This window comes from Acipenser ruthenus, chromosome 42 (genome assembly GCF_902713425.1).
Source record: "Acipenser ruthenus chromosome 42, fAciRut3.2 maternal haplotype, whole genome shotgun sequence".
Taxonomy (NCBI): Eukaryota; Metazoa; Chordata; class Actinopteri; order Acipenseriformes; family Acipenseridae; genus Acipenser; species Acipenser ruthenus.
In genome coordinates this window covers 2,707,732-2,779,820 of record NC_081230.1, presented here as the reverse complement: position 1 = coordinate 2,779,820, position 72,089 = coordinate 2,707,732, and the positions used below count along the sequence as shown (strand labels likewise).

Below are 72,089 nucleotides of genomic sequence, written 5' to 3'. Positions count from 1 at the left end.
TGTACCCTTGAGCAAGGTACTTTACCTAGATTGCTCCAGTAAAAACCCAACTGTATAAATGGGCAATTGTATGTAAAAATAATGTGATAACTGTATAATGTGAAATAATGTATAATGTGATATCTTGTAACAATTGTAAGTCGCCCTGGATAAGGGCGTCTGCTAAGAAATGAATAATAATAATAATAATAATAATATTGCCTAAGTCTGGGGTTAAAAACCCTCCAAACATCAACCAGATCATTAAACTTTAAAATATCTGACAATTCTTTAGAGGACTGCGGGTGTGGCTCCCCATGATTCCTATCCAAAGTAAAATTCTCAGTGCAATTAAAATCACCCCCCATTAAAACCATCTGATTACCATTACACTGAGATAACACCTGATTTTGTTTATAAAAGAAAATATGTTTTTCCCTATCTTCATTTGGTGCAAACACATTAATAAAAATAATATCTAAACCCCTGTAACGTGCTTCAATTTTTAGAAGCCTTCCTTTAACCTCCTCACTGACAGATAAAACATCAATACTCGACCCTGGTGCAAATAAAACTGCTACCCCTGCACTGATATTTGAGCCATGGCTGAAAGCCCCGCCCCCTTTCCATTCGCTCCGCCCCTCACTCTCATTCATATCGTCAGTGTGTGTCTGTCGCAGAAACACAACACTCGCTCTTTTTAAACTCAGAAAATCAAACAGCTGAGCTCTCTTATTAATACTCCTACCCCCATTCATGTTAAAAGTCGCTATTTGAAGCTTCTCCATATTAAAAAGTTGAATAAAAACCAAACACAAACTAAGAAAACAACCTATAAAACCCTGTGCAGCCATTAAAAAAACTACTGTGTTTTTTCTTCTCCTCATTAATCATTTTTTTCCTTTCAGAGATCAGTTTCTTTAGCCTATATCTTTGTTTCTGATCAAGCTCGTTTAATGTGGCTTTCCTCGTCGCTATTTTAGCGGAATAAATAAACAACTGATCGTTTGGAAAATATTCCCTCTGTACAAACACCCCTAACTCCTTCTGTTGCATTCAAGAAGGAAACGATCTGCTCGACACTATAAACTTTACACCCTACCTTGAGGGCTTGTTAAAGTCTCATCCATCATTATCGAGGACGAGTCTGACAACTCCTCTTCCTCAATATCTTCCCACATTACCGACCCCTCTTCAGCGTCCTCTTTCCTAGCTGCCGCTACCTTATCAGGCACGGAGTCCACTACCTTGATTGCTGCCTCATCCCCAGGGGTAACCCCAGTACTAACACAAGCTTTACTTTCCAACTTTCTAGAAAATGCAGCTCTCGGGAGAGACTCCGTCCCTTGAATCTGAGCCGTCACAGCATCGCTCTGCACCCCAGGTTCAGAGCACGACTTTTCTGCATTACTAGTTCGAGGCTCCGAGCTGTTATAGAAAGGGAGCGTCTCAGAGTCCCGAGCCGACTCCCTAACCAACTCTCCCCCCTCACCTGTCACGCCTGAACTCATTAACCCCTTTGCTTTAGATTTATGTTTTTTTGAAACACTATTCCATTTTGAGTTTCCACTACCAGTGTTATCTTCAGCAGCAGCAGATGTACTTGACTTGCTGCCTCCAACACCTGCAGTATATTTTTCTTTTACCCTAACATTCCCAGTCTTTAACCCCGCCCCTCTTTTGCGCAAAACCTGCACTCCAATTCTCCTCCACACGCGTGTACCACCATGCAACCCCTGCACGCACACACCACCATGTAACCCCTACATGAATACACCCACCATGTGACCCCTGCACGCACACACCACCATGCAACCCCTACATGCACACACCACCATGCAACCCCTGCATGCACACACCACCATGCAACCCCTGCACGCACACACCACCATGCAACCCCTACATGCACACACCACCATGCAACACCAACATGCAACCCCTACAGGCACACACCAACATGCAACCCCTGCACGCACACACCACCATGCAACCCCTTCACGCACACACCCACCATGCAACCCCTACATGAATACACCCACCATGTGACCCCTACATGCACACACCACCATGCAACCCCTACATGCACACACCACCATGCAACCCCTGCAGGCACACACCACCATGCAACCCCTGCACACACACACCACCATGCAACCCCTGCACACACACACCACCATGCAACCCCTGCACACACACACCACCATGCAACCCCTGCACACACACACCACCATGCAACCCCTGCAGGCACACACCACCATGCAACCCCTGCATGCACACACCACCAAGCAACCCCTACATGCACACACCACCATGCAACCCCTGCATGCACACACCACCAAGCAACCCCTACATGCACACACCACCATGCAACCCCTGCACACACACACCACCATGCAACCCCTGCACGCAGACCCCACCATGCAACCCCTGCACGCACACACCACCATGCAACCCCTGCACGCAGACACCACCATGCAACCCCTGCACGCAGACACCACCATGCAACCCCTGCACGCATACACCACCATGCAACCCCTGCACGCAGACACCACCATGCAACCCCTGCACGCATACACCCACCGTAGCAATTATTTGCTAAATATATTTTTGGGTATTCAGCCATCTGGCGATGGGGTGGCGTATGAACCCGTGGCCGATGTCTTTCTTTAGCTAAGACTCTTGTGCACGCAGAGTGCCCTTCTGAGTTTGTTGGCCCAGGGGTCGTGGAGATACGGGTACGATAAGAGACCACCCCCTTCCCTATGGCAAATCCTATTATAAAAACACCATCGGGGTAAGGCTCGGCCAATGGTGGTCGTGGGTCGTACGAACTCGAAGGAGCCTATTTTCTTTAGCTAAGACTGTTGTGCATCTAAATAGAGTACTAGCGATTTGTTGGCCCAAGATTTGTGGACTCATGGGGTACGACAATAGGACGCCCCCCGACCGCGATTTCCTATAGCAAAATACATACAAAAAATGTCCATTATACAGACGTGCTCAAATTTGTTGGTACCCTTACAGCTCATTGAAATAATGCTTCATTCCTCCTGAAAAGTGATGAAATTAAAAGCTATTTTATCATGTATACTTGCATGCCTTTGGTATGTCAGAATAAAGCAAAGAAGCTGTGAAAAGAGATGAATTATTGCTTATTCTACAAAAAGATATTCTAAAATGGCCTGACACATTTGTTGGTACCCCTTAGAAAAGATAATAAATAATTGGATTATAGTGATATTTCAAACTAATTAGTTTCTTTAATTAGTATCACACGTCTCCAATCTTGTAATCAGTCATTCAGCCTATTTAAATGGAGAAAAGTAGTCACTGTGTTGTTTGGTATCATTGTGTGCCCCACACTGAACATGGACCAGAGAAAGCAAAGGAGAGAGTTGTCTGAGGAGATCAGAAAGAAAATAATAGACAAGCATGGTAAAGGTAAAGGCTACAAGACCATCTCCAAGCAGCTTGATGTTCCTGGGACAACAGTTGCAAATATTATTAAGAAGTTTAAGGTCCATGGAACTGTAGCCAGCCTCCCTGGGCGCGGCCGCAAGAGGAAAATCGACCCCAGATTGAACAGAAGGATGGTGCAAATGGTAGAAAAAGAACCAAGGATAACTGCCAAAGAGATACAAGCTGAACTCCAAGGTGAAGGTACGTCAGTTTCTAATTGCACCATCCGTCGCTTTTTGAGCGAAAGTGGGCTCCATGGAAGAAGACCCAGGAGGACTCCACTTTTCAAAGAAAAACATAAAAAAGCCAGACTGGAATTTGCTAAAATGCATATTGACAAGCCACAATCCTTCTGGGAGAATGTCCTTTGGACAGATGAGTCAAAACTGGGGCTTTTTGGCAAGTCACATCAGCTCTATGTTCACAGATGAAAAAATGAAGCTTTCAAAGAAAAGAACACCATGCCTACAGTGAAACATGGAGGAGGCTCGTTATGTTTTGGGGCTGCTTTGCTGCGCCTGGCACAGGGTGCCTTGAATCTGTGCAGGGCACAATGAAATCTCAAGACTATCAAGGCATTCTGGAGCGAAACGTACTGCCCAGTGTCAGAAAGCTCTGTCTCAGTGACAAGTCATGGGTCCTCCAACAGGATAATGACCCAAAACACACAGCTAAAAGCACCCAAGAATGGATAAGAACAAAACATTGGACTATTCTCAAATGGCCTTCTATGAGTCCTGATCTGAATCCTATCGAACATCTATGGAAAGAGCTGAAACTTGCAGTCTGGAGAAGGCACCCATCAAACCTGAGACAGCTGGAGCAGTTTGCTCAGGAAGAGTGGGCCAAACTATCTGTTAACAGGTGCAGAAGTCTCATTGAGAGCTACAGAAAACGTTTGATTGCAGTGATTGCCTCTAAAGGTTGTGCAACAAAATATTAGGTTAGCAGTCCCATCATTTTTGTCCATGCCATTTTCATTTGTTTTATTATTTACAATATTATGTTGAATAAAAAATCAAAAGCAAAGTCTGATTTCTATTAAATATGGAATAAACAATGGTGGATGCCAATTACTTTTGTCAGTTTCAAGTTATTTCAGAGAAAATTGTGCGATACATAAATAAAATAAAGATTACACATTAATTAAGCAATATAAAAATGCACACCATCACCCTCAAAGGGGAAAAATAAATATATATACACATTAACTAACACCTTGTTATATCTGTGCTGTTTTATTTTACAAAGTGTTTTTGTTCAAACCTCTTATTTTTCTGTAATTAATAAACCGCGCAGCAGCGCTTTCATTCACTATTTCACTCGAAGTGCTGTGTGTTCATTTCCAAGTTCTGACGACACCACTCAGCCAGACTGTCACAGTAGCTTATTGATCCCAGAATCTCATCAAGCAGCTTCTTGAAGGATCCCAGGGTGTCAGCTTCAACAACATTACTGGGGAGTTGGTTCCAAACCCTCACATACTATTATGATCTTAAGGAAAATGCACAAAATGAAACCAATGATTTTAAACCGTAGGCTACTATGAATTAATATGAGATTATTTTCATGAGAACTCCCCTAACCCCTCCCCTCCCTCCCTCCCTCCCTCCACCCAACCTTAAAATAACTCTCCTAACCCCTCCCCTCCCTCCCTCCCTCCACCCAACCTTAAAATAACTCTCCTAAACCCTCCCCTCCCTCCCTCCACCCAACCTTAAAATAACTCTCCTAACCCCTCCCCTCCATCCCTCCCTCCACCCAACCTTAAAATAACTCTCCTAACCCCTCCACTCCCTCCCTCCCTCCACCCAACCTTAAAATAACTCTCCTAACCCCTCCCCTCCATCCCTCCCTCCACCCAACCTTAAAATAACTCTCCTAACCCCTCCACTCCCTCCCTCCCTCCACCCAACCTTAAAATAACTCTCCTAAACGCTCCCATCCCTCCCTCCACCACAACCTTAAAATAACTCTCCTAACCCCTCCCATCCCTCCCCTCCATCCCAACCTTAAAATAACTCTCCTAACCCCTCCCCTCCCTCCCCTCCCTCCACCCAACCTTAAAATAACTCTCCTAACCCCTCCCCTCCCTCCCTCCACCCCAACCTTAAAATAACTCCCCTAACCCCTCCCCTCCCTCTACCCCAACCTTAAAATAACTCTCCTAACCCCTCCCCTCCCTCCACCCCAACCTTAAAATAACTCTCCTAACCCCTCCCCCCTCCACCCCAACCTTAAAATAACTCTCCTAACCCCTCCCCTCCCTCCCTCCACCCAACCTTAAAATAACTCTCCTAACCCCTCCCCTCCCTCCCTCCACCCCAACCTTAAAATAACTCCCCTAACCCCTCCCCTCCTTCCACCCCAACCTTATAATAACTCTCCTAACCCCTCCCCTCCCTCCACCCCAAAATTAAAATAACTCTCCTAACCCCTCCACCCCAACCTTAAAATAACTCTCCTAACCCCTCCCCTCCCTCCACCCCAACCTTAAAATAACTCTCCTAACCACTCCCCTCCCTCCCCTCCCTCTACCCAACCTTAAAATAACTCTCCTAACCCCTCCCTCCACCCCAACCTTAAAATAACTCTCCTAACCCCTCCACCCCAACCTTAAAATAACTCTCCTAACCCCTCCCCTCCCTCCACCCCAACCTTAAAATAACTCTCCTAACCCCTCCCCTCCCTCCACCCCAAAATTAAAATAACTCCCCTAACCCCTCCCCTCCATCCCTCCACCCCAACCTTAAAATAACTCCCCTAACCCCTCCCTCCACCCAACCTTAAAATAACTCTCCTAACCCCTCCACTCCCTCCCTCCCTCCACCCAACCTTAAAATAACTCTCCTAAACGCTCCCATCCCTCCCTCCACCACAACCTTAAAATAACTCTCCTAACCCCTCCCATCCCTCCCCTCCATCCCAACCTTAAAATAACTCTCCTAACCCCTCCCCTCCCTCCCCTCCCTCCACCCAACCTTAAAATAACTCTCCTAACCCCTCCCCTCCCTCCCTCCACCCCAACCTTAAAATAACTCCCCTAACCCCTCCCCTCCCTCTACCCCAACCTTAAAATAACTCTCCTAACCCCTCCCCTCCCTCCACCCCAACCTTAAAATAACTCTCCTAACCCCTCCCCCCTCCACCCCAACCTTAAAATAACTCTCCTAACCCCTCCCCTCCCTCCCTCCACCCAACCTTAAAATAACTCTCCTAACCCCTCCCCTCCCTCCCTCCACCCCAACCTTAAAATAACTCCCCTAACCCCTCCCCTCCTTCCACCCCAACCTTATAATAACTCTCCTAACCCCTCCCCTCCCTCCACCCCAAAATTAAAATAACTCTCCTAACCCCTCCACCCCAACCTTAAAATAACTCTCCTAACCCCTCCCCTCCCTCCACCCCAACCTTAAAATAACTCTCCTAACCACTCCCCTCCCTCCCCTCCCTCTACCCAACCTTAAAATAACTCTCCTAACCCCTCCCTCCACCCCAACCTTAAAATAACTCTCCTAACCCCTCCACCCCAACCTTAAAATAACTCTCCTAACCCCTCCCCTCCCTCCACCCCAACCTTAAAATAACTCTCCTAACCCCTCCCCTCCCTCCACCCCAAAATTAAAATAACTCCCCTAACCCCTCCCCTCCATCCCTCCACCCCAACCTTAAAATAACTCCCCTAACCCCTCCCTCCACCCAACCTTAAAATAACTCTCCTAACCCCTCCCCTCCCTCCACCCCAACCTTAAAATAACTCACCTAACCCCTCCCCTCCCTCCACCCCAACCTTAAAATAACTCCCCTAACCCCTCCCTCCCCTCCCTCCACCCCAACCTTAAAATAACTCTCCTAACCCCTCCCCTCCCTCCACCCCAACCTTAAAATAACTCTCCTAACCCCTCCCCTCCCCTCCCTCTACCCCAACCTTAAAATAACTCTCCTAACCCCTCCCCTCCCTCCACCCCAACCTTAAAATAACTCCCCTAACCCCTCCCCCCTCCCTCCCTCCACCCCAACCTTAAAATAACTCCCCTAACCCCTCCCCTCCCTCTACCCCAACCTTAAAATAACTCTCCTAACCCCTCCCCTCCTTCCACCCCAACCTTAAAATAACTCCCCTAACCCCTCCCCTCCCTCCCTCCACCCCAACCTTAAAATAACTCTCCTAACCCCTCCCCTCCCTCCACCCCAACCTTAAAATAACTCCCCTAACCCCTCCCCTCCCCTCCCTCCACCCCAACCTTAAAATAACTCTCCTAACCCCTCCCCTCCCTCCACCCAACCTTAAAATAACTCTCCTAACCCCTCCCCTCCCTCCACCTCAACCTTAAAATAACTCTCCTAACCTCTCCCCTCCCCTCCCCTCCCTCCACCCCAACCTTAAAATAACTCTCCTAAACCCTCCCCTCCCCTCCACCCCAACCTTAAAATAACTCTCCTAACCCCTCCCCTCCCTCCACCCCAACCTTAAAATAACTCTCCTAACCCCTCCCCTCCCTCCCTCCACCCCAAACTTAAAATAACTCTCCTAACCCCTCCCCTCCCTCCCTCCCTCCACCCAACCTTAAAATAACTCCCCTAACCCCTCCCCTCCCTCCCTCCACCCCAACCTTAAAATAACTCTCCTAACCCCTCCCCTCCCTCCCCCCCAACCTTAAAATAACTATCCTAACCCCTCCCCTCCCTCCCTCCACCCAACCTTAAAATAACTCCCCTAACCCCTCCCCTCCCTCCCTCCACCCCAACCTTAAAATAACTCTCCTAACCCCTCCCCTCCCTCCACCCCAACCTTAAAATAACTCCCCTAACCCCTCCCCTCCCTCCACCCCAACCTTAAAATAACTCCCCTAACCCCTCCCCTCCCTCCCTCCACCCCAACCTTAAAATAACTCTCCTAACCCCTCCCCTCCCCTCCCTCCACCCCAACCTTAAAATAACTCTCCTAACCCCTCCCCTCCCTCCACCCCAAACCTTAAAATAACTCTCCTAACCCCTCCCTTCCCTCCCTCCACCCCAACCTTAAAATAACTCTCCTAACCCCTCCCCTCCCTCCACCCCAAACCTTAAAATAACTCTCCTAACCCCTCCCCTCCCCCCTCCACCCCAACCTTAAAATAACTCTCCTACTAAGGTCTGCTAAGAAATAAATAATAATAACAGTAACAATGTCATTGTGAATTTCATTACCTGTACTACCCATTGTAAACAGCAGAGGGCACCAGCTTGTCAGTGAGCTGTTTTCAGTAAAAAAAAAAAAAGTTAGTTTTAAAGAACCAACAGTTCTACTAAATGGCCACACGATAGGAGCATTGGATAAGGAATAGCGAGAGCTGCGTTCTGCTTTATTATTTTGCTCTTACTTGAATTGATGTTATGGTAATTTCATAGCTGCTCTTATTTGTATTATGATCATTTTATAATGTGATACTTTGTACTGTGATAACTTGTAGCAATTGTAAGCAGCCCTGGATAAGGGCGTCTGCTAAAAAATAAATAACAACAATATTACTACTACTTCAAGCTACAATGGTCAAGTGTCAACACATCTGCCTGGATTCCTGCTTGATATAAATGTGTTTCTTCATTTGCGCGGCCTGCTTTTTATTATTCATTGGGGTTTGTTTACTACATGCCTCCATAGCTGAGCCTTTAATCAGACAGTCCTTGTCGGTGACAGTCCAGTTTGATCCGCACGTACTTCTGCCAAACTTCAATTAACAGTACAATCTTCTAAATGGGTTGTAATATAATTTAATTTAATCAAGAGGTACAGCTGTTTTAGTAACCGCACCAACTAAATTTTCTCTAAGTTTTTATAAAGAACTTAAATTGACCACTTTCCCTAAAGCAAGCCCCACAACTTTACTTGTAAAGTTACCATCTAGTTGTATATTATTATTATTATTAATATTATTATTGATGATGATGATGATGATGATGTAATTAACGTACTGATTGAAAATTAGAGGACTAATAGGAAAGAGGTGCGCGCATCAATTGCAGCTAATCAGCTCCCATTAGCACCTGAACTTCTTTATAAACCCATTGCGCACTAAGGAACACCAAACTCAGCTACTGGCGGGTTTGGTCTTTATTATTATTTCTTTAGACCGGAGAAAGAAGTTCACGGTCGAGGCTGCCTTGGATTTAATGATGTCGTGTTGTCTTAGATTTGGGTAATTGTTGATCTTTTCTCTACTTTAGAAACGTTCATTTTATTGTGTGTTTCTCACTTGTGTCTTTTTTTTCCAATGCAGAATAACGTTGCTGTTGGCAGTGTTAGCCTCTGAAGTTTGGAGGCAGAACCCCCCTCTAGGTACGATAACGGTTGCTTCAGCAGAGCTGTTCTTTCAGCTTCCTGTTTATTTGCCGGTTGTGTGTTTTCAAGTTTTGTTCTCTTCTGCAGGCTTGGTGAGGACAGAATGTCAAGGGAGTGTGGTGATGTTGAAGTCTTTTGTTGGAAGGTATTTTCGCGTCAGTGTGATTGGTGAGTGACCGTGTTTCATAAATGAAACTCTTGATTTTCTAAAGCCTGTTGACTCGTAATGTAATAACCTGAATTGAATTCAGATCACTGCGCTGTATGGCATAAGTCAGCAGGCCCGGGTTAACCGATGAGCATTCAGTGCGCTTGCACAGGGCCCCTGATCAAAGTGGCCCCGGTCTCTGATGTAGAGGAGGGGGGAGCGCCTTTCCGTTTATACCGTATTTTATTTTACAATGTCTGTTCGAAAGTACATACCGCGATCCGCCGCTGCTTTGTATCACGTTCTCACCTCCTTCCTGTAGTCTTAGAACGTTGATCTGATTGGCCAGCTGTAGGAAATTTGTATGTTCTATTGGTTACAAGTGTCGGATTTGAGCTTGATGCAAACCGTGAGTTCAAGCAATGAGAACGTGTGTTTAACACAACCAAGAGCCCCTGAACACAACCCAGACATAGCTGCAAAGTCACCTGACAAGAGGGAAAAGCACAGAGAAATATTAAACTTAATGTTCTTAAGGTAAACTAACTAAAGTCATAGGAACCTGAAATGAAACTGTAAAAATAAAGCGCACCTCGCTAATGTAGCTGAGACTAGAACAAAATCGTGTTTGGATTAACTTCTGTGATGCGTTGTACTCCATGTTTAATGCAATGTTTTAAAACACATTTAAAGATTCTGTGGCAAGAATGTTTTGGCATGTTGTTGATATTTGACCGTTTTTACATTTGTTATGAATGTGTATTTTGTAATAGGCCTGTCAAGGGTGAAATTATGGTTTTCACCTAAATTACTGCGCACACGTCCCTCCAGGTCTATACTGAACAAAACATCACAGGGGCTCTTAATGTAACTGGAAGAATGTAGTGAACCAGTCAAGCTACAAGGCTACATCCACCACTGACCTGCATAATTGAACTGTATTCTTTATTGCTATTCATAAATACTTGTGCCCTAATGTAGTTTAAGGTAAGTTAGTTTAATATTGTGTAAAATGAAGTAACATTTTTGGTGGTTTTTGGCTACACATCATACAGATCAGGCAACCCCATTTATGGTAAGCACAGGGTCTCGGAATAAGTTAATCAGACCCTGTCAATTGGGCTTAGTTTTTGCAGAAGGCGGGGTAGGAACGGCTCTTGTGTTTTGGCCTTAAAAGCATGTTGATGATCACGCTAAACCTGTGCTGCTGCAACCTTCATCAGGTTTGATCATAATAGCCCAGAAATAGAAATCGTCAAGAGTGTATTTCTACTGATAAATTGCATTTAGTAGCTGGAACGGGGCGGTGGAGTGTTCACTTTGTTATCTCTACCTTGCTTGATCACGTGTACAGTTTCTTAAAGCCCATCCAAATTTCTTTCCATAGACAATAAGGGGGTGCTTGTGTCCCTCTCTCCAAGACTGGCTGCACAGTGTGGATATAGCTTAACTGTTGATTTCTTGGGAAATGCCAAGCTCCTTGCTTCTGAGCTGCTTTGCTCAGAACACAGTGAGTCATTATTATATTTCTTGTAAGCTTGTTTCTAATGGTGACATGCTGGGACTAACTTTAGCCTTTGTTTCCAGAATGATGAGACCTACAAGCTGACAGTACAAATCAGTGTCTTCTCAAACAGTGCTATGACTTCAGCTTCCTCCTATGTTCAGAGCATGACATGCCGCTATTCTCCATGGGCAGAGAGGGAGATTCTGTGTGAAAGAAATTACATGGAGGTAAGGGCTGTCAGGATGTGATAATGCTGTTCAGTGTAACTTGTTGGGTTGTGTGGGTATTTAATTACTACAGAAGTGCTTCACTCCTGACTAATTTCTGTTTCTGTGAGAAGGTGTGCCACTTAATGAGCCAAACTTTGGTCCCTTGCATACCCTGAGGTAATCGTATTTATTTCTTAGCTGATGCCCTTATCCAGGGCGACTTAAAATTGTTACAAGATATCGCATTATTTTTACATCCAATTACCCATTTATAACAAAGTTGACTAATAACAGCAGTCAATTGCTACAGCGAAAATAATTATGAAAAGGGGGCCACACAGAGGCTATCAAATACATTTATTACTACAAAGGAAAATGGACACAAATTGTCTATTCAACATCCTATGGCAAACTACTAGAAGGCAATGAATGTCACTAGTAGTAAAAAATAAAGAAATCACAATAACAGTCCCGAACAAACAAAACAATGAAGGCAATATAAAAATCGCCAAAAAAACAAACAATGTCCCAGAAAAATCCTATGCAAACATCCCAAAAATAAAGCACATGAATGGCCATTCAGAAAAAAGTGTAATCCAGTAGAGAAATAATTGAAGAAGATCTCACCCTGGCTGCTCTTGATCCGGTGCTGGTTCTGTGAATCTGCAATGCAGTTGATGTAAATCCTTTGAACAACAAAACTGGCAAAAACAAACAGAACCCCAAACAAAAAAGGAATGCAGGAAAAAACCTGGTGGTAAAGAAAATGCAGCCTGCGCTGTTAGGATAGTTGAAAAGAGAAAAACAAAAACTATATTTTGCAAAATAATGAAAAAACAAAAAAGTATAGTAATACAACCAAAGATCCTAACAAACAAAGGTGAGCAACAACCACACCCTCCTTCTCCTTCCTTCTACTCCCCACCCCTAAAACAGGAAACAGGAACTCAAGGCCTTCCCCCATCAGGTGACTCGTGGAGGGAAAAAAGGAGCAAGCACAAATCATTACCGTAAAGCCCCCAGTAAAAGGGTAAAAACACAGGCAAAACAAACCAATTCAATGGAAACATATAGATGCCCTGAAAAGCTCTAAAATAAGAGACAGGAATAACACTATAAGGCGAACGAAAACAAAGAGCTAATAATCAAAAGAAAAGACATTGCCTGGCCAGGCTCTGCTATTCAGAATTATGAATAGCAGGTGATGCATTTCCTGCAACACTGTGTGTGGCTATTGCCACACATTTATACAGTTGGGTTTTTACTGGCGCAATCTAGGTAAAGTACCTTGCTCAAGAGTACAGCACCAGTAGTGTCCCACACCAGGGATTGAACTCGCAACCCTCTGGTCATGGTCAAGAGTCCAGAGCCCTACCCACATGTCCCCTTGGTCTTGTCTATTGAGGTCTACTCTACTGTCATCTAGCTGAAGCAAAATAACAGCCCCCTTAACTTTAACCTGTCTTCCAAGCTGGTGGCCATATTGGAGTTGTGTGACATTTTAAGGCATTGTCTTTGTATGTGTTCTGTGATTTTGCTTTGGTAAAATTTGATTGTGGAGGAGTTAACCCTTTCTTGCCAGTATTTTAACCACTGAGGTAGTGACTTCATATGTGCAGGGTTATAAACCCTTCATACTAAATGTGTCTTGATTAACCTTTTTCAAGACTGCTGCATAGATACCATTTCAGCTACTGTCCCACAGTTTGGTACACTGGTGTATTAAGTTCCACTACTCTCCAGTACAAACGAATGGCTGTAAACTCTGCTTGTATTGAGTACAGACCACATGCTTTCACGCAGCCTCTTTCGTATGCAGTTGTATTTGAGTATTTACTCTGTTCCATTAGATGCCCAGTGAACATGTATTTTGATACTACATTGTTAAACTTCCACCCTTCAGTTTTAGTTCATGTTTATTAAACAATACATCTGCCATGACAAATTCTTTAGGCTGGGTGATGCTTTGTGTTCAAACTCCCTTTTCTAATGAGATTTTTCTCTTGCTAGGCAACTGCTGCTGACAATAGCGTCTGAAATTATGCTCACTTTCCCAGCAAAAAAAAAAAAAAAAAAGACTGACTGTTGCTCAGGCCATGACAAATGGCTTTGGCATAAACACTACACCAACTCGAATTGTGGTTAGAGCTGCATACAAATCCACAGAAAGACAGACTCGGGTGGTAAGTAGTTTAGGCTTCATTGTTCTCTAGTACAGTATATCCAGACTATGAAGGTAGACTACAATTTGTTTTACTAAAAGTTCCTCCTCTCCACTCCAACAGATTCAAACTGTACCAATGGCTGTGCTAAGGTCAACCACCTTCTATAAGCGGAGGTGGATGGTCATGATGGTGGACACTGCAGTTACATGTCCTACTGGTGAGTAAGCTTATGGAGGGTAACGGTGCTCAAGAACTGTTCTAGGTTTAAGTGTGAATTTTCTATACCAAATCTATGGTGTTCCTTTCTTTGTCAGATGGAACAGCCTTCACAGAATCGATGATTACATGGAATGTTCCCCGTGTTCTACATCTCCTTGTTCCGACACCACAAATTACTAAAAAAAAAAAAATATATAGAATCACTTGCTACAGTGGTAAAAACCCACGATAATATTTTAAGCTTTCTGGATTAGAATAATCAATTGAATTGGACATAAATGTGACTATTGTTTAAACACCCTGTAAGTCATCATGTTTTGTTATGTTTGGATCACGTTTGAGAGGAATGCTATACACTTCCATGTCCAGATAACATTTCTTCAACTTAGCTTTTTCAGACAAATTTATCTACATTATATTTCTAGTGTGTGTTATCTCATTTTAATATTTAATCTAAAAGAAATCAAGCTGCAACTTGTCAATTTACTCAAACATTTACACATGTGTAAAGTTTCAATATCATGGAAATGCCCATATATATACACACACACACATGCATATTGTAAATGTAGCCTAACTGCTGAGGTTTACTTTTCACACTTTTAACACAGAGCCAGACACAGAAAGGTACTTTAGCACTTTTATTATTTACAATAACAAAAAGTAAACAAAACAAAAACCTAACTCCTTTTCGGAGCACTAACTAAAACTTCCTCCAGCAACTAACTATGGCTGGACGGCTAAGCCGTTTACCAGCCAAACCAAGCCCCTTTTTAAACACACAGTTCACACACAGTACCTTCTTCAGGGCTCTTCAGCAGCTGGCTTGTGCTTCAGCCACTCTGCCTACAGCTGCTACTCCATCAGCCCTGACTGCAGGGCTTCTCCTGCTCCTATGCAGGGCTTAATTGGTCTCGGGTGCTTCCCATTTCCTCTGCAGCCCTGTTGCCTTCTGGGTAATGTAGTCTTGCTGTTTTCTCTAGGACTACATTTTTTCCTTTTCCTCCCCCTACTCTGTCACAATATATATTTGTGTATACATGTATTGCACTTTGTTCTTTATTGCTATTCATTTAATAGCAATACTATATGTGTCCAGGTTTATACTGCAGTAGGGGGTTCATTCAATTGCAGGAAGGTCCACATTGTGTGTTTTTAACATCATTTCATGGTGTTTTGCTTCAGGTTATTCTTTTTAATCTACACATTTGTTTTTGTGGGGCATTTTATTGTATGTGGAAAACACTGTAGACACAAAAAAGGTGTGCCCCTCCATAATGAAGTGGTGCCCCTTGATGTGCTATCCTCTAGAATCACCGCTGTGCAGGGCTTTGAGGTTGTGTTACTGTTAATATGTAGGCCTGGTGATTTCTTTTGTTGTTTTTACTTATCTTTGAAAGTCACACATACCATTAATAATAATGAAACATATCTCAACACGATAGCAACCTAACACAGACACACAGAGGCATAGACACACAGAGGCACTGGAACAGATGGTCTTCTATCGCTGCTCCTCTTCTACGGCTGCTCACTAACCTATTCCTCACTCACTTCTTACACACCCTCTCACTACGTGACCTTGTGATCTAAAATCCTTATTCAGCTTACTTTACAACTTATTTACAGCATATTTTACAGCCTATTTTACGATCCTCCATCCTATCTCCTCAGGACACTGTTGATAGTTTCTGTGATTAACGTTTCATATCCTCCTCTAGCTCTCATTCATTTCTTTTCAGGGAGTTGGTTACTAGGCACTGCTGTTTCAAGCTTATTTTGAGAACAGAAACCACATGTGCAGTAATATTAACCCATAGCTTTTAACACCTTCAGTTCACTTTTTCCTGCACCTCTCTGTTATACTTTGGCATGAGCATTTTTTTAGAACAACATTGTAAGAGTTTAGGAATCCGGATCTGCCTTTCCCTCCTTCTCTCTTCAAACCCTAACCTCTTCTTCTCTCTTCTCCCCTCCCTGTTTCATTCAGTGTTCTCCTGTCCCTCAAACCCATCTCCCTTCCACGCTCTTCCACCCTCTGTCGCCTTCCCTCTCTCCCCTCCACTGTCCTTCTCTTTTCCCACTCTCCTGTAATCTCAATGGGAATGCATATGCCAGGTTATCACTATTTAGTATTAGTGTCTGTGTTACACATTTACACATCTTTAAATCACTCATGAGCTCCAGTTCTGTGAAAAGGATCATGTGTTGGTTAGTTTTATGAGGTGTGTCTGAAGCAGGTACACATTCTTTCACTGGCAGACAGTGTGTGGGCGTGTTCCTCAAGGGCTGTTTCTCAGGTAACGGTGCAATAAAACCAGGAATTGTACTTTGACCTGTACTTTAGCTTTAGACGGGCTACTTCAGGCTAGAAAGCTGATTAAACAGATGGGAAGTTCTTTACAGAGTGTGTAAATCTTTAGAATACACATCTCATATCTAAACTCAGCTGTACTGATGTGGTTTAAAAAGCTGCTTCTATTTATTATTAAAGAGCTGAACTGAAGCACAAGGACAGAGTGCAGGTGAAAGTGAAAGCAGGTAAGCAGACTCTAAATCTGTGTGTTTAAAGTTACAATAGCTAATAGAACAGCTCTCTTCAACAGTAAGTAGTGTGGTTCTGAATAATCTAACGTTACCCGTCCCCACGTGCTGCTACAGCTGTTTAAATACGTACCTGTAATTATTCTTTTCATTGTTATTATTATTATTATTATTATTTATTTCTTAGCAGACGCCCTTATCCAGGGCGACTTACAATCGCAAGCAAATACAAATACATTCAAGTGTTACAATATAAGTCATACAATAAGAACAAGAAATACAATAATTCTCAAGTGTGACAAACCACAATTCAATAATACAGCAGATAATAGTGAAAGTTACATCAGGATATGATTAAGTAGTGATAGTTACATCAGGATATGATTAAGTACAAAATACTACAGATTAAACACTTGGGAGATTACAATATTCTGAGGTACAGGATTAAATGCAGTAAAATAGGGGGCAGATAAGAGCAAAATAAAGCATATTTAAATGAAGGGTGATAGTGTCCCAGGATACAACAGAGGAGTTCTACAGGTGCTGTTTGAAGAGGTGAGTCTTAAGGAGGCGCCGGAATGTGGTCAGGGACTGGGCAGTCCTGACATCTGTAGGAAACATCCTGACATCCTGACAACTTTTTACACTTTAAAGTGTGTTTCAAAGCTTTTTTCAAAATGTCTGCTCTAGTGCACTGATAGTGGAAGGATTATTGCCCACATTGTCAAACAGGGAACACAGCGATAACGATCCATGATGTGGTACGGAACAGAAAAGCCAGAGCACTTAGACTGGGTTTGTTAATGAGCAATGTAATGAAGACACAGTCTGTGATTGAGATGAGAAGTGATACTGGTCAATGGGATGTGGTTTACAGTGAGAAAGAGCAATGCAATGAAGACACAGTCTGTGATTGAGATGAGAAGTGATACTGGTCAATGGGATGTGGTTTACAGTGAGAAAGAGCAATGCAATGAAGACAGTCTGTGATTGAGATGAGAAGTGATACTGGTCAATGGGATGTGGTTTACAGTGAGAAAGAGCAATGCAATGAAGACTCAGTCTGTGATTGAGATGATTGAGGAGCCTGTTTGTGAACGCTATCGAGTCAAACCCCATAGATTATCATTGAGGAGAGGAGCCTGTTTGTGAACGCTATCGAGTCAAACCCCATAGATTATCATTGAGGAGAGGAGCCTGTTTGTGAACGCTATCGAGTCAAACCCCATAGATTATCATTGAGGAGAGGAGCTTGTTTGTGAACGCTATCGAGTCAAACCCCATAGATTATCATTGAGGAGAGGAGCCTGTTTGTGAATGGGGTTTGACTCGATAGCATTCACAAACAGACTCCTCTCCTCAATGATAATCTATGGGGTTTGACTCGATAGCATAGATTATCATTGATCTGGAGAGGAGTCTGTTTGTGAACACTATCGAGCTTCTGAGGTTAAGACTCGAGCTTGTTCACAGGTCCAGCACTAAACACCCTGTGCAGCTCTAATATTTATGACAAACTAGAATCTTTAATAGTTACAATCAGCACTTTAAACTAGTAGCGCTGAATAACTCTGAGCACTCTGTCAAGCTGCTTGCCTCTCTCTACATAACAAAGACAGAATCACTGCTGTCTCCGCCCCTCCTCTCCACTCCCATTGGCTGGGCAGCTATAGAGCTTGCAGCCTAAATACAATGATGTTAATGTAAACACGTAAATCCTAAACTAAATGAGAAAATGTTACACTTTCTGGCTGCGGTTTGGGAAATACTAAACCCTCATTTTCAGTGATGTTTCAGCATTTGTTTTGGGCACGCCCCTGATTTCTATTGGCTGCTCTGTATGTCAGTCACACTGGCTACTCTTCAGAGGCGTGGAGTGATACACAGCAAACTTCATAACCTTGATAATGTCTGAAATTATTATTATCATTCTGCAGTAGGCTATAGTAATCCTACGTTACTCAGTTCATATGTGGTGATACTACAATGGAAACTGCAATCCAATTTTAAAAGCATTCTCCAAGCATACAGTCAGAAATCCAGTTTTGTTAAAAGTCAGACAGGAATTAATTTTGAAATTCAAAAGCAGTGCAGCTTTCATTTATTCAGTGGCTTTCATGCTATGGGGCTAAATCCATGTTGTGGAAGATATGAAATTTACACTGGTTTACCTACAGACAACGGATGATTATTATTGTTTTAATAATATGCTGCAGAGAGTTTGAAATGTGTCGGGTACAGTTTCTCTTAATTGTCTTGCTGTCCTTGTGGGATCCACAGCATAGTAAAGGTCAGTGAAATTCTGGTTCTGATTCGGATTATTATTCAGCAGTGGGTCGACTGGACTTGCCTCTGATTCACTTAAATCCGACAGACCTTAGGCCAGCCTCCACAGGCTCTCTGCTTACAATTGCAATGAATCAATATTGTGTCCTGCCATTGTCCATACACTGCAACACACATTGAGAGCCATTTCAACCAGCTTCCCTCTATAACCCTAAACCTAACCCATGCACTGCAACACACACTGAGAGCCATTTCAACCAGCTTCTCTCTATAACCCTAACCCATGCACTGCAACACACACTGAGAGCCATTTCAACCAGCTTCTCTATGTAACCCTAACCCTAACCCATGCACTGCAACACACACTGAGAGCCATTTCAACCAGCTTCTTTCAATAACCCTAACCCTAACCCATGCACTGCTCCACACACTGAGCCATTTCAACCAGCTTCTCTCTATAACCCTAACCCATGCACTGCTCATGATGTTTTTCAACTGCAAAGCTGCTATGATTTCTATATAAACCCATATGAGGCAGTCCGTGTTTAAGATGCAGTTCAGAAGTGTGACTTTGTGCTTGATATTGTCACAGTTTAACATGGAAAGTGACTAAGCAATCAGAGTGCATCTTTTACGACTGCCTGTATATTTGTTTCAGTCTTTATAGCTCTATTACACTATAAAGTGGGGTGTGTTTAGCAGTGCTGGTTCAATGTACAGTACAGAGTGCAGCATTGCTGAAAGTGTTCAGGATTATTCCCTTCTTAGAGCAGCTCAATCATTGAACAGACAGGTAAATATGTATTCATATTTTTTGGTATTTACGTTATGTCAGTCAGTTTTATGTGTAATATTTCAGAAAGGAGACAGCCACCAATGGAATGAAATGAGTGATTTATTGAATTGACAGACAGACCTGCCTGTACAGACGTGCTCAAATTTGTTGGTACCTCTCCACAAAAAACGAAGAATGCACAATTTTCTCAAATACTTTTGTCATATTCAAGTTAATTGGCATCCACCATTGTTTATTCCATATTTAATAGAAATCAGACTTTGCTTTTGATTTTTTATTCAACATAATATTGTAAATAATAAAACAAATGAAAATGGCATGGACAAAAATGATGGGACCGCTAACCTAATATTTTGTTGCACAACCTTTAGAGGCAATCGCTGCAATCAAACATTTTCTGTAGCTCTCAATGAGACTTCTGCACCTGTTAACAGATAGTTTGGCCCACTCTTCCTGAGCAAACTGCTCCAGCTGTCTCGGGTTTGATGGGTGCCTTCTCCAGACTGCAAGTTTCAGCTCTTTCCATAGATGTTCGATAGGATTCAGATCAGGACTCATAGAAGGCCACTTCAGAATAGTCCAATATTTTGTTCTTATCCATTCTTGGGTGCTTTTAGCTGTGTGTTTTGGGTCATTATCCTGTTGGAGGACCCATGACTTGCGACTGAGACAGAGCTTTCTGACACTGGGCAGTACGTTTCGCTCCAGAATGCCTTGATAGTCTTGAGATTTCATTGTGCCCTGCACAGATTCAAGGCACCCTGTGCCAGGCGCAGCAAAGCAGTCCCAAAACATAACCGAGCCTACTCCATGTTTCACTGTAGGTATGGTGTTCTTTTCTTTGAAAGCTTCATTTTTTCGTCTGTGAACATAAAGCTGATGTGACTTGCCAAAAAGCTCCAGTTTTGACTCATCTGTCCAAAGGACATTCTCCCAGAAGGATTGTGGCTTGTCAATATGCATTGTAGCAAATTCCAGTCTGGCTTTTTTATGTTTCTTTCAAAAGTGGAGTCCTCCTGGGTCTTCTTCCATGGAGCCCACTTTCGCTCAAAAAGCGACGGATGGTGTGATCAGAAACTGACGTACCTTTACCTTGGAGTTCAGCTTGTATCTCTTTGGCAGTTATCCTTGGTTCTTTTTCTACCATTCGCACTATCCTTCTGTTCACTCTGGGGTCGATTTTCCTCTTGCGGCCGCGCCCAGGGAGGTTGGCTACAGTTCCATGGACCTTAAACTTCTTAATAATATTTGCAACTGTTGTCACGGGAACATCAAGCTGCTTGGAGATGGTCTTGTAGCCTTTACCTTTACCATGCTTGTCTATTATTTTCTTTCTGATCTCCTCAGACAACTCTCTCCTTTGCTTTCTCTGGTCCATGTTCAGTGTGGTGCACACAATGATACCAAACAGCACAGTGACTACTTTTCTCCATTTAAATAGGCTGAATGACTGATTACAAGATTGGAGACATGTGTGATACTAATTAAAGAAACTAATTAGTTTGAAATATCACTATAATCCAATTATTTATTATCTTTTCTAAGGGGTACCAACAAATGTGTCCAGGCCATTTTAGAATATCTTTGTAGAATAAGCAATAATTCATCTCTTTTCACAGCTTCTTTGCTTTATTCTATGACATACCAAAGGCATGCAAGTATACATGATAAAATAGCTTTTAATTTCATCACTTTTCAGGAGGAATGAAGCATTATTTCAATGAGCTGTAAGGGTACCAACAAATTTGAGCACGTCTGTAAATGATTATTATTTAGACCGATGTCTTTAATTGTAAATATCTTTATTTAGTTCTACCAAAATATGAGAAATCTAATATTTATACAAGTCCTTTAGAATTGTGCATACAACTAGAGTAGTGGTTAGGGCTCAGGACTCTTGACCGGAGGGTTGTGGGTTCAATCCCATGTGGGGGACACTGCTGCTGTACCCTTGAGCAAGGTACTTTACCTAGATTGCTCCAGTAAAAACCCAACTGTATAAATGGGTAATTGTATGTAAAAATAATTTGTAAAAAATAATATAATTGTATGTAAAAATAAATGTGATATCTTGTAACAATTGTAAGTCGCCCTGTATAAGGGCGTCTGCTATGAAATAAATAATAATACTGTTGTGTTGAAACTCACTCAAGACCTTCTTTAGCACAGCAGGTTCTTGATTGTATCATAATGTCTCTGCATATAGAGGCTGTCTGTCAAGTCGGTTGCTATCATATTCGACTGCTTAAAATACAACAACTTGTTAAGACACTAAAGTGATACTTAAACGGTAGCTTAATGGCTGTACTCACTTGTTTGTCTCATGCTGTTGAATATGTGTATATAACTATGCAGCTGGTGACTGCCATGAACTCGGCATGTTTATATTTGAGATGTTTTGTGTATGGACATGGTGACGGCCTCTCTAATTGTCTAGTTGTAATATGGAGAATAGCTGCAGCTCACATGCTCAGTATTAGTTAGTGGAGTCCTGGTGTGAGAGCATGTAACGCAGACAGCTCTCATGTTTTTTGGTGAGTGGCAGTTTTTCTACTGCAATCCAGCTGCAGTACATTTCATTTTTAATTCGCTGAATGTGTTTTTTTTTTTGTTTTTTTTGAGGAGTGCATTTAATTACAGTCCCAGGTATGTAATTGCGCTCTGCTGTCACCATTCTTAAAATGGTCAGTTTGAGAAATAAATTCTGGGTTACGGTTCACTTAACTCACACACTCAAATAGAAAATTCTGCCAATTTTTTGCTAGTTAAGCTTTAGTAGGTCATTGTAGCAGGGTGGTAGAGAGCCCTGCTGGGTAACTGTATTTATTTATTTATTTATTTTTAGAACAGGGTTTCCCCCTCCGCCCTTGTGATGTTTTGTATTATTATTATTATTATTATTATTATGTATAGGTAACGGCGAGAGCCATGCGCCGTATGTTTTGTTATTGTTTATTGTATTTATAGATGACGGCGTAGCCGTGCGGTTCTGTTTATTTTAAAACGTGTTCTGGCAGAGGCGAGATTGGTGCTCATCCTCTGCCAGGAATAATTAATAAATTCCTGCAGAAGGTGGCCATCTCCCAAATTAATTAAGTGATTAATTTTGTTGCTAATCGGGAGATGGTCACCTGCATAAAAGCCTGCAGCTTGCTGCACTCAGGGTGAGTGTATGAGGAGCGAGAGTAGAGAGCGGGGAGAGAAAAATGAAACTAAATTAATGAAATACAGGAACAGTGACAGCAGTTGCCCAGCCTGACCTGTGTTTTATTTATTTTGTGTTCGAGATTTGGTTTTGTTTAACATTTTTATTTTGCTCTGCGAGCAAATGTTTTTGTTTAAACCTTTGATTTATTTTAGTATTTAAATAAAACAGCGCCGACGCATCCTGTTTGGAAACTGCAGTTTGGTGTCGGTGTTTAAGTTCCTGCTTCTGTCGTGATGTCACCACCCAGTCACCCTGTCGGTCATTTTAAGACAAATAAAGTGAGGAAAATACAGAAATTATAAATTTATTTATGAAAATATAGCTGAACACATTACTGTGCATTACCTTTCAGTTGAAGGCGGTGAGCGTCAGATGTAGTAGCCAGTAGAGGCCACTAGAAGGTGCAAAAGAAACGGTGTTGAAATAATAGTAACAGAGTTTGATAGTGACGGTTAGGTTTAGGGTTAGAGGTTAGGTTTACGGGTAGGGGTTTAGGGGTAGGTGTAGAGGTTAGGTTTAGGGGTAGAGGTTAGGTTTATGTGGTAGTGGTTAATTTTAGGGGTTAATGTAAGTCACATATGATGTGGCGTGGACTGTAGTTGCAGCTTCATTTTCTTTTATTATATTTTTATAAATATCTTTAGATTTTTTTGTATTTTCCGCATTTTCTTTTTTTAATTAATACAGTGCTCCCTCGCTATAAGGATCTCGGTTATAACGCTCATACAGCATGTCCCCCAATTCCCTATACTAGGAACTACACTTTATAACACAGACCTCTTATTCAGCATTTGTTTCATAACTAAATAAATTAGGCCTTGTGGCGGAGTGTCACGCCCCTATATATTTATATTATTGTTTGCGGCTGATTTTAAATATAAAAACAAATAAGAAATACGCGGCGATGTTATCCGCGCCGCAAACAATAATATAAATATATAGGGCCGGGACACTGCGCCACAGGCCTACGTGGTTATCTTTACTAATGTATTTACTTTTTTGCTGCGAGAGGAGCTGCAGCTTTCTGCAGGAGGCGAGACGCTTCAGCTTCGCTTCAGCCCCGCTCCAGCAGCCGAACCTGGTGTGAGCCCATCCCCTCTTCCCCTCTCCCGACTGGCTTATCTTCTCACACTTGGTTTGCTTGTCTGTCGCTTCGACATGAAGTCCCGACTGCCGTTTAGCCAGGCTATTTATAGTTTAAAACTGCTATAATTTTCTTTCTAAAGAATAATAATTTGCAGGGCATTTTGTTTATGCCACATGTCCAACACACAAACCTTGAGTGTATTTTTTATTTTAGTGTTTCGTTGTTATTATTCTAAATTGCTTGAATGCAGCGTTTCATTTTAAGCAACGTTTTTACACAGCAGTACTCTCACACCTTTGATCACCATCACAGCTGCTGCATGAACCCGTGGTTCCCGTATTCTGCTGGTGTTAATACAGCACCTCTGGACTTCCAGGCATTTGTGTTTGATTGTTATCGTCCCTCTAGCGCTTCAGTTTAAAACATATGACATGCCGGCTTTTTTCCCCTTTACAGACCAATGTCAGCGCATTCATAAATATCGACACAAGTGTTGCGTATGGAATCTGTGCGACTTAACACAAACCAATCCTAACACGGCGTCTCTCTAGTTGCTGTAGCTGAATGGGCACTGCGGCCGTAGTTGCCGTGGATACATACATTTTAAGGGCACTCACAGCAATAGCTGCCGTTAATGTCGAGTCCTGTAAGCGAGAACACTAATTTCATACAGTATATAAAAGCGAATATAAAACACAAGCCCTAATTAAAATATCTCTTATATAAGCTTTGCACAGTTGGTTGGACATTATTCCTGATATCACTGTCTTTGTGTGTCTAATCAGCTGTGTGGATGATCAGTACAGAAGATGGAAAAGGAAACTGCAGACGTGGAAACAGGTAAGAATGAAAACATCCAAATCTTACCAGTCCCTTTCTTGTAGGTTGTTTGGTTTGTTTTTGACTGATAGCAGCTCATTTCTCCTGCCTCCACACTGTAGATTCACTCTCCCTGTGCAGCAGGTATCAGGACATCACCAGCCATCACCACCATATTAACCACTGGCTCTCACTTCACTACAGTAAAACCTCCACACTGTAGATTCACTCTCCCTGTGCAGCAGGTATCAGGACATCACCACCATATTAACCACTGGCTCTCACTTCACTACAGTAAAACCTCCACACTGTAGATTCACTCTCCCTGTGCAGCAGGTATCAGGACATCACCACCATATTAACCACTGGCTCCTTTTCACAGTTCAATATTCATTCACAGATACACGATGCAGTTCGGTCTCTTAGTTAAAGCTGATAGGAATGTTGATACAGTAATTCCACCCCCTAAACTATTCTGACAGGGCATGTGTGCTGAAACTATCTAGACAGATACATCGGCTTGGAGTGATTGTTCCACAGCAACTGATCTGGGGTCAGTTAAACGCACGACAGTAACCCTGATATTTACAATTCTGAACTCCACAAACCTGCACTCTGAAACACACGACAGTAACACTGATATTTACAATTCTGAACTCCACAAACCTGCAATCTGAAACGCACGGCAGCAACTCTGATATTTACAATTCTGAACTCCACAAACCTGCAATCTGAAACGCACGACAGTAACACTGATATTTACAATTCTGAACTCCACCAACCTGCAATCTGAAACGCACGACAGTAACACTGATATTTACAATTCTGAACTCCACCAACCTGCAATCTGAAACGCACGACAGTAACACTGATATTTACAATTCTGAACTCCACAAACCTGCAATCTGAAACGCACGACAGTAACACTGATATTTACAATTCTGAACTCCACAAACCTGCAATCTGAAACGCACGACAGTAACACTGATATTTACAATTCTGAACTCCACAAACCTGCAATCTGAAACGCACGACAGTAACACTGATATTTACAATTCTGAACTCCACAAACCTGCAATCTGAAACGCACGACAGTAACACTGATATTTACAATTCTGAACTCCACAAACCTGCAATCTGAAACACACGACAGTAACACTGATATTTACAATTCTGAACTCCACAAACCTGCAATTCCTTTCTATTTAAACCTATATTTTAAAATGTTTATCAGACAGGGGAGATGAACCTGCAGCTTCAGGGGAGCGGGCAAACCTCTGGCTAAGAGTGCAGTCCTCAGTGAACAACCCTAGGGACCTGTCAAATAGCAACATTGAATAGCCTGTGTCATATGAAACGTGATTGATAGAGAATATTTTACATTTTTGGTCATGTTTGTTTTTTAAATTTAAGTCATCCTTAGACTTAAGTTTATGATATGAAGTTTTAAAAAGTTATTGCTATAATATTACATTTGAGGTGCTTATTTAAACTATAATAAAGTTGTCACTAAGTATTTGTTTTCACTCAAAGAGCTGAAGATGAAGACTCAAACAAGCCCTGCCCTTGTTTAACACATTCTATCTTGATTAGCCGCATCTAAAATGAACAACAGATCTGGATGCATGTAGAGATCAACATGCTTCATGAATGTGACGGAAAATAACCACTTGTTTTAAGCACAGCTCAATATTTTACAAGCACCTGAGAGATGAACATGCGTAATGAATACAGCCCTGTTTCTAATATGAATGTTACCTCTCCTACACTGTCTCTACCTACATCACTGCCTCTCTCTTCTCTCTCAGACAGTCTCTCACTCCCTCTCTGTCTCCACAGTTACAGGTGCATCAGGAATCCTCAGTCTCTCACTCCCTCTCTGTCTCCACAGTTACAGGTGCATCAAGAATCCTCAGTCTCTCACTCCCTCTCTGTCTCCACAGTTACAGGTGCATCAAGAATCCTCAGTCTCTCACTCCCTCTCTGTCTCCACAGTTACAGGTGCATCAAGAATCCTCAGTCTCTCACTCCCTCTCTGTCTCCACAGTTACAGGTGCATCAAGAATCCTCAGTCTCTCACTCCCTCTCTGTCTCCACAGTTACAGGTGCATCAAGAATCCTCAGTCTCTCACTCCCTCTCTGTCTCCACAGTTACAGGTGCATCAAGAATCCTCAGTCTCTCACTCCCTCTCTGTCTCCACAGTTACAGGTGCATCAAGAATCCTCAATGTTTCCAAGTCTGCCGTTTATTTCCGCGACTACAAGGGTGTAACCACTGCACGTGATGCCAAGGCCCACAGTAGCATGTTCGATAGACCTAATTTCAGCAACCCTAAGGTATGGTTACAATGATCATTAGAAGAGAATCTAGTTTTCCATATTAAAAAAAAAAAAAACACCTCCTTCTGTAGGGCGATCAAAGGGGAAAGAAGGACTGGGAGGAGGCTGGTCCAGCTTCATCAGCCAACCAGAGCACCACAATCATACTGGAGGAGAGGCTCCTTACACAGCCCAGTGTCAGTGCAATTAAAATGCAAACCCATTGAAATCAAACACACATGATTATACAGAAACAAGCAGATAATACAACAGTGAAAATATACAAACTAAATCTATATTAACTAAGTGGACCAATCAATTTCATTTTAACTCTCAAGGACACGTTGGAAAACTAACTTTCCTGGTAAGCTGGGGTCCAACCGGACCCCAGCAATAAAACAACATATAACTAACAGCTGGAGTAAATGAATGAATGAAAATGTGTATATGAACACTTTATTTTGCTTTTCCTTTACATTTGGTATAATGTGGTTTTTTTATGCTATGAAAAATGGATAAGACGCCCAATGTGCACAGCTGTCTCCTAACAGGCTGCGTGGTCCAGTGGTTAAAGAAAAGGGCTTGTAACCAGAAGGTTCCCGGTTCAAATCCCACCTCAGCCACTGACTCATTGTGTGACCACTTAACCTCCTTGTGCTCCGTCTTTAGGGTGAGACGTAATTGTAAGTGACTCTGCAGCTGATGCATAGTTCACACACCCTAGTCTCTGTAAGTCGCCTTGGATAAAGGCGTCTGCTAAATAAACAAATAATAATAATAAGTGAAGGCACCACTGTATTCTGGACGCTGTAGTTTATTCTAGGAACATGTCATCCAGGCACGTGAGATATCATTGGAAAGCCCAAAGCCTCCACTTTCATGTTGACTGTGTTCCTATCTCTTTCCGTTTTTGAGTTACAGGCACTTGAACACGCCTACCGATTTGCTGCGTGTCACAGCACTGGAGCTCTGAATGAGGCATTGGTGGAGGAATAGCCAGTGCAGTTGCATAGGGACCCACACACTCACGGGGCCTCAGCAGGCAAACTCAAATGCTGAAATCCATTATATAATCAAAGTATTCATTTTCATGGCCATCCACCTGGGTGATTATTCATTTAATAATCTGTTTGTTTATTCATTCATTCATTCTACAGAGCGGGGCGTGTTCTCCTTTCTGCAGTTCTGAGGGTCTCAGGACTTGATGAGAAATTAAAATACGTCACACAGGTTCAGCATGGTTAACTGTACACCATAGGAGAGAGAGTGAAGACAGCTTGAATTCCCATTTGCGATTTTACGCCACATACAATCTGATTTATTTTGTGATTTCCAATAGTGTATTTTAAATTGGAAGTACAAAACTGTAAATTGAAGGGCCCACAAAAAACCTGCACCTGGGCCCATATTTCTGTTCCTCCGCCACTGGAATGAGGGGGTGGTAGAAAGTATGCATACGGGCATGCCTGACATCAATAGAAAGCGCAAAGCCTGTGCTTTTAAATGACATTTAAACCGGAATGCTATCTGTTGAAGTGACCGAGTAATAGGCAACAAACAAAACATAGGAGCTGACTTATGTCACATGACAAGCCTTAGTTTCGGTTTGCTGTAGTTTCACTTAGGAACGTGTTCAGGTCATATGATACATCATTGGAAAGCTCTAAATATATACTTTCAAACAAGCATTGAACCAGGAAGCTATTACGGTTCCTGAGATATTCATGCGAGAAGGTCAGGCCCACCGATACACTATGCCTGGGGTCCATATGGACCCCAAACCTAAAACAATTTGGGAAATTCAACCAGGCTTTCTGGACTAGAGTTATCTATTGCATAGTGTAACAGGATGGGTGTCTGACAACTACCTTAAAGGAAAAAAAAATCAAGTCACTAGATCCACATAATAACTGATGCTAAAGCACTGTGGGGTCCGAATGGACCCCAGGTTACCTTATGAGGGTTAAGTAAAATATATGATTATACAGAAACAAGCCAATACAGCAAAAGTGTAAACATACAAACTAAATCTATATTAACTAAGTGGGCAAATCAATTTCATTTAAGTGGAAAGTGTACACCTCTTACACTTAAACGTGCTTCAGAGGTAAACATGCTTTTTGAATAAGGCCCTTCATCTTTAATCACCAGCAGTTTCTTTGATCCCCACTTTGCAGTGCAGTGTTTCTCTATCTTGTCCATGTTTGCTGTGTAAAGCTGACACTGCAGGCTGACTCAGGCTGTGGCAGGACACTGGCTTCAGTTAAACTGAGTGCACTCGCTCTATACCAGCACTTCAGTGTGTGTTTGAAGACCCTGTGCAACACAGAGAATGGGAGTGAACTGTGACTTAGCTGTGTGTGATGAGGAGCAGCTGGGTGTGATGAGGAGCAGCTGGGTGTGAGGTCAGGAGCAGCTGGGTGTGAGGTCAGGAGCAGCTGGGTGTGATGAGGAGCAGCTGGGTGTGAGGTCAGGAGCAGCTGGGTGTGAGGTCAGGAGCAGCTGGGTGTGACGAGGAGCAGCTGGGTGTGATGAGGAGCAGCTGGGTGTGATGAGGAGCAGCTGGGTGTGATGAGGAGCAGCTGGGTGTGAGGTCAGGAGCAGCTGGGTGTGATGAGGAGCAGCTGGGTGTGATGAGGAGCAGCTGGGTGTGATGAGGAGCAGCTGGGTGTGAGGTCAGGAGCAGCTGGGTGTGACGAGGAGCAGCTGGGTGTGATGAGGAGCAGCTGGGTGTGATGAGGAGCAGCTGGGGGGAGGGGGTGGGGGTATTGTTAATTGGCAGATTAATGAGACAGGGGGAAAGAAAAGGGGAGATTGTGAGTGAAAGAGAATTGGGAAAAAGAGAGAAAGATGAGAAGGGTGGTGTAGTTAAGTGTCATGCTGTATATTATCAATTAAGAGTTTCTTCTTCCAAGGATATTAATGCTGTTATTAACCCACAGTAGTTTTGTGTATGAATCGATTTTAGTAATATGCATGTGACCATCTACAGTAGAATAATGAAGATCTGAACCCATCCTGAAGGTTTGTAATTATTCACTCATTCCACAGGGGTCTGATAGAAAGTCCAGACATCAAGAGGTTGGTGAATGGAGCCTGGAAGAGTGTCGACACTCCATCATGGAGCTGGCAAAGGAGCTGAACAGAGTCGTGAAGGTACAGAGAGGGAGGGGAGGGGGCAGAGAGAAGATGGGATGGTGATAGAGAGGGGAGTTGGTTGCTTGGTTATTGCAGACAGTTACACAGAGGGAGGGGGACAGATGCATAGAAGAGGGTGAAAGCACTTGATCATGGAGCAGTGACAAAGGAGAGTCTTCAAAGTATGGAGAGTAGAGGAGGAGGGTAGGGGCAGAGGTGGGGTATCATTGAAACAGCTGAGGAGACTGTTTCATTTCTGTTCAAATTCAACTAAATAGATTGGTTTCTGCAGTGCTTGTGGTTAAATTCCCTTCAGTTATTTCATACTGATTGATTTCAGAACTCTGCCATAGCTACCCCTGTGTCCAGTGAAGATACGTGCAGCTTGGAAGAGTGTCGCGGCTTCATCATGAAATGGGCTGACGATTTGGACAAGCTGGTCCAGGTAAAGAGAGACACAGAGAATGAAGCTCGAAGTGGAGACAGAGTACAGTGAGAGCTGAGAATCAGGTTTACAGGCAGTGAGAGCTGAGAATCAGGTTCACAGGCAGGGTGCAGTGAGAGCTGAGCATCAGGTTTATAGACAGGGTGCAGTGAGAGCTGAGAATCAGGTTCACAGGCAGGGTGCAGTGAGCTGAGAATCAGGTTCACAGGCAGTGAGCGCTGAGCATCAGGTTCACAGACAGGGTGCAGTGAGAGCTGACAATACGGTTCACTGGCAGGGTACAGTGAGAGCTGAGAATCAGGTTCACAGGCAGGGTGCAGTGAGAGCTGAGAATCAGGTTCACAGGCAGGGTGCAGTGAGAGCTGAGAATCAGGTTCATAGGCAGGGTGCAGTGAGAGCTGAGAATCAGGTTCACAGGCAGGGTGCAGTGAGAGCTGAGAATCAGGTTCACAGGCAGTGAGAGCTGAGAATCAGGTTCACAGGCAGTGAGAGCTGAGAATCAGGTTCACAGGCAGTGAGAGCTGAGAATCAGGTTCACAGGCAGGGTGCAGTGAGAGCTGAGAATCAGGTTCACAGGCAGTGAGAGCTGAGAATCAGGTTCACAGGCAGTGAGAGCTGAGAATCAGGTTCACAGACAGGGTGCAGTGAGAGCTGAGAATCAGGTTCACAGGCAGTGAGAGCTGAGAATCAGGTTCACAGACAGGGTGCAGTGAGAGCTGAGAATCAGGTTCACAGACAGGGTGCAGTGAGAGCTGAGAATCAGGTTCACAGGCAGTGAGAACTGAGAATCAGGTTCACAGGCAGGGTGCAGTGAGCTGAAAATCAGCCCCCCAGACAGGGTGCAGTGAGAGCTGAGAATCAGGTTCACAGGCAGGGTGCAGTGAGAGCTGAGAATCGGGTTCACAGGCAGTGAGCGCTGAGCATCAGGTTCACAGACAGGGTGCAGTGAGAGCTGAGAATCAGGTTCATAGGCAGTGAGAACTGAGAATCAGGTTCACAGGCAGGGTGCAGTGAGCTGAAAATCAGCCCCCCAGACAGGGTGCAGTGAAGACTGAGAATCAGGTTCACAGGCAGTGAGAGCTGAGAATCAGGTTCACAGGCAGGGTGCAATGAGAGCTTAGAATCAGGTTTACAGAAACGGTACAGTGAGAGCTGAGAATCGGGTTCACAGACAGGGTGCAGTGAGAGCTGAGAATCTGCTTCACAGGCAGGGTGCAGGGAGAGCTGAGAATCTGCTTCACATGCAGGGTGCATAGAGAGCTGAGAATCAGGTTCATAGGCAGTGAGAACTGAGAATCAGGTTCACAGGCAGGGTGCAGTGAGAGCTGAGAATCAGCCCCCCAGACAGGGTGCAGTGAGCTGAAAATCAGCCCCCCAGACAGGGTGCAGTGAAGACTGAGAATCAGGTTCACAGGCAGGGTGCAGTGAGAGCTGAGAATCAGGTTCACAGGCAGTGAGAGCTGAGAATCATGTTCACAGACAGGGTGCAGTGAGCTGAAAATCAGCCCCCCAGACAGGGTGCAGTGAAGACTGAGAATCAGGTTCACAGGCAGGGTGCAGTGAGAGCTGAGAATCTGCTTCACCGGCAGGGTGCAGTGAGAGCTGAGAATCTGCTTCACATGCAGGGTGCATTGAGAGCTGAGAATCAGGTTCACAGGCAGTGAGAACTGAGAAGCAGATTCACAGGCAGGGTGCAGTGAGAGCTGAGAATCAGGTTCACCGGCAAGGTGCAGTGAGAGCTGAGAATCTGCTTCACATGCAGGGTGCATAGAGAGCTGAGAATCAGGTTCACAGGCAGTGAGAACTGAGAAGCAGATTCACAGGCAGGGTGCAGTGAGCTGAGAATCAGGTTAACAGGCAGTGAGAGCTGAGAATCAGGTTCACAGACAGGGTGCAGTGAGAGCTGAGAATCAGGTTCACAGACAGGGTGCAGTGAGAGCTGAGAATCTGCTTCACATGCAGGGTGCATAGAGAGCTGAGAATCAGGTTCACAGGCAGTGAGAACTGAGAAGCAGATTCACAGGCAGGGTGCAGTGAGAGTTGAGAATCAGGTTCATAGGCAGGGTGCAGTGAGAGCTGAGAATCAGGTTCACAGGCAGGGTGCAGTGAGAGCTGAGAATCAGGTTCACAGGCAGTGAGAGCTGAGAGTCAGGTTCACAGGCAGTGAGAGCTGAGAATCAGGTTCACAGACAGGGTGCAGTGAGAGCTGAGAATCAGGTTCACAGGCAGTGAGAGCTGAGAATCAGGTTCACAGACAGGGTGCAGTGAGAGCTGAGAATCAGGTTCACAGGCAGTGAGAACTGAGAATCAGGTTCACAGGCAGGGTGCAGTGAGCTGAAAATCAGCCCCCCAGACAGGGTGCAGTGAGAGCTGAGAATCAGGTTCACAGGCAGGGTGCAGTGAGAGCTGAGAATCGGGTTCACAGGCAGTGAGCGCTGAGCATCAGGTTCACAGACAGGGTGCAGTGAGAGCTGAGAATCAGGTTCATAGGCAGTGAGAACTGAGAATCAGGTTCACAGGCAGGGTGCAGTGAGCTGAAAATCAGCCCCCCAGACAGGGTGCAGTGAAGACTGAGAATCAGGTTCACAGGCAGTGAGAGCTGAGAATCAGGTTCACAGGCAGGGTGCAATGAGAGCTTAGAATCAGGTTTACAGAAACGGTACAGTGAGAGCTGAGAATCGGGTTCACAGACAGGGTGCAGTGAGAGCTGAGAATCAGGTTCACAGGCAGGGTGCATAGAGAGCTGAGAATCAGGTTCATAGGCAGTGAGAACTGAGAATCAGGTTCACAGGCAGGGTGCAGTGAGAGCTGAGAATCAGCCCCCCAGACAGGGTGCAGTGAGCTGAAAATCAGCCCCCCAGACAGGGTGCAGTGAAGACTGAGAATCAGGTTCACAGGCAGGGTGCAGTGAGAGCTGAGAATCAGGTTCACAGGCAGTGAGAGCTGAGAATCATGTTCACAGACAGGGTGCAGTGAGCTGAAAATCAGCCCCCCAGACAGGGTGCAGTGAAGACTGAGAATCAGGTTCACAGGCAGGGTGCAGTGAGAGCTGAGAATCTGCTTCACCGGCAGGGTGCAGTGAGAGCTGAGAATCTGCTTCACATGCAGGGTGCATAGAGAGCTGAGAATCAGGTTCACAGGCAGTGAGAACTGAGAAGCAGATTCACAGGCAGGGTGCAGTGAGAGCTGATAATCAGGTTCACCGGCAAGGTGCAGTGAGAGTTGAGAATCTGCTTCACATGCAGGGTGCATAGAGAGCTGAGAATCAGGTTCACAGGCAGTGAGAACTGAGAAGCAGATTCACAGGCAGGGTGCAGTGAGCTGAGAATCAGGTTCACAGGCAGTGAGAGCTGAGAATCAGGTTCACAGGCAGGGTGTAGTGAGAGCTGAGAATCAGGTTCACAGACAGGGTGCAGTGAGAGCTGAGAATCAGGTTCACAGACAGGGTGCAGTGAGAGTTGAGAATCAGGTTCACAGGCAGGGTGCAGTGAGAGTTGAGAATCAGGTTCATAGGCAGGGTGCAGTGAGAGCTGAGAATCAGGTTCACAGGCAGGGTGCAGTGAGAGCTGAGAATCAGGTTCACAGGCAGTGAGAACTGAGAAGCAGATTCACAGGCAGGGTGCAGTGAGAGCTGAGAATCAGGTTCACCGGCAGTGAGAACTGAGAATCAGGTTCATAGGCAGGGTGCAGTGAGAGCTGAGAATCAGGTTCACAGGCAGGGTGCAGTGAGAGCTGAGAATCAGGTTCACAGGCAGTGAGAACTGAGAAGCAGATTCACAGGCAGGGTGCAGTGAGAGCTGAGAATCAGGTTCACCGGCAGTGAGAACTGAGAAGCAGATTCACCGGCAGGGTGCAGTGAGCTGAGAATCAGGTTCACAGGCAGTGAGAGCTGAGAATCAGGTTCACAGACAGGGTGCAGTGAGAGCTGAGAATCAGGTTCACAGACAGGGTGCAGTGAGAGCTGAGAATCAGGTTCACAGACAGGGTGCAGTGAGAGCTGAGAATCAGGTTCACAGACAGGGTGCAGTGAGAGCTGAGAATCAGGTTCACAGGCAGTGAGAACTGAGAAGCAGATTCACAGGCAGGGTGCATAGAGAGCTGAGAATCAGGTTCACAGGCAGTGAGAACTGAGAAGCAGATTCACAGGCAGGGTGCAGTGAGCTGAGAATCAGGTTCACAGGCAGTGAGAGCTGAGAATCAGGTTCACAGACAGGGTGCAGTGAGAGCTGAGAATCAGGTTCACAGACAGGGTGCAGTGAGAGCTGAGAATCAGGTTCACAGACAGGGTGCAGTGAGAGCTGAGAATCAGGTTCACAGACAGGGTGCAGTGAGAGCTGAGAATCAAGTTCACAGACAGGGTGCAGTGAGAGTTGAGAATCAGGTTCACAGGCAGGGTGCAGTGAGCTGAGAATCAGGTTCACAGGCAGGGTGCAGTGAGAGCTGAGAATCAGGTTCACAGACAGGGTGCAGTGAGAGCTGAGAATCAGGTTCACAGACAGGGTGCAGTGAGAGCTGAGAATCAGGTTCACAGACAGGGTGCAGTGAGAGCTGAGAATCAGGTTCACAGACAGGGTGCAGTGAGAGCTGAGAATCAGGTTCACAGACAGGGTGCAGTGAGAGTTGAGAATCAGGTTCATAGGCAGGGTGCAGTGAGCTGAGAATCAGGTTCACAGGCAGGGTGCAGTGAGAGCTGAGAATCAGGTTCACAGACAGGGTGCAGTGAGAGTTGAGAATCAGGTTCACAGGCATGGTGCAGTGAGAGCCGAGAATCAGGTTCATAGGCAGGGTGCATAGAGAGCTGAGAATCAGGTTCACAGGCAGTGAGAACTGAGAATCAGATTCACAGGCAGGGTGCAGTGAGAGCTGAGAATCAGGTTCACAGGCAGGGTGCAGTGAGAGCTGAGAATCAGGTTCACAGGCAGGGTGCAGTGAGAGCTGAGAATCAGGTTCACAGGCAGGGTGCAGTGACAGTTGGGTGTCAGGGAGCTGTCATTTGATTTTATATTACAGAATGCCCCTCATGTATCTGTATGATAGTAAATGTTCACAGTAACTTTCCAGTTTCCCATGCTAATACTACTCTTATAACATGTATAGTGTTTTCCTGTGCCTTGAGCATCTCATACAACAGTAAACAAGGATGCAGTTTGCAGACCAAATGAATCTGCCAGTGAGTTACATATTGCAAGTGCAGTCTATTGTTAACCTGTAACTTCACTGTGTGTTACTGTGAGAGAATGAATTGTGATCTCTCTGGGAGTCAAAGCCAGAGAGCTGGACTGGCTGAGAGAAGGGGAGCTGCCGACCTGAGAACACTGATAAAACATAAAGTTTACAAATGAGAGGAGGCCATTCGGCCCATCTTGCTCGTTTGGTTGTTAGTAGCTTATTGATCCCAGAATCTCATCAAGCAGCTTCTTGAAGGATCCCAGGGTGTCAGCTTCAATAACATTACTGGGGAGTTGGTTCCAGCCCTCACAATTCTCTGTGTTAAAGTGCCTCCTATTTTCTGTAATTCAGAGTAATTCTGGTTACTCTGTTCATAGACACCAAAGCAAAGCCAGAGTGCTGGGCAGGTTGAGCAAAGAAAAGGGACAGAACAGAGAAACAAAGAGGATCTTCCAGGACCAGAGGGGGAGGAGCTGAGTGAGGGGGTGGGGCAGAACCAGGGGGAGGAGCTGAACCAACAGGAAAAGCAAAGATTGAAGGACGTTCATGACATCATCATGGAGTGGGCAAGAGAGCTGAAGACAGTGCCAGAGGTAATATTTTAACACATTTCAACAGCTACAGTGGCTCTCAAAAGTATTCACCCCCCTTGGACTTTTCCACATTTTATTGTGTTACAACATGGAATCAAGATGGATTTAATTAGGAGTTTTTGCCACTGATCAACACAAAAAAAGTCCATAATGTCAAAGTGAAAAATAAAATCTACAAATTGTTCTAAATTAATTACAAATACAAAACAGAAAATAATTGATTGCATAATTAATCACCCCCTTGAGTCAATATTTGGGAGAGGCACCTTTGGCAGCAATTACAGCCATGAGTCTATTTGGATAAGTCTCTACCAGCTTTGCACATCTGGACACTGCAATTTTTGCCCATTCTTCTTTGCAAAATTGCTCAAGCTCCATCAAGTTGGATGGGGACCTTTGGTGAACAGCAATTTTCAACTCTTTCCACATATTCTCAATTGGATTGAGGTCTGGGCTTTGACTGGGCCATTCCAGGACATTTGACCTTTTTGTTTAAGCCACTCCAGTGTGGCTTTGGCTGTGTGTTTGGGGTCATTGTCCTGCTGGAAGATGAATCTCTTGCAGACTTCAGCAGGTTTTTCTCCAGGATTTCTCTGTACTTGCTGCATCCATTTTTCCCTCTATCTTGACGAGCTTTCTAGGCCCTGATGCAGAGAAGCATCCCCATAGCATGATGCTGCCACCACCATGCTTCACGGTAGGGATGGTGTTGGGGATTAGCGTTGAGGCCAAAAAGCTTCTTGGTCTCAGTCTCCCCCATGCCTTCTGGCAAACTCTAGCCGAGATTTTATGTGTTTTTTTCAACAATGGCTTTCTTTTGCCACTCTCCCATAAAGGCCAGTTTTGTGAAGCACCCGGGCTATTGTTGCCATATGCACAGTGTCTCCCAGCTCAGCCGTGGAACACTGTAACTCCTTTAGAGTTGCCATAGGCCTCTTGATGGCCTCCCTGACTAGTGCCCTTCTCGCCCGGATACTCAGTTTTTGAGGACGGCCTGTTCTAGACAGATTCACAGTTGTGCCATATTCTCTCCATTTCTTAATAATGGACTTTCCTGTGCTCTGAGAGGATATTCAATGCCTTGGAAATGTTTTTATATCCTACCCCTGATTGGTGCTTTTGAAGAACCTTATTCTGGATTTGCTTTGAATGTTCCTTCGTCTTCATGATGTAGTTTTTGTTAGGAAATGTACTAACCAACTGTGGGACCTCCCCGAGACAGGTGTATTTAACCTGAAATCATGTGAAACACCTTAATTGCACACAGGTGGACTCCATTCAACTAATTATGTGACTTCTAAAGACATTTGGTTGCACCAGAGCTTATTTAGGTGTGTCATAGCAAAGGGGTGAATACTTATGCAATCAATTATTTTCTGTTTTATATTTGTAATTCATTTTAGAACAATTTGTAGATTTTATTTTTCACTTTGACATTATGGACTTTTTTTTTGTGTTGATCAGTGTCAAAAACTCCTAATTCCATTTTGATTCCATCTTGAAACACAATAAAATGTGGAAAATTCCAAGGGGGGTGAATATTTTTGATAGCCACTGTAGATCTGAACATTCCTCTATCTCCCTCATTCCTACACACCCACACTGCTAGTGATCTGTTCTGAACATACTGTCCATGAGTGCATCTCAAAAGAGGTTCCTGTATCTCATTCCTACACACCCACACTGCTAGTGATCTGTTCTGAACAGGATATTTTTGTATTTTTCATTCATGAGTTAATCACTGTTACAAAGTAAGCACATGCAGTCATTTGCTAATACAATGTTGATAGATTCATTTAGTAAATCTAGCCTCTGATATCAGGTCGTTTTTCACAGTGAGGCTCCATTTAGATTGGTATGCAGTGTTGCCAGGGAGATAGCAGAGTGCTCTCCTGTTTTGAATTCACAGCCATGGTAGGGATTTATGATAATGACATGCTTGTGTGATTCATTTCAAAACATTGCCCCAAATCCTTCTCTAGAGTTCCTGACACACTGTGGTCTGGAGTGAACTCTCCTTATCCTCTAATCTCTATTGTCTTTAACCAGAACTCTGTCTCAGCGGGGGTGGCTGTGGAACAGGGTCTTGCAGAGCTGGTGAAGGAGTGGAAACGAGGCAAGCTGAGTAACATCTTACCCATCATGGAGTTCATCATGTGGACCCTGATCAAGGAGGAGGCAGACAAGGTGAGAGCAGAAAGATAAATCCACAGCAGAACTCAGCTATATACTTGTACATGTGCTTTGTGTCACAGTGGAGCACACAGGGATTGATGATTTGCACCTGATGTCACAAGTCACGTGCCAGCAGCTTGTCGGCCATTTTGGATGTCAAAAACCTTCAGACGGCATATTGACAGCCTGTTTACCAGTGTTTTAAAAAACTAAAATAGAAAAAAGACGTTGTAGTATGTGGTACAGAGGAGAGCCCAAATGTAAAACGTGCGTTACACAGATTAATTAATTAAATAGTTTAATAATTTCCTCGTCGATGTGGAAAATGACCTTGTTAAAACGTGATTCTGAGGCTGTTGCGTTGTACAGCCACATCAACAACAAAGGTTAATTCAAGGTAAGGAGCAAATAAACAAATACATAAATAATGAATTGCCTGAGCTAAATTACCCTTATTAGCTTTCACTTGAGTCTGGTGGCCCTGAATCTTTACGCACTTCAAGGGAAATAAGCAGACTTGCTATCATTAAGTAGGGTGGTCACCTGGCCCCACAATCCCGGGACACTGAGAAAGAACGGGATTTTAAACTTGCTGTAAATTGAAATAAATTAATGTGTTAATTAGCCTGACACCTTTGCTAAAATGAATCCTATTGCTGAATTACTGTGCGCAACAAACAAGTCATTTTAATCAGTTCAACATACTGCCTCCGAACAGCTGAGCAACGTTACTGATTGGGAGAGGAATTGTACGTTTTAGCGATTTATTATTAATAAACAGAAAGTAAGCCACTTACGTATTAGTGTCTACAAATAAATAAATTATTATTATTATTATTATTAATAATAATAATAATAATAATAATAATAATAATAAAGAAATACATGGAAAGTAATATTGTATTAATTATTATTATTATACAGTTGTTTGCCATGCATGGTAATTAAGCACCATCATTAATTTGATCGAAGGTATCGGAGCTAATTAACACGTTCTTTTCTCTCAGCTAAGTGGTCTTTTTAAAATCCTGTTCTGTCACAATGTGTCCCGGGATTGTGGGGCCAGGTGGCAACCCTATCAGTAAGCAATATCATTTTCATTTGTATTTTAAATAAAGCGCACACCCTCAGAAAGACAGGATTCTCACACAACGTCACCCTATAAATCATATAACTTAAAACATAACAAAACTACAACAACAAACACCTCTGAATTCTTCTTTGTAATTCTGGTCTTATATTTCCTTTGGCTATATTAGTGCTGTCACTGTCATTGCTAGTTTATCAAGTGAAATTGAGACGTGATGACCTTAGCCATGATAAGATGACGGACGCGTCCCCCTGGTATAGCCACTGATGCAAACATGCCACCCATCCTGATACAAAATACAGGGATGCATCAAGGCTTTTGTATGCCTTGAGATCTTGGCCGGTGTGCGGGGAGATGTTGTTTATTACACAGTGATATATATCGTGAGGCTGTGAAGTCAGGCAGGGATGTCCTGTCATGCTTGACAACCTCAGAGAAGAGACCAGCTGGCAGCAAATACACATAATTTTGAAGCCCGGTGAGCAGAATGTTCTCCATGTATCTATCTCGATGTTCACCTCTGAGATGACTGACTTCATCGGACAATGTCAAGAGTGGTTTTTCGGACTGCATGAGTTGAAAAAAAAAGTGTTTTTAAAAAAAAGTCTTCGCAGGTTGTCAAAAGGACGTCAAAAGCTTTGACGTCCAAAATGGCCGACCACACTTAGGTCACGTGATTTGGTGACGTATGTGCAAATCATGAATAGGGAGATGCTCATTTCTATTCATTAGCAGACAAGCAATCATTTCATTAAACTGCACTTAATAATACTTTTAACCTGTGTTAATATCTGTGCCATGTGCAAATGCTAAAAACATCCGTCATAGGGCACCTATATTAACACAAGGCAACGTATAATGAATTGATACAGAAGACACTCACAGACAGGCACATATATTAACACAGGGCAACGTATAATGAATTGATACAGAAGACACTCACAGACAGGCACATATATTAACACAGGGCAACGTATAATGAAGTATAATGAATTGATACAGAAGACACTCACAGACAGGCACATATATTAACACAGGGCAATGTATAATGAATTGATAAAGGAGACACTCACAGACAGCTGGAATGCATTCATTCATTCACTCTCTTGACTATTGTTGTTTTTAGGGAATTGTCACTCGGATGTGGTTCTCTAGGATACTAAAATCTCAGAATACTGGTGAGTATGGCAAACCTGCAACATGTAAAACTAGCATTATTGCTATTGGTGTGTCTATCAGTATTGCTATCGGTGTATCTATCAGTATTGCTATCAGTATTGCTATCAGTGTATCTATCAGTATTGCTATCAGTGTATCTATCAGTATTGCTATCGGTGTATCTATCGGTATTTCTATCAGTGTATCTATCAGTATTTCTATCAGTGTATCTATCAGTATTTTTATCAGTGTATCTATCAGTATTTTTATCAGTGTATCTATCAGTATTGCTATCAGTGTATCTATCAGTATTGCTATCAGTGTATCTATCAGTATTGCTATCAGTGTATCTATCAGTATTGCTATCAGTGTATCTATCAGTATTTTTATCAGTGTATCTATCAGTATTTCTATCAGTGTATCTATCAGTATTGCTATCAGTGTATCTATCAGTATTGCTATCAGTGTATCTATCAGTATTGCTATCAGTGTATCTATCAGTATTTCTATCAGTGTATCTATCAGTATTGCTATCAGTGTATCTATCAGTATTGCTATCAGTGTATCTATCAGTATTTCTATCAGTGTATCTATCAGTATTTTTATCAGTGTATCTATCAGTATTTCTATCAGTGTATCTATCAGTATTGCTATCAGTGTATCTATCAGTATTGCTATCAGTGTATCTATCAGTATTTTTATCAGTGTATCTATCAGTATTGCTGTCGATGTATCTATCAGTATTGCTGTCGGTGTATCTATCAGTATTGCTATCGGTGTATCTATCAGTATTGCTATCAGTGTATCTATCAGTATTGCTATGAGTGTATCTATCAGTATTTCTATCAGTGTATCTATAATTATTACTGTCCTGAAGCTTGGTGTTATTGTTTCATTTTTGGCTGAAGTCCCTGAATTGGTGCCTTCATTCTTTCCAGTCAGGTAGCACCATGATAAACTTCAATAGATGCACCTATTAATCTCAATAGAGTCTCCTTGAGCTCACTTTTCCACAAGTAGCTGCTCAGGCTGCTAGGACACGGTCTGCCTGTTTCAAGTGCAGCCATGTCCTCTGGGATGAATGAACTCAATGGCCCGTCGGTTTAGACATGTTTCATTTTTCTGTTTTAGGCACCATTAAAACGTTGTTTTGCACCTGCAATTGTATAAGTATTTTTTTAATTTAATTTTCTGTAAACACACTTGAATTATTAAAATAACAACCAACTCTGAAAAGCGTCCCTAAAAAATAAAACAGCAGCATTTCACTTTTCTTTTTAAATAAATGTGTATTATTATTATTATTATTATTATTATTATTATTATTATTATTATTAGTAGTAGTACTACAACTTTAACTGTTTGATTTGCTGTGTGTAGACTAGACATTATTTCTGTATTTTATTTTGTCTGTATTTATCCTTTTATTCTTGACTGTGGTCAGGACCATGTGTCTTGAGAAGGCATCTCTTAATAAATAATTAGCAATGTTTATAATAAACATGATTCTCAGTATTGATATCCTCACTAGTCATTTTAGAACAGCGCTAGCCTGAGTGTCGTTCTCCTCCAATGACAAGGAGGCAGTATTTTATCTATTAACGGAACGGAAATTGAAAATCCATGAAGGATTCACTCAGGGAACCAAACAAGGAGATGGGTCTCTCCGAAATGAGAATCACAAAACACAGTATGGGAACTTTCACAAGCAAAACACAGCGTGGGAACTTTCACAAGCAAAACACAGCATGGGAACTTTCACAAGCAAAACACAGCGTGGGAACTTTCACAAGCAAAACACAGCGTGGGAACTTTCACAAGCAAAACACAGCGTGGGAACTTTCACAAGCAAAACACAGCGTGGGAACTTTCACAAGCAAAACACAGCATGGGAACTTTCACAAGCAAAACACAGCATGAAGCAAAACACAGCGTGGGAACTTTCACAAGCAAAACACAGCATGGGAACTTTCACAAGCAAAACACAGCGTGGGAACTTTCACAAGCAAAACACAGCGTGGGAACTTTCACAAGCAAAACACAGCATGGGAACTTTTACAGGGAAGGTAACATTGTTAATAATTGAAAACAAATGCTTGAACAACACTATGAAGTTTAGACTGTGATACTGGAATACACTTCCAGCTGGAATATTGATTCAATTCTACACTTCCAGCTGGAATATTGATTCAATTCTTTGCCAACTCTCTTTGTCTCTTCACACAGGTGCTGGGAGATCCATCCCTGATTCAGGTATTTCTCACTGTTGCAGTTTTGTTGATTTTCAGGTGTTGCATTCTACTGTTAAGCACATTTAATCTATTTTTCTTTTATTTTTCCTAGTCTGGCAGTGGATTTACAAGGCATCAGGTACTCTTTAAGTTTACTATATGTTGCTGAAGTCTGATATATTTTTTTGTATAACAGTTTTTCTAGTACAGAGGGACAGCCCACTGTCAACAACTGATTAATTTGGTTGTTGACAGTGGGCAGCTCCTCTGCTCTACAGTTTTTTTAAAGTCATGTTCTCCCCTCTCTCTTTTCTTCCCATCTTACTGTCCTCCCTCTCCCTCTCTTACACCCTTCCCCTTTTCTCTACCGCCTTCTCCTCTTCATCTCTCCTTTTCTCCCTCATCTCTTCCCCTTCCTTCTATTTCACTGTCTCCCCTCTTCCCCTGGCTCTCCTCTCTCCCTCTCTCCTCTCTTCCCCTGCCTCTCCTCTCTCCCTCTCTCTTCACCTCTCCCCTCTCTTCCCTACCTCTCCTCTTCACCTCTCCCCCTCTCTTCCCCTGCCTCTCTCTTCACCTCCTCTCTCTTAAAGATGTTCATGTAGTTCATTGGAAGTGGTTTGAGGTTCAAGCCCCAAGCCTTTTGTTTGTACTCCGGCTGTTTCTCTAAACACATCAGTATTGTCATTTAACAATAGAGGTTAGTCATTGATCTCTGGGTAACTCAGATTATTATCGCTGATCATAACTAAATCCCAGTCCCCATATTTCACTTTAGGCTGGAGGGTTCCAATTCACTAAAGTCCCTCCCTGCCAGCACTATCATTGGCTGCCTCAAGATTTAATAAAACAAAATGGAGAGTGATAGGTGGAATCACTCCAGTTCATAATATCAATCATTTTTTTGATGGACACTTGAAGCATCCAATGATAGCAGGGATCTCGGTTTAGCTGTCCACTCAGAGAAGAGGGATGTAGTTCCGGGGAGTGGCATTGTGAAAGCTCACTGACGCTTCACTTCCCAGACTGAGCGCGGATGAGAGGAGGATTCGATGCTTAAGAGCCGTTACATTTAAACATGAGTTTAAAAAATACATTCACTTCAGCATTTTACTGAAAATAACATGTTGTTCCCTCAGTTATATCTTTCTATAGATACTGTTGTGCTGTCAAGCTAACGTGTTTAACAGCACTAATACAGTGAAGAAGTGTTTTGTTTCTTGCTTTTGAATCCCCAGGGCTGGAATGTGGTGGTAGAATATTGAAATAAACAGAGAATGTGAGAGGATTTGTTAAATTGTAATAACCAGCAATCCAGACTCCTAGTTAAACATTCAGAAACTCTAGTTGTTGTCTCTGACTCTGCCATTAACCCTTTAAGGACGTGATGGTGTAACACGATCATACTGAAGTGTCATTCTGGGCCCTTGATCGGGTAAACACGATTAAAACACACTTCGTTTCTTTGACTTGCTGGGCCACCATAATTTGCAGTACAGCTTGTTAACGCATATCATTGGATAGGGGAGGGGTTGAACTTCACTGCCTAATTGGTTGTTTATTTGTGTGACGTCACTGAGACGGGCGTTTCATTTGTAAAGGGCGGAGACATTTCATAGCAGCACGCAGAGACAAAACATGACACAGGAACTTGTTTACAGCAAAGAAAATAACTGGGAAACACTAAATTCAATATATTCGACTTATAGTTATATTAGAACATTTATTCTGTTTTGTGTTTTAATATATATGTTTTTACAACATTTCTAAATATCAGACGAGTGGATATAAGGGTTCATGTTTCAGGAACTACATTTATTTATTATTTTGTCCTTATTACTGATAATAATGGAGTGAAGAACTATTATTTTATTTATACATATTTATTTTGAGTAAATAATCAAGAGTACTGTCCATTATTGCTTCTAAAGACTGAGGATAAACGTGTATTCTGTCATTGCAATCACTCAGGTGAAACCGTGTCTTTTATAATTTGCCCAAAAAACATTTTTCAACAAATATTTTTCAACAAAACTTTCAGGAAGTATTGGAAGGTCCCTCGGGTCATAGAAGAAGACATTTTTATACATGTATCTCTGAGCAGAATACAAAATAATAGAAAAATACTTAATGTTAAAAAAAGAAAAGAAACAAAATATCGTTTTGAAAAAGTGAAAAGCTTGTCTGGTTTCTGAAGTGCTTTATAATGCTCCCCAGAGTGTTCAGAAGAAAAGAACAGTTCCAAGATGCTACTGTAAAACGCCAGCCTCGTGTGCCTCCCAAAGGAAACATTGAAAACGAGAGGAGAAAGTGTGTTTAGTTATAATGCCCCAGATTGTGAACTCACTGTGATGTGAAGATCACATGTAGACACTGCAGGGGTCCATATGTTACACTTTGACATGCATCTAGAGAACTGCTGATCTGATTGTGGTGAAACTTGGTACAGACATTCTTTATACACATTATTAAGAGTGTCACAATCTGGAGCCTGTCTGCACCTCTCCTCTCATGAGTGTACCCCTCCCTCTATCCTTCTCTCCTCTTCTCCTCAGTGGGGATGCATATCCCAGTGTATACTCGAGGCTGGGCTTCTGATTGTCACTGTTCATAGTAAACTTGATTAATTCTGTGAAACAACTAAATGGGCTTTTCAATCAGCCAAGCCTCCATTTTCATTACAAGCAGGACGTGCAAACGAGATCGCGACATGTTAATAAGAGACTCCTCTTTATTAAAGCTAGAATGAACAATACAGTATTTTATGCTGGACTCACTTTATTACAATCGCTGTGCGTGACTGTATTGACATTAATAAAGATGAGTCGCTTCTGCTTTGCAATGAAAGTAAGACTTATGATTTAAAAGCCCATTTAGTAGAAAAAGAAACGTAAATTAAATCAGTTGTACAGTTGTGATTTGAGAAGCACGAATTGCTTAAATTCTTAAGGCGATGAGAAGTCGGGGTGAAAAAACAGAAATCCAAAAGCCCTAATTATGTGTTTGTTTATTTAGCAGACGCTTTTATCCAAGGTGACTTACAGAGACTAGGGTGTGTGAACTATGCATAAGCTGCAGAGTCACTTACAACAACATCTGACCCGAAAGACGGAGCACAAGGAGATTAAGTGACTTGCTCAGGGTCACACAATGAGTCAGTGGCTGAGGTGGGATTTGAACCGGGGATCTCCGGGATACAGGGCTGTTGCTTTAACCACTGGACCACACTGCCTCCTGGGCCTAGTCCTGCTGTCGCCCACAGAGCAGGTGCTACAGCAGAGCCTGTCACTGCTAGAGCAGTACTGTCAGACCTGGGCCCTGACGGTAAACCTGAAAAAGACCAATTAATTTTGCAACCCTTCCTCTCCTTTCTCAAAAGCACAAACCTGCTGTATTGAAAGAATCCACTCCCAACAGGCTTGTTGCTAGGGAGCTGATGTCACTGCCTTGTGGCTTTTGCTAGAGCATTGCTGCTGCCACACGTGAACACCTTCCTGGCTAAAATAAAAACCGCTTCAGCAAGTAGATATTTAATTAGCTTTGTGTTATTGTGCAGTGCGTGTGTATATGACAGTATATAACAGTACGATAGTAATGCTTTGTTTTTAATTGTTTTGTATATTGTTGTTTGTGATGTGCAGTACAGAATAAAACGCACAGTAATTCTAAGTGCCGATGTATATTGCAGGTAAGGCATGCGCAGTTAGACAGTAAAGATGGGGAGCCGACTCCAGGAGCGCGATGTATCCGAATCAGCAGGATAGCGAGGGCCGATATAACGAGGGGTGGGTGTAGTTCCACTTTGTATTGTCAGTTCTTGTTTTTGTGTGGAGTTCAAATTTTTCCACATTCCCAGAACTGTTTGGAGCCCATCTATAAGTATGGTTCATATGGTACAGCTTGCATGACTGTATTAGTGTGTTACTGGGCTGTGCTGTTCTTTGTAGGAACACAATAATTTGACTGTGGTCTGACAGAGGTGTTTGTGGCCTGACAGTGAATGCATTAATAAAGGAGGGGTCCAGGTCAGTGATGGCGTAATCAACTACGCTAGTCCCAAGAGCTGAGCAGTATGTGAATCTACCTAAAGAGTCCCATCTGATCCTGCCATTAATGATGTACAGACCCCGGGCTTGAAAGAGATGCACTAACTGCATCCCATTTGTGTTCACAATACAATCAGGGTTGTTTCTGTGGATTGAGGCGGGTGTGAGGTACAGAGGGGTTTGTCCAAATACATGGTTGTTACCTTGTGCTTCTACAGTCAGGCTCTGCTCCTGTTCTGGTGTTGAAATCCCCACAGAGCAGCACATTTCCATGGGTCTGGAAATGGCTGATCTCTGTGTGGAGGGTATGTAAATATTCCTCATTGTAGTTTGTGGATTCAGAGGGAGGGGTGTAGGCTGAGGGTGTCGAGCCGAGCCGGAACCGTGAAACTCTGGCCTTGTGAGATCTGGTACTGGCTCTGTGCTGAGCAAGGCTGGGGGCGCGGTTAACTCGTACTGCCTGAAACGATAGTCTACCAAAATATTTCGCAGGAATTGAGAAATATGGGACTAAACCGCAGTGCAAAACAGTGTTGTGAAAAAATAAAAATAAAACCGGATTTAAAAAAAAAAAAAAGATCATAACAATGAAAGCTTCAGACCGCAAAAAAAGTAAATCTGATGTCTTAATGGACGCAGTTCTTGGTCACAGACCTGCAGCGACCGGCGCCGATGTGTTAAATTCAGAGACTTGTCTTCTGGAAAGTATTTCTCCTTTAAATTGTTTAACGCTGACAGGGATCATTTCAAACAGAGACAAATCAAACCTTACAGTATGTGAACTGCAAGGTCTGCTGCTGCTTCATGAATTGAGTTCCATGTATATTTTGGTAACACTTTATATTGCGTGGCATAAATTAATATTAAATAGAAATGCAATAGATATTAAATTAATATTAAATAGATATGCGATAGATATTAAATGAATGTTAAATTAATATTAAATAGAAATGCAATAGATATTAAATTAATATTAAATAGATATGCAATAGATATTAAATTAATATTAAATAGATATGCGATAGATATTAAATGAATATTAAATAGATATGCAATAGATATTAAATTAATATTAAATAGATATGCGATAGATATTAAATTAATATTAAATAGATATGCAATAGATTTTAAATTAATATTAAATTGATATGCAATAGATATTAAATGAATGTTAAATTAATATTAAATAGATATGCAATAGATATTAAATTAATATTAAATAGATATGCGATAGATATTAAATGAATGTTAAATTAATATTAAATAGATATGCAATAGATATTAAATTAATATTAAATAGATATGCGATAGATATTAAATGAATGTTAAATTAATATTAAATAGATATGTGATAGATATTAAATGAATGTTAAATTAATATTAAATAGAAATGCAATAGATATTAAATTAATATTAAATAGATATGCAATAGATATTAAATTAATATTAAATAGATATGCAATAGATATTAAATGAATGTTAAATAGATATGCAATAGATATTAAATTAATATTAAATAGAAATGCGATAGATATTAAATGAATGTTAAATTAATATTAAATAGAAATGCAATAGATATTAAATGAATGTTAAATTAATATTAAATAGATATGTGATAGATATTAAATTAATATTAAATAGATATGCGATAGATATTAAATGAATGTTAAATTAATATTAAATAGATATGCGATAGATATTAAATGAATGTTAAATTAATATTAAATAGATATGCAATAGATATTAAATTAATATTAAATAGATATGCAATAGATATTAAATTAATATTAAATAGATATGCAATAGATATTAAATGAATGTTAAATTAATATTAAATAGATATGCAATAGATATTAAATTAATATTAAATAGATATGCAATAGATATTAAATTAATATTAAATAGAAATGCGATAGATATTAAATGAATGTTAAATAGATATGCAATAGATATTAAATTAATATTAAATAGAAATGCGATAGATATTAAATGAATGTTAAATTAATATTAAATAGATATGCAATAGATATTAAATTAATATTAAATAGATATGCAATAGATATTAAATTAATATTAAATAGAAATGCGATAGATATTAAATGAATGTTAAATTAATATTAAATAGAAATGCGATAGATATTAAATGAATGTTAAATTAATATTAAATAGATATGTGATAGATATTAAATGAATGTTAAATTAATATTAAATAGATATGCAATAGATATTAAATGAATGTTAAATTAATATTAAATAGATATGCAATAGATATTAAATTAATATTAAATAGATATGCAATAGATATTAAATGAATGTTAAATTAATATTAAATAGATATGCGATAGATATTAAATGAATATTAAATAGATATGCAATAGATATTAAATGAATGTTAAATTAATATTCAATAGATATGCAATAGATATTAAATGAATGTTAAATTAATATTAAATAGATATGCAATAGATATTAAATGAATGTTAAATTAATATTAAATAGATATGCAATTGATATTAAATGAATATTAAATTAATATTAAATAGATATGCGATAGATATTAAATGAATGTTAAATTAATATTAAATAGATATGTGATAGATATTAAATTAATATTAAATAGATATGCAATTGATATTAAATGAATGTTAAATTAATATTAAATAGATATGCAATAGATATTAAATTAATATTAAATAGATATGCGATAGATATTAAATTAATATTAAATAGATATGCGATAGATATTAAATGAATGTTAAATTAATATTAAATAGATATGTGATAGATATTAAATTAATATTAAATAGATATGCAATTGATATTAAATGAATGTTAAATTAATATTAAATAGATATGCGATAGATATTAAATGAATATTAAATAGATATGCAATTGATATTAAATGAATATTAAATAGATATGCGATAGATATTAAATTAATATTAAATAGATATGCGATAGATATTAAATGAATATTAAATAGATATGCAATTGATATTAAATTAATATTAAATAGATATGCAATTGATATTAATGTTAAATTAATATTTAATAAATATGCAATAGCTGGTTTCTTGCTAAATGTCAACCAAATGTCGATTGAAAATGTAAAGGCACGTCACGTCCATTTATATTAAGTTTTGTTACCCTTGAAAATATGTAATTTCCCCTTATTGAAAATACAGTTAATCTGACTTAAATGTCAATGGAAAGTAACAAGGAATAATTGAACGTAAATTTAATATGCAATTTAACATTCATTTAATATCCATTTAATATTAATTTATGCCACGTAATATAAAGCATTACATTTTTTCTAATGAATAAAGTGCTCAGTAATCGCGCATATTATTTTGTGGTTACTTTTATAAACCAGTCCTTAACAGAAAATAAATAAAGAAAGAAATAAGCTCCATATACTGGAAATGTGCAAAGTATCTGAAAATCATTCAATTCGGTCATTTTAAAAAATCCCATCTATTAACATTGCATGTATAAAACAAGCTGTAAAGAAAAATCTCTTTAATGTTTCGTTTAGATTTTGTTTTTAATAGGCCTGCTTTAAATCTATTTTTCTGGCGTGTTTACTGACATGTTTTAAATACTATCTGTAACTTTTTAAAGTTATTAGTAGTAGATAATCTAACTTTAATAATATTAAATGAAATTATTCAGTTTGTATTTGCAGTCAGCAGCATGTGAAACACAGACACATATTTGTGTATTCGTCTGAAATCTTTTGGTAGACTATCGTTTCGGACAGTACGACCTCTGGATCCATTCTCAAAACAAATCCACAGCACTCCTCTGTGCGCGCGTGTCCGCGGAATCTGACGTCACGTTCCACAGGCAGCTTCTACTTTGAGCAGCAGTGTGAAGGTGCTCCGTGACACGTTGGGTCTATTACTAACGAAAGACACGGGCCGGTGGCAGCTGAAACTAGAAAAACAAAGTGTAGCGAGACAGTGTTGGCAGACTGTCAATCAAAGCAGAAATTCACAAATCATTGCTTCCAAATTGCCTTCCTGTAGGCGGGATGTAGGGGAGTGTTATGGTCAGGGGCGGAGCAATAGCAGGTGCAGCAGGTGCAGCTGCACACGGGGCTCGAAAGTTTTTATTTATTTATTTATTAACAATGATAATATCCTTCGCGTTTATATTTGTAGATGTTACACATTTGTGTCACTGCAGCTGCCTGGTGTCAGTAATTCATATTGTATCCTCCCTAATTTCAACAGGTATCGCTATTGTCTTAATTATCCTCACTTTGTTCCCTGTGGGGTGGGGGTGGGGTTCCAGGTACGAGGCTCGTCTTTATGGAAGGTTTTGGGGTACTATTCAGCACAGACATGTACAGTTATATATTGCGTGCACGATTCATCCTATAGTTTAGACGGAAGCTGTCGGGTGCTGCTGCGGACACCGAAATAAACTACAGCAAATCAACATGCATTTCAGATTTAATAATAATAATAATAAAACGGTTTCCTATGTCTATGTCTGTGCAGAATTGTGTAATCATTTCTGTGATCACAAAATTGGGGAATCCTGGTAGGATTGGACCTGTTCATTTACACCGTGTAACAAGTAATTAATGTAACAATTTTTTTTTTGTTCCTGGGTAGTGAGTGTTATTTCCTAATTGCTTATGCCTCAAAAGTATAGAAAATGGCTATTATTCCCCACAAACTTTGCTTTTGTGACCAGGACAGTGATATTTTGAAATTTACCTATTTCCAATGAGAAAACGGGCGATTTTGTGTCTTTTCGTTCACATAAAGTCAGAAAAAAACAACATATGAAGCCAAATTTAACATGTATTTATACTAAAGTAATACAAAAATGACTACAAAAGATTTAGAAGTAAGTAGTTTTTCGAGATTTACGATTATACTGTAAATCACTTTCACGAATCAGCCCCCAAATGTAGTCTCCCATCATGTTCTCGTTATACTGTCCTTCATTGACAGCTCATCCAGGAGCCTCAAAGCCGTGCTGCTCCACAATGGTAACAAGTACCGGTCTCTTCCCCTGGCTCACTCGGTGCACCTCAAAGAGGATTACAACAGCATCAAGACCTTGCTGGACGCCTTGAAGTATGATGAGTACGGCTGGGACCCCCGGAAGGTGCTGATGCCACCACTGCACATCAAATTGGGCCTTCTGAAACAATTTGTCAGAGCTCTAGATAAGGAGTCGGCAGCCTTCAAGTACCTTCAAGACTTCTTCCCTAAGCTGTCTGAGGCAAAGGTCAAAGCCGGTGTCTTCGTCGGACCACAGATAAAGAAGATCCTGGAGTGCAATGAATTCCCCAAGAAGCTCACTAGTAAGGAGAAAGCGGCTTGGAACAGCTTTGTCGCAGTGGTTCAGGGCTTCCTGGGCAATCACAAGGCCGAAAACTATGTGGAGCTGGTTGAGACTCTGGTGAAGAACTACGGCACAATGGGCTGTAGGATGTCCCTCAAAATCCATATCCTTGATGCTCATCTTGATAAATTCAAGGAGAGCATGGGAGCGTACTCGGAGGAGCAAGGCAAGCGCTTCCACCAGGATATACTGGACTTTGAATGCCGCTACCAAGGACAGTATAATGAGAACATGATGGGAGACTACATTTGGGGGCTGATTTCGTGAAAGTGATTTACAGTATAATTATAAATCTTGAAAAACTACTCACTTCTAAATCTTTTGTAGTCATTTTTGTATTACTTTAGTATAAATACATGTTAATTTGGATTCATATGTTGTTTTTTTCTGACTATGTGAACGAAAAGACACAAATTCGCCCGTTTTCTCATTGGAAATAGGTAAATTTCAAAATATCACTGTCCTGGTCACAAAAGCAAAGTTTGTGGGGAATAATAACCATTTTCTATACTTTTGAGGCATAAGCAATTAGGAAATAACACTTACTACCCAGGAACAAAAAATGTGTTACATAGTGTTCTCATTCACTGGGCGTGAGCTGGGGTGAAGGATAAGGCAGAAGCAGCAGCAAGGAGCAGTCAGTAGGACAGAAAGAGGTCGCTGACTGAGGGCGATGATGCCGACACATCCCAGGGGCAGAGGACCCAGCAACCGAAAACACAAATGAGGGTTATGACTCGGAGAGCTGCCCCTCGAGAGGAGATGGGAGAGGTACCCAGCATCTGAGACTTCTGTAAGAGGCGCTCGTAAAACCCCTGATAGGCCAAGACGTCACGCTGCCTGGGACCTGAAATAAGGACAAAGCATAGAAGTTAGTATGGGACTCAGCATGAGTGGCCACGTCCTGAAAGAGAGGCAGTATAGAGCAGAGCCTCGATTTGAGGTAAGATAAACGCAGGAGCTGCAACAGGACAGATTTTGGCCGGGGGTCCGCTCTGACTCACATGGTGAGAACCCCCCTGAAGGTAAGGGGGGCGGATGCCTAACCCTGAGGTCTGGGAAGTGAGACTCACTTGCCCCCCAAAGGATGGACCCCCGGCACCTCACGAAAATTCCCACACCGTGAAGCAAACGAGAGACAGCACATGCCAATGCATAACATAAACAAAAGATCAGAAGGACAAACGAGACAAACGGAGAGATGGTTAGTGATTATTAGTAGCTGTGATTATGTGTATGCCTGCCGCTCAGTGAAGAGGAAAAAAAAACCCTTGAAGCTATTGGGGGGGGAACCTTGGGTGGCTCCGGCGGACAGGTAGCCCCTACTCCGGGCATGCTAGCGATTTTAAAATGGGCTACAACTATATCGGAGGGAGATGAATGAATGTAAGAATCTGCTGCGGAAGAGGACCAGCACCCCATGGTCTTGATCAGACTGTGGTTGATGCTGGCTCTTGCAGCGGAGGTAGCTGCGCCTATACGAAATGAATGGGGAGAATAAAGCTGAGGAGGGAGGCCTGCTCTGGAGAGGAGGGTGGAGAGGTGGGCTGAGAACCAGTGATGAGTGATAAGAGAGAGGAATCGATGAATAGAGGGTCCGGGGGGGAGGATTTCCTGATGGAGAGATATTTTGACATTGCTGAGAAAGGGCAGATAGAAGATTCAATCCTTGAGAGCTGGATGAACTGACCACGCCGGAGTTGATCTGTCTTTTGAGGTACGCAGCCGAATTATGAAATAGGAGTTGGAAATACAAGAGAGGTCACATAGACGAATACCCACTGCAGGGAAGCTTGAAGCTGAAGAACTGTGAATTCTGAGCCTCTGAGGAAGCCAAAGAAGGCTGTGAGGTAGATGGTCTCCATTAGGAGATCTTCGTAGGGGAGGAAGCAACCTTCCCGAAGAGTAGAGATGAGAGAATGTAGGATGTCTGTTGATATAGGCAGGTGGGAAGATGCAGCAGGGGGGGAGCTTTTGAAGATTCCGCGGAGAGTCAGACGAACAACTGGTATGGAGAGGATGGTGGGTGAAGGCACTGACATGATGCGGTAGTGATATTGGATTCCTGAAATGTAAGATTTAATGGATGCTGGGGAAAGATGGAGAGATTCCTTAGCATGGACGATGAAGGCCAGGATCCAGTCTTGATTGAAGGGAATAGGGTGGATATGATTATGAGCACAGAAGGTTAAGAATGCTGACCAGGCCGTAGAATAAGAAGCTCTTGAAGAAAGGGCGAGGGCTGTAGACATGTAGTTTTGAGCAGATTGAAGGAGGTTGCGGAGGGTAGAGTTCAGTCTAGAAGCAGCTGATGAAACTGTGGGGTCTGGAGGGGGTTTGGGGAGGCAGATGGAACCAGCTGACGGAACTTGGATACCTGTAGGCGAGAGAGAGCATCAGCAGCATTATTTTGGGTACCAGGAAGATGGCGGGCTTGTATTAGGAAGTTGAGAGATACGGAAGACCATATGAGACGACGGAGCAAGCGCATAATGAGGGGGGATGAAGAACGTCCTTTGTTGATGATGTGCACTGTGGGTTTGTTATCGCTGAAGAAAAGGATTGATTTTCTTGACCATTGGTGACCCCAGAGGACAGCGGCCACTACGATTGGATAAATTTCTAGGAGAGCAGTAGATTTCTTTTGAGGGGGGAGGAGCTGAATTTCAGGGGGGCAAGTGCTGGAGAACCATTCAGGAGCGAGGAACCCGCCGAATCCGATGGATGAGGCGTCAGTGAAGAGGGCAAGATCATGAGGGGCTGAAATGAAGTCGTCATAAAATAGAGAGACCATTCCAGTTAGTAAGGAGATTGATCCACATCTTTGTCTTTTCTGGCTTCAGCTGAGATTTTCACGTGAGAATTCATATTCTTGACAGTTGATGAGAGGACTAGGAGACGTGAAATAAATGTTCTGCCCTGGGGAATGATGCGGATGGCGAAATTTAAATGACCGAGGAGAGACAGGAGGTCCCTCTTCTTAATGAAAGAGGAGATCTGAAAACTGTTAATGAGTGAGAGTAAGCGATGGAGTTTGGCAGGAGGCAGGCTGGCTTTGAATTTCACGGTATTGAGTGTAATGCCGAGGAATTCCAGGGAGTTAACAGGGCCGATGGTTTTCTCTTGAGAAAGAAGGACACCAACTAAGGAGAAGAGGGTCTTAAGCTGATCAATTGCTTGGGCTGGAGGATCTGAAGGGGGGGAAATAAGCAGAAAGTCATCCATTAGATGGAGGAGGAACATGATAGGAGTTGAGCAAAATCCAGCAGAGGGCTTCTGACAAGGAATCGAATATTTTTGGGCTACTGTGGCAACCGAAGGTGAGCTGGGTGGAGAAATAGAACTTGTCTGCCCAACAGACTCCGAAAAGGTGACGGAGGGAAGGATGAATAGGCATGACCTTAAATGCATCAGAGATATCAGCTTTGGCAAGCCAGGCTCCGTGACCTGCAATTTTGATGAAATGAATGGCATCTGAGAGCTTAATGTAGTGAAGAGCGAACTCCTCGCTTGAAATGAGGGAGTTAATGCTGCGTGTGTAACCGCCCCGAGGAGCGGATAGGTCAATGATAAGGCATTTCTTGCCAGAATACTTGCGGGTAGCGATGCCAATGGGATTAATGCGAAAGGTAGTGAAGGGGGGTGCTGCAAAGGGACCGACCATGAAGCCTTTGTTGACTTCGGCTTGGAGAAGGGAACTGACGACTTGTGGCTCTGCAATGGCAGAACGGAGGTTTTGACAGATGTGAGACTCGGAAGGAACGTGAGAAATGCCGGTGAAGAAGCCATTTGTAAGTCCACTAATTAGATAGACGAACGGCTTGTCTGGATGATTTTGAAGCGCATTAGCGAGAGCCGGAACGTTAATAGGAGTAAAAACCTGAAGTAACTTTGATTGTCACTTAGCTGTAAGAGGACATATGGACCGGGAGTGGGCGTCGTTGCAGAAGCTGCAGACATAGAGGTTCTTGCAGGAGCAGTTGAAGCAGACAGAAGAATTAAAGTTATTGTATATTTGCCTGCCACCTGAAAACTTGATGGGACGGCCATAAGACATCTTGGGCTTGAGATCTGGTGGGTGGAGCTGAAGCATGGATGGAAGCAGGGGCAAGATGTCTTGAACTGAGAAGAGAAGGCAAGGGATGAGGAATGGGTTGAAGAGAACTAGCTGCTGCCTTAGGGCATAGGTAAGAGGAGTGCGCTGTGGAGGCACATGCGTTGCAGGCGTTGGCACGAATTCCACTGAAGATACTGGTGAAAAGATCTGGGTCGGAATGGGACCAATCCACAATACGGTTGTCAGCTGAGCGGGTGGCAGCAGCTTTGGCTGAGAAGGCACGGTGGTATTGATAGAACAAGGTGCCTCCATAGCGCACAGACAATTCGACAACCAGGAAGAGATACTGATTTAGCTCCTGTAATCTGTGTGGATAAACAGAACAGAGAATGTCATGATAGATGGAGAAAGCGAGGACGAATTCTCCCACGGAAAGGCTTTTTTGAAGACGTGGGTCACGGGACTTTAGAGTGACTGAAACGTCTCCACAGTCAACCACTCTGTGATCTAAAAACTCAGAAGAAGCAATGAGAATAGAAACGAGATTAACATCCTTGCCTTCAATTATTAACTTCCTAATTTTTGGAGAAATATAATGGCTGGTAATAGCACGGGGAGAAGAGGAACTTGCTACAGTGGCTGAGGAGAGGTTGAACTCTGGAAGAGCAATGGGGGGTACTGAAGAGGACGTACCAAAAGTATAAGCAGGAGTGCTGGAACTGAAGGCAGGTGGAGCCAAAGAAGGATTCTCCAGTTTGTCAAGACGGGCGCTGAGGGCTAGCTGAGAGTCTATAATGGGCTGGAGCAGAGTTTGAAGCTGATTAAAAGTGACCTGAGGGGCGCTGCTGGAGGAGGGGACGGGCGAGGTGAGTGACTGCGGCGGCAGATGCTGTGGCTGTGCTGACTGCGCCGGCAGGGGGAGCTGGGCTGCGAGAGCAGGGTCTTGCGTATGCGCAGCAGGAACAGGAACGGAGAGAGTAGCAGAAGGGGAGGGCCTGACGGCCGAAGCTTGCAAGCGGGGGGGGGGGGGGGGAGAATCGGCTCGGCTGACAAAGCTTCACAATAGGTAAGAAACAGGGACATGCGATCTCCGCCAACGGGGATGGGAATGGACTTTTCAAAGAGTACTTTCAGCAGCTTAGGTGTCGTCCAATCTTTATAGTGGAGCTGCGGTGGGGGCTGGCTAGTGGAACCGCGCTTTGAGCCCTGCTCTTGCCTAGCTGAAAGCCGGGTGGAAGCAAGGTTGACTGGCGGGGCTGGTGCGGTCATGGACCGGGACGAGGAACGGGATGCCTGACAGACGGACCGGTGGAGGGGTCGGAGGCAGGAACTCGTCTGAGTCGGAAGGAAAGGCGTAGGCTGAAAGCGCTTCCATTTGGAAGCAGGTAAGACTGCACGTCTTTAATCTTGTTTGAAACGTGGTCTTCGTAATTTTTTTTTTTTTTTTTTTTTTTGGAGTAATGCGTAACACTACCAGTCAGGATTCAAAAATGAAACACTAGACAGAAAAGGTGCAGGTGATCAGGGCTTAAATAGAAAATAGATGCTAATTAACAGGAAATTAGAAAATTAGAAGATTAGAAGATTAAAAGCCCCCAGCTCCACGCCCCCTGAACCACGCAGGCTAACATTTAAAAATAGTGTCGTGTTGGATGTTCACATGTACGCAGAATAAAATAAAGTAGATCAGTAGAACACGTTCTTATGACGTAGTGTTTCATACGTGCTGACATTCTGACAATTAAATATGGTTCAATATTGAACACTTGATTCGGTGTGTTTGATGTTTATAAATAAGGGTTAAATTAACATTTGGGGAGGGGGGCTCATCTTCCTCTTCCTCCGCCGCTGGTTAAGGTCATGTGATCGCTCTGCTTCAGATGTAAACAGTGTGTTCAGTATTAATACAATTTATAATATGTCGAGTCCGCTTCCAAAGAATACGTTTTGCAAAGTATAAAGAACACAACAGGCAGCTGCAGGAGTTTGAATGCGTTTGTACCGCGGGCTCAGCTTTGAGGAGCTGGAATGGGTTTGTTCTTTTTGTAGAAACATTTTCATACTAACTTTTTTGTACTTGATAACATTCATTTAAAAATTCAATTGATGCCTATGATGAATACGTTTTTGTGACTAATTAGATATTAACATTTAAAACATTGAGTACTCTGATGTATGTTTCAATATTAACTAAATCAAGTTATTAATCAAACTCATACATCTCGTTACATACCGGTAACTGATTTATTAAAATGTTTGCATATGCTGCTATTTTATTAATTTCTGTCTCGTTCACAGTTTTTCAGATTTCGTTGCAGGTGGATTTATTTTTGGGATTTAAGTTTTATTTTTGGTTAAGTGGCGCAGCTTCACTCCACAGTTTATTTGTTTTTTTGGGGGGTGGGATTTTGTATTTGGTTGTATTTGGTTGTACAGAATAGTGGCGAAAAGTAACTTCTGCAAGGCTCGTGTTTCCTTCTGTATTTTGCGCATTCGTCTTTTCTGTGCGTTACAGTTCAGCGTGAGAGGTAACGGCTGCACAGTTTAGTTACACAGTGTTAAGAAATCAGGATTTCAGAGTCATGTTCTTGTGCGCTTTGTACTGGTTTTACTCAGTGATTCCTGCTCTGGTATTTATGAATGGGAATAATAAGAGACACGCACTTTCATGTTTGATGACCAAGAAAAATAACTGCTTTTCTAAAATGTTCAATTATATAAAGTTACCTAATTTAAAGGTTTGATTAAAAAAAGTGTTTAGTTTTTGCATTCATTTTATTTACTAAAATTTATTTCCCTCGGTGCATATTCTATGTGATTTCCATCTTTCACAATATTTATTCAGATGAATAAAGGACAGTTTAGATTCGGTTTATTTAGTGTTACAGGTTTAAACATATCAAATTGTTTTTAATTAGACATTTTCCCAAGGAGTGCGGAACCCCTGGTGTATCTCACGGCTCATTGCGTTCACTGCGGTTTCCATGACAACCGAAAACTGCTACAATAAAAACTGCTGCATTTCCAAATGAATTTTCCAACTGCCTCTTCAGTTCAGCCTGTCGATTTTAAGTGACTTTACTGTACGTGGTGATCTTGGGTTTAGTTAATATTTATATTTAGTAAATATTATTTTAAGATTCATTTTAATTGATCTTCATACCTTCCCTCCCTCATAACATCCTAATAATAATTCTGCTAGTAATAATAATAATAATAATAATGATGGTAGTACTACTACTACTGAGAGGCCACACTTTTCAGAGCTCCTCAGTTTTCACACTAAAAACAATTAACAGTTATTTAAACTTTTTATTTTCGAAATCTTTTTATATTTTCTGTTTTCTAAAGTAGTAGTGCACCTTTTTGTTCAATAATATTTTGATTTAGTGGTTTTATTATTATAAAAAACACTTTTTTAGTTTTTCCCTTCCTCTCCCTGCACTTGTGTGCATAAACAAGTGCAGGAGAGATTTCTTTCTTTTTAAAACACTACTTTAATTGATTTGTTAATTTTACTTTAAAGCTTTTATTTTTGTACTTTTTTAGGAAAATTATTTTTTATATAATTAACTGTTTTTGGTTTTTAAAAATCGTTTTGTTTTAAAAATCCCCCATCTCTGCTGCGTGCAGAGTGGGGGAAGGGCAGGCAGGGAGCACAGGCCGTGTGCTCCTTTGTTTGCCCTTAGTTTGATTTTCTTTCAAGTTTAAAACTATTTTTTTTAGTTTTGAACTTTGTTTTATTTTTTAATTTCTTTTACCCCTGCACTATTGGAGTGCAGGGGTGTGTGAATTTGTATTCATTTGTTTATTAAAAAATAAATAAATACGTTTGTTTGAAAAAAAAAAAAAACTTTTGTGTTTTTGGTTGTTTTTTATTTTTTGTTTAAAAATAAATAACTTTGTTTTATTTTTTATTTTGCTACTCCTGCATTGTTGGAGTGCAGGGGTGGTTATTTTTTCGTTTATTTATTAAAAAAATAATAATAAATAACTTTTTTGTTTTGAGAAAAAAAAAACTTTGTTGTGTGTGCCCCTGCACTATTGGAGTGCAGGGGTATGCAAGTGTGTTTTGTGTGTTTTGTTTACTTTAAATAATTGTTTGTTTTTTGAATAAATAAATAAATAAATAAATAAATAAATAAATTTAAATAATAAGTGGGTAAGCTCCACAAGCCCCCAAGAAATGGGCAAAGGTGGCTGCAGGGGAGGCTGCAGCCCCTCTCAAAAATATTACCAGGAGGCACGGGGTCAGGTGCTTCCTGAGGGCTTTGTCAAGGTGCTCGATGTGGTCAACGTCGTGCCGGGCCGTCTGCTGCACCACCGGATCCGGGACGGGGACGCTACGGTTCACCTGGTGAACGCGTACGCTCCGTCCTCAGGTCCGGCGAGGGTGCAGTTTTTCCGCCGGATGTTGAACCACTTAAACACCATTGGCGCCGACGAGCTCGTGGTCCTCAGGGGGGGGGGGGGGGGGGGGACTTTAACTGCACCCTCGAGGCCGCGGACCGGGTGGGGCACGAGCCCTACCCGCTCTCGTCGGCCGCCCTGAGAGAGCTGATCGCTCGGCTCTCTCTGGTTGACATCTGGCAGTGGCAACACCTGGACACCTCTGCCTTCACCTACACCAGGGGGAGGGAGGGGCGGGTGTCTCAGTCCCGGATCGACAGGTTCTACGGGTCGTGGAACCATACTCGCTACGTTCGCTCCTCTGACATCAGGCTGGCGTCGTTCACGGACCACAACCTGGTGGCCGTGGTGCCAGCTAGGCACGCCGCTTCCTACTGGCAATTCAACAACAGCCTGTTGGAGGACGAGCGTTTTGAGCGGTCTTTCCGGGACTTTTGGACGGTCTGGCATGGCAGGCGATCTCGCTTCCCCACTTGGCGTCAGTGGTGGGACGTGGGGAAGGCGCAGATCAAGATCCTCTGTCAGGAGTACACGAGGGGCGCGAGCAGGCGGAGGGACTCGCGGATCGAGCAGCTGGTAAGGGTGCCGCTCGATCTGGAGAGCTGCCTGGCTCGCGGGGACCAACTCGAGCAGAGCGCGTACGAGGAGAAGAGCACCCTGCGGGACCTGCAGCTCCAGCGGTCCCGGGGGGCGTTTGTGCGCTCGCGGGTCCAGTTCCTCCGGGAGATGGACAGCGGCACACACTTCTTCTACGCGTTGGAGAAAAAGAAGGGAGACCGCAAGAACATCACCTGCCTCCTGGCGGACGACGGCTCCCTTGTGACGAATCCGGAGAGCGTGTACGAGAGGGCCAGGGCCTTCTACTCTGCCCTCTTCTCTCCGGATCCCGTCGACTCCGACGCGTGCAGGGTTCTGTGGGACAGGCTTCCCACGGTCGGCGAGGGCTTGCGGGATGAGTTCGAGGGCCAGCTGACCCTGGCCGAGCTCTCCGACGCCCTCGGTCAGATGCCCTACAACAAATCGCCGGGCATTGACGGGCTGAACGTGGAGTTCTACAAGAAGTTTTGGGACTTGCTGGGGTCCGCCTTTGCGCGGGTCCTGGCGGAAGCCTACGAGACCGGGGAGATGCGGTCATCACGCTGTTGCCCAAGAAGGGGGATCTCCGCTGCCTGAAGAACTAGCGCCCGGTCTCGCTGCGGTGCACGGAATACAAAATCGTGGCCAAGGCCGCCTCCCTGAGAATCAAGTCCATGCTGGCAGACGTGATCCACCCCGACCCAGTCCTACACGGTTCCGAACCGGACGATCTTTGACAACATCTTCCTGGTTCGGGACATCCTGCACTACTGCAGGAGGACTGGTCGGTCAGTCGCCTTCCTCTCTCTGGATCAGGAGAAGGCGTTCGACGGGGTGTATCATGAGTACCTTTTCAGAACCCTGCGAGCATTCGGATTCGGGCTGCGCTTCGTCGGCCTGTTCCGGATGCTGTACGCCTCTGCCGAGTGCCTCTTGAAGGTTAACTGGTCCCTGACCGCGCCCCTCTCATTCGGGAGAGGAGTACGTCAGGGCTGCCCTCTGTCCGGACAACTGTACGCGCTGTGCATCGAGCCCTTCCTCTGCCTCCTTCGCAGGAGGCTCACGGGGTTGGCGCTCGGCGCGTCGGACACGAGGGTGGTCCTGTCGGCCTACGCCGACGACGTGCTCCTGGTGGCCTCCGACCCGGTTGACCTGGAGAGGATGCGGAGCTGCCAGAGCGTCTACTCTGCCGCTTCCTCTGCCAGGATCAACTGGGACAAGTGCTCCGGGTTATTGGTAGGTCCCTGGCGGGTGGACTCCCTCCCTGTCGCGCTCCAGCAGTTAAAGTGGAGCGCGGACAGTTTTAAATATCTGGGAGTCCACCTGAGCCCCGCGGAGACCTCGGTCGCAGCCAACTGGGTGGAGTTGGAGGACCGTCCTGAGTCCGCCCCCTCAGTTTGTGGCCAGGGTCCAGAGGAAGCTGACTGACTTCTTCTGGGCCGGAAAGCACTGGGTCTCTGCGGCAGTTCTGTGCCTCCCTCTGGCCAAGGGTTGGTGTGCATCAGGAGCCAGGTGCACACCTTCCGCCTCCAAACCCTACAGAGATTCCAATACACAGACCCGGCCCCACAATGGTGCACGCTGGCGTCCCTCCTTTTGTGCCAGCTGCACGACCTGGGCTATGACCAGCAGCTCTTTTGGATCGACCTCCGGGGACTCCTTCTCCCCGAGCTGCCGGTCTTTTACCATGATCTGCTCAGGACCCGGAGCATGTTTTCTATCGGCCGAGACGCCGTTCCGACCAAGGGCTTAGGACTCCTTCTGGAGCCCCTGCTGCACAACCCCCACCTAGGTGCGCAGGCGTTGGAGTCCCCCTCGGTGCGGCGCGCGCTGATCTCGGCCAAGGTGACCAGAGTCTGGGATCTCCTGGATCGTGAACGCTCGGAGTGGCTGACGCCCGAGTCGCTGGTCGCCAGGGCGGCTTGGGCGACCGTCAGGACGGCCGGCCGAGCGATCCGGGAGTGCAAAGCAGAGTTGCACCCAGACTCTGTCAGGTATCTCGAGGGAGTTCTCAGGACCGGTGAGCCAGCTTCTGCCCCCCCCAGGCTCTCCGGTCCTGCTGATCGAACCGAAGGCCCGAGACCCCCCTCGGCCTCCCCTCGAGAACAACCTGAGCAGGATCTCGCAGTTCTCCTCAACCCCCCTTCGATCAGCGTCTAGGAGGACCCTGTATGCGATGATGCTCCACACCCTCCACTTCCCCGCCCTCGTCTCCCGCCGAGACACCGCTTGGCAGGAGCCCCTCTGACCCCAGGAGGGCGAGATTCCCCAGTGGGAGGCCCTGTACTCCCCGCTGGTCCCTAGAGGAGCTGGGGACTTGGGATGGAGGAGTCCTGCACGGAGCGCTCGCGTCAGGAGAGATCCTGCGTCACTTTACCGGCTCGGACACTGCATGCCCTTTCTGCGGACGGTCCGAGTCTGTAGCTCACATTTATTTTTCGTGCGCCAGGCTGCATCCTTACTTTCTGCTGCTGAGGAACCTCCTGCTGCATCTGGCTGTATTTCTCCCCCACCCTCCTCATTTTCGGGCACCAGCAAGATGAGAGACCTCCTCGTGAATCTGCTCCTGGCTCTTGCTAAACTGGCAATTTACAAGACCAGGAAGCGTAAGATGATCGGGGAGGGTCTCTTTGACTGTGTGGCCATGTTCAGGGCCCTCGTCCGATCAAGGGTTAAGTTAGAGCACGCCCACGCGGAGTCCGCTGGTGACATGGCTTCCTTTGTCGACCAGTGGGCTCTAGGGGGCGTGCTCTGTACCACCTCCCCTTTTGTTGTGCATATTTAATTTACAGTCCTTTTGAACCGGTGTTTTCTGTTAATTTAGTTAAGGTATGTCTTTTTTAGCACCCTCAAGGGTGCTAATTAGATTTTTTGTCCAGCTGTCTTTGGACAGCTGGTGTAGTTTCTAAAACGTACCTTAAATAGGACTACTACTACTACTACTACTACTAATAATAATAACAATAATGTCTCCTCTCTGCTCCACAGTTGGTCTGACTCTGGACCCTGATACAGCAAACCCCGAGCTCATCCTGTCTGCAGAGGGGAAGCGAGTGAGATGGGGAGGTACACGACAGGATCTCCCTGACAATCCAGAGAGATTTGATTACAGGTCCTGTATGCTGGGCAGGGAGGGCTTCACCTCGGGGAGACGCTACTGGCAGGTGCAGGTGGGGGGGCATACGCGGTGGATATTAGGAGTCAGCAGAGAGTCTGCCCCGAAGAAGGGGGTGTTCAGCATGACCCCCCAGCAGGGTTACTGGACTGTGGAGTGGAGTAATTATACAGGGTTAACTGCTCTCACTGACCCCCAGACCCACCTCCCCCTGAGCCTGAAGCCCCAGAAGCTGGGGGTGTATCTGGATTATGAGGAATGGCAGCTCTCCTTTTACAATGTGGAGACCAGATCTCACATCTACACTTTCACTGACATGGAGTTCAATCCCAATGAGAAACTCTATCCATTCTTCTGGACTCTGGACATGAATACAGACCTTGTGCTGGAGTCCCCTTACCCTGTCAGCGCTGCAGATTAAACACACATTGCTGTCTGAACCAGGAAACTTTTCAAACAGCTCAGACAATCTCCTCTTCATGTTCACTGACACTCTCTCTGCACTCTTCTGGGCTGATGAGAAAAAATCCTCTCTCTTCTACCCTCTTACCCTGAGCCCCTCCTCTTTATTTCTCTACACCCCTTTTCCTACTCTCCCTTCCTGTCTCCCTCTCTCTTTCCTCTCCACCTCTCCATCTCCAGATCCCTCTTTCTCTCATCTTCTGCTCTCCTCTCTGCCTCCCCTATGGCTCTCCTCTTTGTTTCCCTTCTCTCTGATATGTTAATCCCCCCCTTTCCCTCTCTCCCTCTCTCCACCCTGCCTTCTCCACTCTCCCTCTCTCCACCCTGTCTTCTCTATTATTATTATTATTATTATTATTTATTTCTTAGCAGACGCCCTTATCCAGGGCGACTTACAATCGCAAGCAAATACAAATACATTCAAGTGTTACAATATAAGTCATACAATAAGAACAGGAAATACAATAATTCTCAAGTGTGACAAACCACAATTCAATAATACAGCAGATAATAGTGATAGTTACATCAGGATATGATTAAGTACAAAATACTACAGATTAAACACTTGGGAGATTACAATATTCTGAGGTACAGGATTAAATGCAGTAAAATAGGGGGCAGATAAGAGCAAAATAAAGCATATTTAAATGAAGGGTGATAGTGTCCCAGGATACAACAGAGGAGTTCTACAGGTGCTGTTTGAAGAGGTGAGTCTTAAGGAGGCGCCGGAATGTGGTCAGGGACTGGGCAGTCCTGACATCTGTAGGAAGGTCGTTCCACCACTGCGGAGCAAGGGTGGAGAAGGAGCGGGCTCGGGAGGCAGGGGAGCGTAGCGGAGGTAGAGCCAGTCTTCTAGTGCAGGCGGAGCGGAGAGGTCGAGTGGGGGTGTAGGGAGAGATGAGGGTCTGGAGGTAGCTGGGTGCAGTCTGATCAAGGCATCTGTAGGCTAGTACAAGAGTCTTGAACTGGATGCGAGCGGTGATCGGGAGCCAGTGGAGCGAGCGGAGTAGTGGAGTAGCGTGGGCGAAGCGAGGTAGAGAGAACACCAGGCGAGCAGCAGAGTTCTGGAGCGGACGGGTGGCGGACGCAGGGAGGCCAGCCAGGAGGGAGTTGCAGTAGTCTAGGCGGGAGAGTACCAGGGCCTGGACCAGGAGCTGGGTAGCATAGTTGGTGAGGAAGGGTCGGATTCTTCGGATGTTGCTCAGGAAGAATCTGCAAGTGCGTGCCAGAGTGGAGATGTGCTGGGAATAAGAGAGGCAGGGGTCCAGGGTGACTCCAAGGTTTTTAGCTGAGGAAGAGGGAGAGAGTGTGGTAGATTCCAGAGGAACAGAGATAGAGAGATCAGAGGAGGGGGAGGAGGAGGGAAAGAAAAGGAGGTCAGATTTAGAGAGGTTGAGTTTGAGGTGATGCGAGTGCATCCAGGAGGAAATAGCAGACAGACAGGTAGAGATACGGGAGGAGATGGTGGAGTCAGAGGTGGGGAAGGAGAGGAAAATCTGAGCATCATCAGCATAGAAATGGTATGAGAAACCATAGGATGCGATGAGGGGGCCCAGGGAGCGGGTGTAGAGAGAGAACAGGAGAGGACCCAAGACTGACCCTTGGGGGACTCCAGTCAAGAGAGGGTGAGGTGTGGAGGTTGCTCCACGCCAGGTTACCTGGTAAGTGCGGTTGGAGAGGTAGGAGGAGAACCAGGCCAGAGCAGTGCCAGAGATCCCCAGGTCAGCAAGAGATGATAGTAGAATAGAGTGATCAACAGTGTCAAAGGCAGCAGAGAGGTCGAGGAGAATTAGGACAGAGGAGAGAGAGGCAGCTCGGGCACACTTAAGTGAGTTGGTGACAGACAGAAGGGCGGTTTCAGTGGAGTGAGCAGAGCGGAAGCCAGATTGGAGAGGGTCAAGCAGAGAGTGGTTGGACAGGAAAGCAGAGAGCTGGCGGTGTACAGTCCGCTCGAGGGTTTTGGAGAGGAAGGGTAGGAGGGAGACAGGACGGTAGCTCTGGAGGGAGGTGGGGTCGAGGGTAGGTTTTTTGAGGAGGGGAGTGATCGAGGCTTTTTTGAAGGCAGAGGGGAAGATGCCAGAAAGTAGAGAGGTGTTGAGGAGGGAGGAGATGAAGGGGAGTAGAGCAGGAGCAGCAGCTTGAAAGAGGTGAGTGGGGAGGGGGTCCAAGGCACACGTGGTGGGTTTGTGACCCTGGAGCAGGGAGGAGAGGTCAGAGTCTGAGAGGGGCAAGAAGGTGGAGAGGGAGGGCGAGTTAGTAGGGGATGTAGTGGGTGTAGGGGTTGGAGCAGGAGGGGGTGCGGGGGAGGGAGAGGTGTTAAAGAGTTTGCGGATATCTGAGATTTTAGAAGAGAAGAAGGAGGCAAAGTCGTCAGGGGAGATAGAGGAGGGAGGAGGAGGGGGGGGAGGGTTTAGGAGGGAGGAGAAGGTAGAGAATAGTTTACGTGGGTTGTTAGTGGAGGCTTGGATTACAGATTGGAAATAAGCACATTTAGCAGAGGAGAGAGTAGAGGAGAAGGAGGAGAGAAGAGTGCGGTAAAGGTCTAGGGCAGCAGGGAGTTTGGTTCTCTTCCATTTCTTTTCAGCAGATCGCAGTGTGATTCTTGCCGAGCGGAGCACAGAGGAGAGCCAGGGATGGGGAGGGGAGGGGCGAGCGGGTCGGGAGGTGAGGGGACAGAGGGAGTCGAGGGAGGAGGTGAGTGAGGAGAAGAGGGTGGAGGTAGCAGAGTCTACGGAGAGTTGTGAAAAGGAGTCGATAGGAGGGAGGTGAGAGAGAGCAGTGGAGGCAAGGACAGAGGGGGAGAGAGAGCGGAGGTTACGGCGAGAGGTGACAGTGGGGGTAGGAGGAGCAGGGAGAGGGGGGAGAGACAGAGAAAAAGAGATGAAATAGTGATCAGAGAGGTCCAGGGGGGTGACAGAGAGGTTGGAGGGGCAGCAGGCCCTGGAGAAGGTGAGGTCCAGTTGACGGCCAGCTTTGTGGGTAGGAGGAGACGGAGAGAGACAGAAGTCGAAGGAGTGAAGGAGAGGGAGGAATCCAGCAGAGTGGCTGGGGTTGGAGAGATGGATGTTGAAGTCACCCAACAGGACAGTCGGGGTAGACAGAGAGGGGAGGGAGGAGAGTAGATAGTCGAGTTCATCCAGAAAGTGAGTGAGAGGCCCAGGGGGGCGGTACAAAACAATGAGCAGGAGTTGACAGGGAGAGGTTAGTTGGACTGCATGAAATTCAAAGGTAGTGACAGAGAGGGAGGTGAGATCAGAGGGGACAGAAAAGAGTAAGGAGGGAGAGAGGAGAAGACCCGTCCCACCTCCCCGTCCGGTGAGACGCGGGGTATGGGACAGGACGTAGAGAGAGGACAGGGCAGCAGGAGTAACAGTGTTATCAGGGGACAGCCAGGTTTCAGTGAGAGCAAGGAAATCGAGCGAGAGGTGGGAGGCAAAGGCAGAGATGAAATCAGCTTTGTTAGCAGAAGAGTGACAGTTCCAGAGTGCACCAGAGAGTGTGCGGGAGGGGGGGAGAGGCAGAGAAATGAGGTTAGAGGGGTTGGAGGAGCAACAGCGGAGGGAGGGCAGAGGACAAGGACGGGAGGACAGAACAGGGATGTGAGAGACAGTCATAGCAGGACAAGCAAGACAAAAGGCACAGTAGGAGCAGTGGGGTGGAGGATACAGACCTGACTAGTAGATGGCTTCTTCCAGAGCGCTGGTAGGTTCGGATCTAGTCGAACAGCGTCTCAGCGCAGGCCTCCCCTCGCTGGACTCCCACAGCTAGACTCCCGGCTCTTTTGTTGAGGCTCTTCTGTTGGCTGGCGCTTCGTGCTGGCGCTAAAATAAGCTGCTTGAATAAATGTTGTTACCCCTGCTTGGCAAAAGAACCAACTCAACTGTGTGGAAACCAATCAAATAGCAAAATCAACTGCTAATCAATTTAGCCACTCACCTGGTACTAATCACACACAAACTCAGCCAATTCAAACACCACCTTACAATGTCACCAAATGTAGTGGTTACAATTACTACTCTCCCTCTCTCCTCCATCCTCTCTACTCTCCCTCTCTCCACCCTGCCCTCTCTACTCTCCCTCTCTCCACCATCCTCTCTACTCTCCCTCTCTCCTCCATTCTCTCTACTCTCCCTTTCTCCACCCTGCCTTCTCTACTCTCCCTCTCTCCACCCTGCCTTCTATTCTCTCCTCTCCACCCTGCCATCTCTACTCTCCTCTCCCTCTCCTCTCCTCTCTCTTCCCTCTCCCTCTCTCCTCCATTCCCCCTCTAATTTTGTATTGCAATATTTTGTAACAACTCTAAGTGTCCCTGGATATGGATGTCTGCTAATAAATAAATAATGATAAAACACTTTCTAGACAATAGATGAATGCATTATTTTCCATGTAATCAATATTTACACTGAAGCTGAGATGCTCCCTGAATATTATTCATTGCTAAACTTAGTGAACTGATTTCTGCTATTTTGATATGAATCTTCTGTTCTGTTTTTGTAGCGCATCTGTTTTCTATCTTTCTTGATAAAATGTATAAAAGATATAACGGTGTTGTGTGATTTACTGCTCAATTGTTTACCTCGGCAATCTTGAACTCATAAAAAGAAAGACATTCATGACAGCAGAGTGCTGATTAAATTAGACCATTACACATATGAATGAATTGTATCCTTAAACTGGACATTTTAATTGTGATTCTTCCCACATAACTCTCAACAATAACAAGCCTGTTGGGTCCATGAGCAGATTCTTCACAGAGACGCTGTGCTCTAGTCTAGCTGCTATAGTCAGCAATCAAACACTGCTCTAGTCTAGCTGCTATAGTTAGCAATCAAACACTGTGCTCTATTCTAGCTGCTATAGTTAGCAATCAAACACTGTGCTCTAGTCTAGCTGCTATAGTTAGCAATCAAACCCTGTGCTCTAGTCTAGCTGCTATAGTCAATCAGACACTGTGCTCTAGTCTAGCTGCTATAGTCAATCAAACACTGTGCTCTAGTCTAGCTGCTATAGTTAGAAATCAAACCCTGTGCTCTAGTCTAGCTGCTATAGTTAGCAATCAAACACTGTGCTCTAGTCTAGCTGCTATAGTTAGCAATCAAACCCTGTGCTCTAGTCTAGCTGCTATAGTTAGCAATCAAACCCTGTGCTCTAGTCTAGCTGCTATAGTCAATCAGACACTGTGCTCTAGTCTAGCTGCTATAGTCAATCAAACACTGTGCTCTAGTCTAGCTGCTATAGTTAGAAATCAAACCCTGTGCTCTAGTCTAGCTGCTATAGTTAGCAATCAAACACTGTGCTCTAGTCTAGCTGCTATAGTTAGCAATCAAACCCTGTGCTCTAGTCTAGCTGCTATAGTTAGCAATCAAACCCTGTGCTCTAGTCTAGCTGCTATAGTTAGCAATCAAACCCTGTGCTCTAGTCTAGCTGCTATAGTCAATCAAACCCTGTGCTCTAGTCTAGCTGCTATAGTTAGCAATCAAACCCTGTGCTCTAGTCTAGCTGCTGTAGTTAGCAATCCCCAGACACTGTGTTCTAGTCTAAATAATTCTACTGCAGCTCAAAAAAGAATTCCTTCAATGTTACTGGTCCTTCACTTCCATTCGCTACACAGCTCTCACATGTGCAGCTTTTGAAAGATGTTGCAGCAAAACATGGATTCTCATTTGAACACCTCTGGTGCTACCCTGGGGTAATCTCTGTCTGCACAAGCCAGGCTTTCAAAAGCTTACTAGAACGGAAACTTATCATTTTACAGCAAGATATGTGCTACAGTGCTACACCCGGTTAAAGAAATCTCTGTTTGCAAGCCATGGTTTCAGTTAGGGTTGCACTTCCTTGTTCACTTGGAGGGTAGAATTGTCCCTGCCCCTTCGCTGGCTTCTTTCCTGTCATTAACCAATCAGCTGCTGCTCCCCCTGCTGACTGGCATGCCGTCAGCCAGTAACATGACCCAGAAGACACTGCAGAGGTGAAGTGAGGCGGGGAGTCCAGCAGCCTTCCCGAGTGCGAGGCACAGAAACAGAACTTCATTTAATCCAGTGATCATGTCAAATCCAGGACTGCGAGAACATCTTTCAAAAACTGGACATCTGATAGCTAATGCAACTTCCAAGCAGGTCATCTTTATCAAATTATTTTCTTAAGCTATAAATCACTTAAAGAAAAAAGAAAAATCATGAATTTCCACACATTTTAATTTTCCAACAGTGTAGATTTTTATTTAAAGCTCCACATGACTTCAAACGCTCTGGCAGAAAGGCTTACAGATAGACAACTTCATATATTTTTTTTTTAATTTGTAAAAAGCACCTTTTGGAATGTAAAATTCAGATTGCAAAAGCAGTGGCTCAGTGTGTGAGGTTTACTGGTCCCAGTTTAATGAGCGCACTGGTCTAGTAGATGTAACTGGCAGTGAAGAGAGACTGGGAGGCAGCCTTGTCTTTCTGTCCGCTCTGAACGTAAGATCCAGTCGACGCCAATCAGTTAATCTGAAGAAAAAAATAATAAACCAATCAGTAACACACACAGATACACACACACACACACACACACACACACACACACACACACACACACACACACACACACACACACACCTAGAGACAGAGACAGACACACACACACACAGAGACAGACAGACACACAGAGACAGACACTGACAGGGTGAAAAACCCTCCTCTGTAAACAAGTGTTTATTTTTGTGATGTATTTTGTGTCCATGACTTGTTTTGTACCGGTGTCACAGAATATCTGTTCCCCCAGGAACCAATATTGCACCTTTCAAAAATTTGTTCCCCCTTATTTTTTTCTAACGCCATTTTTCTTTGCATAGAAGTCTATATTGCAGCATTTTCAACTAAACCCTAACCCTAAACTTGTACCCCCAGTCCCCTCGGACATGTCCAGTCTCCCCTGCAATAATACATGAGAACAGCCTGCAAGCAGGGTTAGAAACTCCTGCTCGCCCGAGGTGAATTAGATCTGATGAGGACT

General features: G+C 43.6%; 1 protein-coding gene across 1 annotated transcript; it reads left to right on the top strand.

Moving 5' to 3' along the window:
• The first annotated feature begins 16,370 nt into the window (after nucleotides 1–16,370).
• On the top strand, nucleotides 16,371–66,499 carry LOC117414328 (E3 ubiquitin-protein ligase TRIM21-like). The gene is made up of 11 exons (XM_059011653.1): nucleotides 16,371–16,549; nucleotides 24,715–24,769; nucleotides 26,952–27,085; nucleotides 30,119–30,223; nucleotides 30,546–30,650; nucleotides 36,197–36,412; nucleotides 38,462–38,599; nucleotides 40,804–40,855; nucleotides 43,062–43,088; nucleotides 43,179–43,205; nucleotides 64,508–66,499. The coding sequence occupies exons 2-11, from the start codon at nucleotides 24,739–24,741 to the stop codon at nucleotides 65,053–65,055; spliced, it is 1,383 nt and encodes a 460-aa protein (XP_058867636.1). The 5' UTR covers nucleotides 16,371–16,549; nucleotides 24,715–24,738; the 3' UTR covers nucleotides 65,056–66,499.
• Nucleotides 66,500–72,089: the final 5,590 nt, after the last annotated feature.

Bases quoted from the DNA above. Each gene is read 5' to 3' on its own strand.
- LOC117414328 (XM_059011653.1), top strand. From the start codon at position 24,739: ATGGAAAAGGAAACTGCAGACGTGGAAACAG. The intron at 38,600-40,803 runs GTGAGAGCAGAA...TGTTGTTTTTAG, and splicing joins TCAAGGAGGAGGCAGACAAG to GGAATTGTCACTCGGATGTG. The intron at 43,089-43,178 runs GTATTTCTCACT...TATTTTTCCTAG, and splicing joins GAGATCCATCCCTGATTCAG to TCTGGCAGTGGATTTACAAG.